Source organism: Haliotis asinina, chromosome 15 (genome assembly GCF_037392515.1).
Source record: "Haliotis asinina isolate JCU_RB_2024 chromosome 15, JCU_Hal_asi_v2, whole genome shotgun sequence".
NCBI classification, from domain to species: Eukaryota; Metazoa; Mollusca; class Gastropoda; order Lepetellida; family Haliotidae; genus Haliotis; species Haliotis asinina.
Window position 1 is genome coordinate 48,424,545 of NC_090294.1, and position 72,089 is coordinate 48,496,633.

The window sequence follows — 72,089 nt, forward strand, 5'->3', positions numbered from 1 at the left end:
ATGCATACTGTTTCAAGCTCCGCGAACCTATTCACAGCGCATGCGTTACGGACGCAGCGCAGCATAGCTGTTGAAACCAGATTTTTCCCCGGCACTGGGAGGAAGTTAGTGAAACGTTTGAACTCCGATTTCGCGAGCTTTTTTTCCATCGTTTTTTTTTTTTAACTTTATAGGTTGAATTGGCATTTCTTATGAATTGTTTCGGTAACTGCATACCGAAAGGTACCAGAATCTGCAAAGTTGTGTTTTACGTGGCATGTGACCTTTAAAATACTGCTTTCATGAAAAAGAAAACAAATAATTGTTGCTTAATGAACATATTATAAATTTACCCACATTGAATGCATACATAGGCCTGACAAATCCAGCATCAATACCAAAAATCTCATTCTCTTTACCCAATCACTCCAGTCACTGCAAAACGTTTCGTGGAATAACAAGCATATACTCGTAGAAAAACAATCATATAAAGGGTAATAGCAGTTATGTTGTCTTACTCAACTAAAAGCCACAATGACAAGAGAAAGAGAGACAAGAGAAAGAAGAGGAACACGAGAGACAAGATAGGAACAAAGCCTCCACAGAAAATACAGCCTGTGAAGATAAAATATGTTTCCACAACACAACCTGTGTTGCAACGAGCCAAAACTAAATGGAAAGGAGCTGAACCAAAATTGACACATAACAAGATGGTTGGTGGGTACAAAAAGACTGCTTCAGACTCATAAACCTGCTCATTTGTAGTTGGAACACCATGGAAATGATCACCTGTCCTGAATGTGGTAAGACATTTACAAGAAGCGATAACCTACAGAGACACCTGAAGCAATTTCATAGGTCAACACAATTCTTTACTCCTCCACCTACTCCTAATGGTAACATAAACACTCACACCAGGAGAAAGTGAGTGAGTGAGTGAGTTAATATTTAACGTCACATCGGCAATGTCTCAGCCATATCGTGACGAGAACATTTAATACTGAAATGAAATACATGTATAGTATAAAAACCTGTCAGCGAAGGACAGTAAAACAACTAGAATATCACAAATGAGATTAAAAATAGCGTGGAAAGTTGAAACTAATATCACTATTCGGACAATACAATATAAAATCAGGCTATAGATTGCCAAAAACTAAAGGTAGATCACCACACTAGGGACCATGGGGGACTTACAGTGCCTTTGCTACCTGCATGGACCCTAGTCGGATTTACATCATCCCCTCAGCTGTTAGCAATTTAGACACATCTAGCCAAAAAATACAGATGTAGTACGACTAAGAACAGTGGACAGTTTAAATTTACTGTGAATGCTTTTGGACTTACGTAACCAGGAGAAAGAATTCAACTTTGTAATTCCGTCAAATGTTCTTGTTGTTGGACCAAGCTCTTGTGAGAAATCAATGTTCACATACCATCTTCTACGAGATGGTTTGATTGAACCTCCCCCAGATCGTATTGTGTGGTGTTATGTGCAATGGCAACCCTTATATCAATACAGATCTCACAACGCTATTTATTAATGTGTCCCAGCATAGTCTTTGTGTCACTGGAGTAAGGACTTTCACAAACAACTTCAACTTCATAGCTCTACGTTCAGGACCTATGAAGATCTGGAGTAGAACAGGGCTTCAGCAACCAATGCTTGCCATAAAAGGCGACAATGCTTGTCGTAAGAGGCGACTAACGGGATCGGGTGGTAAGGCTTGCTGACTTGATTGACACATGTCATCGGTTCCCAATTGTGCAGGTCATGCTGTTCATCACTGGATTGTCTCGTCCAAACTTGATTGTCTACAAACCGCCGCCATATTGCTGGAATATTGCTGAGTGCGACGTAGAACTAAACTCACTAAATTAAGTTGAAGTTATTTGTCATTATAATTTCATCTAAATTTTAACCATATGCTTGCAAAATAAAGAAAAACAAGCAAATGAAAATATCTTCGTCCACGAGCGAGGTTAGTCGAATCAAGACCGGAGTGATACTTATAAACACACTTTCATTCATTTGAAACCTCCAAAACAATAAAAAAAACTATGCATTTGGAGTGGAAGTGAAGATTCTTGTAGTTAGCGGAATTAAGTCAAAATGAGTTGAATTTTGTGCCATGATAGTTATAAATATATCCTCATTCATTTACAACCTCCAAACCACAGGAAAAGATGTATTTTGAGTAAAAGTAATTATTCTCGCATATTTTTTAAAATCCCCCTGAATTCGCAAAATTAAATCAAAATCAGTTGAATTTTGTGTTGTGATACGCATAAGGCCACTTTCATTCGTTTACATCATTCAAAACATTGGAAAAGACATTGGAAGTATCCCCGCCCAGCTTTCCAAATGTTTTTCGCCCATGGGAGAGATTGTTTTTAAATCGCTCTAAATTGGCAGAATTAAGTCAAAATGAGTTGGATGTCGTGTCATGACACTCATAAATATGCTTGCATTCATTTCCAAACATGGAAAAAAATTATTTTGAGAGAAAGTAAATATTCTCGCCCATGGGCCAAAATGTTTTTCACCCATGAGCGAGATTTTTTAAAATCGCTCTAAATTAACGGAATTAAGTCAAAGTGAGCTGATATTTGTATTATGATACTACTTTCGTCCATTTACAACCTCCAAAGCATGAAAAAATGTAATTTGAGTAAAAGTAAATATTCTCATCCATGGGCCAAATATTTTCGCCCATGGGCGAGATGGTTTTAAAAAATTGCTCTAAATTAGCAGAATTAAGTCAAAATAAGCTGATTTTCGTGTCACGACACTACTAAATATACTTTCATTTATTTAAAAACTGCAAAACATGGAAAAAACATGTATTTTCAGTGAAAGTAAATATTCTCGTCCATGGGCCAATATGTTTTCCACCCATGGGCGAGATTTTTTTAAATCGCTGTCAGTTAGCGGAGTCAAATCACACCGAGCTGAAATTTGTGTCATGATACTTATCAACATTTTTTCATTCATTTACAACCTCCAAAACATTTATTCTCGACGAAATTAAACACTCTCGCCCATGGGCGAGTGAGTTTAAATTTTGAATTTTCGAAAATTTATTTTTTCATTTTTTCATCCTTAGCACATATTCATAACAGCTGCATGTTTATTTTTGCCAAATCTCTTGTGAGAGAGTGGCCACAGTGCGGAGAGTTTCTGGACTTTTGTGAGTCCAGAATTAAATTGTGACGTGTTTAATGGTTCTGTTGCCCTACTACTAGCTTCCCCTTTCAAGCTTGACTCACAGTTATGACTATGGAGTGCATCCAGGCGTAAATAGGACTCCCCACTCCTCATACATCCAAACCGTTGATTGTCTTGTAGTGTGCGAACATGTCTGAGAAGTGACTTGCTCTGTGTAAATGATTTATTACACAAATGACATTGATGAATCTTCGTTACTGTGGAAGTTGCAGAGTGTTCGCTGGTTTGCAGCTTTCACTGATCTTAGCCCATTTTTCCAGGTCGGATAAGGATTTCACATTGTTGAGAAACTCTTGCTTGTGATCCATCCTAAATAAAGTGAAAAACCCGAATTTTTAATTCATATAACTGTTCGCAAAAAAGAAAAAATTATAAAATCTATTACAACCACGTTACTATCATGAGAGCAATGTACTGTATTGCAAGTGATATTTATTTTTGTTTGTACATATATGAACAGCTCAAGTAAACTTTAACATGAGCGTTTAACATTTTAACATGAGCGTAGTAGCAGTACCAACGTGAAAACAGGACCCTCGTCTTCTAAAATATTTTTACATAATGGACAAAATCTTAATTCTCTTGGGATATTATTCCTTCTGCCTGTATTCTTTGTAATGTTTAATTCACGTACTCTTAAAAGTGATAAATATCTTCTTAAATCTCTATTATATAAAGCTGACAAATATGATTCCATGTTAAACGCACTTTTTACACATGAATAGAACTCTAAATTAGAATGTTCATTTAACACAGAAAATATACACTGGATGTTACAATCTTTGACTCGTGGAGAAAACTGTTTAACAAATAACTCAATGTGTTAGCAATGTTCTGAAAATTCCACGCGTAGCTAAAACCATAAATATACATCAATTTCTGACTTGCGGTTATTATCGTCCATGCTTTTTAACATGATATAGGTTTGTTTGGGATATCTTGTTTCTTCCATAATCAGTAGTTTACACCAGTATTTAACACATCTTATTATAGACTCACAGCAAATATAATGACGGCCGCATTCAGCTAAACCAGCTGCATTAGTTGTGTTATTACCAACACCAAGAACATATTTACAGTATTTCACATGAAGTCTTTCGAGAATTAACCACTTTTGAAAACCCCATATTTCTGAGCAATACAATAGGATAGGCTTAATTTGTGTATGTAACATCTGAAATACGACAGTGGGAGAAAGGTTTTTTAATTTATGATGAAGCTGTTTGATAGGCGGGAGGTCTTTATGAGCTTTATGATCCAGAGTCTGTACGGCTTTTGACCAAGATAGTCTGCTGGGAAATAAAATACCCAAGTAGCTGTAATAGGTTGTGGTTTTCAACTTTACATGGTTACATCCAATTTTCGGTCTTCTTTAATTTACCTCCATTGCGAAAAACAATTACCACTGTTTTTGTAAAATTATCCTTTAAACCCCATTTTGTGCAAGCTTTTTATAAAATATTAATCTTTCTTTGTAAACATATAACACTGTCAGAGAATAGACATACATCACCAGCATAGAATAGTAAAAAGAGCTCTAAAACATGAACTCCAACAAAAATACCTCTTTCGTCCGACAATGTAAGATCCTCTTCAAGTTGTTTTACAAACATACTGAATAGTAATGGACTGAGTATACATCCTTGGCTTACACCACTCAAGGAGTTAAAATATTCCGAAATACTACATTGTAATAGTTTTACAGCTGAAATAGACTTAGTGTACATATCACGCACTATTGAAAGCATTTTACCCCGAATATTGTTTCGAGAAAGAACATACCATAGTAAATCTCTATTTACACAATCAAATGCTTTGTGGAAATCAACATATAAACAATAACATCGACCCTTAGACTTAGACAAATATTTTGTGGATTTCGACCCTTAGACTTAGACAAATATTTTGTGGATTTCGACCCTTAGACTTAGACAAATATTTTGTGGATTTCGACCCTTAGACTTAGACAAATATTTTGTGGATTTCGACCCTTAGACTTAGACAAATATTTTGTGGATTTCGACCCTTAGACTTAGACAAATATTTTGTGGATTTCGACCCTTAGACTTAGACAAATATTTTGTGGATTTCGACCCTTAGACTTAGACAAATATTTTGTGGATTTCGACCCTTAGACTTAGACAAATATTTTGTGGATTTCGACCCTTAGACTTAGACAAATATTTTGTGGATTTCGACCCTTAGACTTAGACAAATATTTTTTGGATTAAAGCCTGCAGGTTGAAAATATTATCAACAGTTGAATAACCTGATCGGAATCCAGCTTGACATTCTGGATTTAAATTATATACATCAACAAATGATTTCATTCTTTCGTTTAAAATATAAGTGAATATTTTCCCGCATATGTCCATTAAGGAAATACCTCTATAGTCGTTAACGTCATTGTTGTTCCCCTTCTTGTGTAGTGGGAAGATTATACTCTGTGACCATGCAGAGGGAAAGTCTCCAGAGTTAAAGATACTATTAAACAGTACATGTAAATAAGGTAATAAAACATTACTTCCGTGTTTCCACATTTCTGGAGGCAGTACATCAGGACCACATGATTTGCCCAGCTTTAAAACTTTAAAGCTGATAATGCGTTTGTTATTTCGTTTATGGTTATCTCTTTATTTAGAATATTACTAGTGTCTTCATCAATCGATGAGAAAGCATTTTCCAATATATACTGTTTGGCAAAGGTTATAAAGTCTTCGTCTATGTTAACATCTTTAATATTCAGAATATTTTAAAAGTAGTCAACCCATTGCAAACCAGTACTGTTGATAGATGTAGCCTGCGTAACTGGTTTGCTTAGTAATAACTTAACACCCAACCAGAATATTTTATGGTTGCCATCTTTAGATGATTCCAGTAATTGTTTAGTTGTAGCTTCGTTGTACACGATACCAAGTAAAACATCTCTTGGGAAGCCAAATATCTTTGAGTCCAGAAAAACATAAATGCTATCGCTAAAGGAAGTATTAACATATTTAATTCCCTCTTGCCAGGTGCTTCTTATCAGCAAAAGAACTCCACCTCTAGTATTATATTCTCTTACATGTCGATATACTGTGTAATCCGTGAACTGTTCTTCTATTGCATCGTTTGAACAGTTTCTCCATACTTCTGTGAACCCGACAATGTCATACAAAATGCAAAATTCTATGAAATCAGTGTTAAAAAGTTTGTTTACAAGACCATGAACATGCCAGGTTAGTAATGATAAACAATGACCAGATGCAAAACCTCTAGCCCGGCCTACATGCTATCTCCGCTCACGTTGACGCTCGTGACCTGGTGAGTGAAATTCCGTGTCGTGATATTCACCTGAACCTGACTCGGACCTGTGCCCTTGTTGTGCAATCTGGTGTAACGGTTGAGTAGGACCGCGTTTTGGCGACTTCAACAGCACAGTTCTTTTCTAAATCATATGTTAAAACTAGACCATTTTCAAATACCAATTTATCAAATCTTAATCGACATTTTTCTCCTTGGCCACGTGCTCTGTCCATTTCTACCTTTAACTTTTTACATTTATTTCGGACAGTTAGAGAAAAGTCTTCAGACATGCTTATACCACTATTTTTCAAATGCTTACCATTTCGTAAGACCGAGTCCTTAGCGCTATAATCTCTAAAGTTCGCAATTATAGATTTGCCACTATTTATGCGATGACATCTTTCAATATCTATCATAGAGTCGTCCATTTTCAACTTGTCCCTTATTATTTCACGTACATGGTTCTCACAATCGTCCCATGATTCATTTTGACTTGTTTTGGGAACGCCATGGAAGAGTAAGTTATCACGACGACTTTGATTTTCTACATAATCTACTTTACTCATAAGTGTCGAGAGGTCATTTTTCAAAGTTTTGTTCTCTTTTTCCAGACTGCATTTAGAGGTAAGGTTATTCATATGCTCAGTAAGTGAAGTAATGGCCTCTGACATAACAGACAGTTTAGATGATAGGTCTGCCTGGTGGCAGACTCCCTTAATTTCCACAAGAAGTCTCTCAAATTCAGAACTGCTACCAGCATCAGAAGACATGAGTTTTAATTGCTTTGAAGCAGAAGAACTATTACGGGTTCCTGGCTCAGGTCCAGGATTGAACTCCACGCCCGAACGTAACAACACTGTGATGATTGTCAACAATTTGAAGCACGTCGGCAGATTTCCGATTGGCGTGGAATCCGTAGGTGGTCATGGCTTCAGATTCTGCATAATGTAGAGGTTGAGTTACTTCCTGGTCCAGACGGCAAGGTGCAACTGGAGCAGAAAGTGGACTTGGACAGAATAGGGTTTTAATGTCGTGTGGCGAGGATACGGAAAAATGTATACATTCTGCATTTGGGGGATCTTTCCCTGGATAGCTTGTATCTGTACCAAAATAATGCTATAGACACGATTACTGAACCAACCACACACACAAATGTGAGTAAGACCGTGGTTACTGTAAGTCGGTATGCAAGGTCAATGAATGGTGTCCAAGTTGAATCGGGATCGTAAGGTAAAGTCATTCGATGTAATATCTACAATTAATATACACACTGTGTACACTTACATGAAGGTAATATAAAAGCAGGGACAGTGTTTTCAACCTTTAAAAATCATCGAGAGCAGTACAATACACCCCTTAACAATGAAATCGTCAAGCCCTGCTAACTATATTCCTCAATTTCAAACATACCAAAAACAGCAGGAAAAGACAATTCTCAATTTTCATTCAGATAATGGGAAGATTATAACGAAATCTTTTGTATTCATGAGCTTCATACTGCTCTTCAACAATCCCGTAATACTGCTACCGGAACTGATGGTATACATTATCAGCTCCTAAAACACTTAACATAATCCTCTTTAGAGACACTATTGAATATTTTCGATGAAATTTGGACATTCGGTAAATTCCCTCCATCCTGGCGTGATGCCATAGTTATACCTATTCCCAAACCTGGACGTGACCATACCGATCCATCAAATTATAGGCCCATTTCTTTGACTAGCTGTGTTTGCAAAACCATGGAATGCATGGTCAATAACAGATTAACTTGGTACCTGGAATCTAATAATTTAATCACAAATATCCAATGCGGTTTTCGTAAAAATCGCAGTACCGTTACCATTTAGTTCGACTGGAGTCATTTGTCAAGAATGCCTTTATCAGCAAGCAACATGCAGTGTCGATCCTTTTCGATTTAGAAAAGGCTTATGATACCACCTGGAAGCACGGTATCTTAAAAGACTTACATGACTTAGGTTTACGGGGCCGTATACTTCAGTTTTTAACTGACAGGCAGTTTCAAGTCCGAGTGGATTCTACCCTATGTGATCATTACCATCAGGATCAGGGTGTTCCACAAGGCAGTATTTTGTCTGTCACTTTAATATCAAGATCAATAGTTTAGCTAAAGTTTTAAATGATTCAGTTGATGGTTCACTTTTTGTGGATGATTTTAATATTTCTTGTGTGAAAAATATGCATACTATTGAACGGTAGTTGCAACTGTGCTTAAACAAAATAAACAAATGGTGTCTTGGAAACGGCTTTAAATTTTCTAATTCAAAAACCAATTGTATACATTTCTGCCGCAAATATAAACCACATAAGGACCCAGAACTCTTGTTAAATGGCACTCCCATCAAAGTTGTTAAGGAGGCCAAGTCCTTAGGTCTGATTTTCGACTCACATTTAACTTTTCTTCCGCATATTAAATCCCTCAAAACTAAATACCTGAAGACACTCAATTTATTGAAGGCCGTGTCTAATTCAAAGTGGGGAGGTGATCAATCTATCCTTCTACGTCTATATAGATCACTTATCCGTTCGAATCTTGATTATGGCTCAGTTGTATACGGTGGAGCCTGCAAGAGCAACTTAAAAGTATTAGATTCTGTACATCATCAAGACCTAAGACTTTGTCTTGGCTCCTTTCGTAATTCACCTGTTGACAGCCTGTATGTCGAGGCTGATGAACCATCTCTTGAGCAACGCCGTATAAAATTAGTCTTACAGTATATAACAAAACTACATTCCAATGAATCAAACCCTGCATATAACTGTGTTTTCAATCCTCTCTGTGAGGATTTATACAATAAGAAATCTTCCCTTGTTCCGCCTCTTGGTTTAAGAATAAAACCACTTATTGTTGCTGCCGGCATTGAGCTGGATACTATAGCTCCTTCCCACCTTCTTTCTTCTCTTCCTTGGCAGTTGGTTAGGCCCCAAGTGGACCTTACATTGACCACATTTAAAAAATCAGACACTAATGAACTACAATATAAAGAATTGAATCAATTACATACTAAATATAAGGCATATAAATCCATATTTACAGAAGGGTCCAAGGACGGTGGCGCAGTTGCTGGATCCAGAACAATATCTTCTAGATTGCCAGATGACAGCTCTATTGTTACAGCTGAAATTCACGCTATCTTAATGGCTCTAAAGTATATTAAAAGTCACTATAAACATAAAACAGTATATAATCTATTCAGATTCTCTTTCTTGCCTTCAGGCTCTTCAAAATATTTGGTGCAAACATCCACTTTTAGCTGAAATTATTGAACTGCATAATGATCTTGCTACTGACCAATACGACATCGTCTTTTGTTGGTTACCTAGCCACGTAGGCATTTCCAGGAACACAGTGACTGACCTTGCTGCCAAGGCAGATCTCAACAAATCTGTAACACCACTTCTTATTCCATACACTGATTATAAAGCTTCCATTAGATCTTATATCCATGATCTGATGAAGAAGAAGTGGGACACCCAAGTGGGCATTAATAAATTACATGCAATAAAACCTTATATTGGTTATACCTATTTGGGTTGCCAGTCAAGATTTGAAGAGGTCATCATGCGGCGATGTCGTATTATCCATACGAGATATACACATGAATATTTATTGAAAGGTGAGGATCATCAATTTTGCATCCCTTGTGATGAAATAATCACAGTGGCGAATATTTCACCAGAAGGGATAAATATTTCAAATCACCCACTATGAAGGATCTTTTTAGTAACATAAGTTCTCGTTTAATTTTTGCATTTTTAAAAGAATTGGATTTGCTAACGGATTTGTAAATAGATAAATATTTTATAATTGGAGGTTTAAATTGATAACAAAGATTGTTAGTGGCTGTATCCTCAAGGGGGGTTAAAGTAGTGTAAAATTATTGTCCTCCTGACATTCAAAGTAAATTCAAACTCTCTGCTATTCTAATCGTAATATATGTGTCCTTTTACATGCATGGCTAGACATGCCTAAATTGCTAACAACTGAGGGGATAATGTAAATCCAGCTAGGAACCATGCAGGTAGCTAAAGTAATGTAAGTCCCCATGGTCCCTAGTGTGGTGATCTACCTTCAATTGTTGGCAATCTATAGTCCATTTTTATGTTGTATTGTCCTCTATAATTAAACTGTTTAATAACTACTTACTAGTCTTAGATGGACATCTGTGATATATACTAGTGTTTTTTCTGTTCTTCGTCAAGAGGGTTTTATTTTCTTATATTCATTCATTCTACAATGTCATTTTACTTGTTCCCGTCACGATATGGCTGCAATATTGCCGATGTGACGAAACAATTTAACTCACTCACTCACTCATTGATGTCCAATAAAAAATTAATTCTTACATGAGTATAAGTGTATGTATAATGTATACGTCTGTGTCGAGAATTCTCGGCTCGGGTTCCAATGTAGCAGTCTACACACATGAGTATAGGTGCAAGATGACGTGTTCCTTAGCTTAGAGCGACGGTGTGCGTATTTGCAGGATTAAAAATGCGAGACAGAAACATTATGTTCAACCCACTCTGGATGAGCTCCGCAACCTACGAACACACATATTTCACGGCGGTAAGACTGTATAGCACAGTAAACATGTTAGCTCCGACAGTGAGTGACCTAACTCTATGATTAGTACCCATTTTCAGCTGGGTGTATCAAGGCAATTTTCAACAAACTCACTTGCCAATGGTGAGACCACATGTTTTGCATGTGCTTCGTTGTGGAGTCCAAGAAACTCTCAAGAGTCAAATTGTCATCAATGACTCTCCGAGTGGTACTTCAATAACAGTGATTTGTGACTGAGTTTCGTGCATAGGACCACACACCACCGCCATAAAGAATCTCTATCAGGGCATGTGTCTGTTCAACAGTACACAGCAATTAACATTTTCAATTTTGAGTCAAATTTCCTTGTTAAGTTGGGAATATATAGATTTCCGCTTTCTGACATGACTTCATTTTTTATCGCAATGAACTTTCTCTCGAACTAAGCATGAACGTTTGAAGTTTGGGCGTGTGTTGGTTAATACCACATGAATGAAAATATTTTTGCAAAGATAATATGGCTTAATAATCTATCCATGTATAATGTTCCAAATCAAACAATATATGTTGGTGTATCAGTTGTATTCTCAATGTGATCATTCATCCAGACTTCAAGTTCATTGCAGAATGTTTGTGGTACTCTACATTCCCAATAAACATGACATAAACATGACTATTCTCATTCAGCTCATTACAAAAGCAGCAAACAGAATTCTCAACAAGTAGCGTTTTAAACAGTTCATTTTTAGTATAGATAATACCGTGTAAAACTTGTATTGGAAATCAAATACTTAAACATTATTCACACCATTTCTATAGTGATATAAATCTAATTTCAATCAAGAGCACTATCACCGAAAGAATCTTGCCATTTAGGCCACATTTAAGGTAAATCTAGAATGTGTGAGTAAGTTTTGTTCTACGCCGCACTCAGCACTATTCCAGCCATATTGCGGCGGTCTGTAAATACTCGAGTCTGGACTAGACAATCCAGTAATCAAAAACATGCGCAATTCGGAACCGATGACATGTGTCAACCAAGTCAGCGAGTTTGACCACCCGATCCCATTAGTCGCCTCTCATGACAAGCATTGTCGCCTTTTATGGCAAAGGTAAATCTAGATCGAAAATCAAGGCGTCATAACAATTTCTAGTTCCTTTGCATGATTTCAATAAATTCAAGTGACATTCAGTTATGAATATATCAAACACTGGGGAATCCCTAGTGTCTAATAGTATATTTCCAAGAATCAGGAAGTATACTCAAAACAAATATCCCCGGTATGTGCCTTTAATGTCATACGTTTCCTTCAGCTTGTCAAAGGACAAGAAAAGCAGTATTGTCACACAGGTCCTTAGTTGTAAGAATGCCTCTACTTGCCCAGTGTTTATTGTAATGTGCTGGGTTTTTGAAATTATGGTTAAACCATAGTGGTTGGGCTGGGATTTCGTAAATATTGCCAAAACTCACATGACTCTGTTTTACAACATTTGATTCAAGCTTTCAAAACATCCTTCCAATAAAGGTTTTTGAAATCAGATTTTAAAATCACATCGAAAGGAATGTTACAGGCATTTTCATCTGTTGTTGTCCTACAGTGTGATCGTAGGTTAACTACTTTCAAAGCTTCACAAAAGGTTACAATGTCAACGATTCTTACACCACCATTTTTGTACACTTATTTTCAAATTGTTCCTTTTGTTTTTATCAGGTTTCTCATTCCATATGAATTTGAAGAAGATATTTTCCAAAGAAGTAATGAATTTTTGGGAGGATTAGGGAGAGTATTGAACATGTGAACACTAAAGCTTTTATGACAGTTATTTTACCAGTCAGTGTCAAGTGTCTTTTCCTCCATTGTGAAAGCAGTCTATTTGTCTCGTGTAGTCTTTTTCTTGTATTGATTACTCACAGCCTGTTAAGACGTGTGTGGACTTTAATTCCCAAGACTTCAAACACACCATTTTACCATTCTATCTTAATGTCATTACATAGTATTTCCATACTATTTCCCTTTGAGCGAGTCCATATTGCTTTTGTCTTATCAATGTTTATTTTAAGTCCTGACATGTTATAAAATATATTACTACCAACGTGGTACTTCGTAAAGGTGTTTCATAACACCTTCGAGTGATTTGATTGGCTAATACGTGAACTTTGACATTACTGGTACTACTTTCATCACTCATTCCAATCATGATTTTCATTCAAGTTTTCACACCCGAGAGCATGTAAAACGAAAACACTTCTATGGAATTAGATAAAATTTATTTCAGTTAGTGTGGTTACTAGCATTATTTTCAATTCTATGATAACTCAAGTTTCTGTAATAAAAACGAAAATAAAACAATCTACAAAAATAGGTAAACAAATACGTCTAGTAGGCCTCTCATGAGTGTAAACAAATATGGCGTCGCCCCTAAAAGTTATTGATTTCGTCAAAATTGACGGTCAGTTGGTTGGAAGAGTTGTGAATGTTATCAAGAGATTGGATACCTTCTGCGTGTATGTTGTAGGGACTTCACAGTAACACACATCAATAGACGAGTGGCGCTATTGTATCTGTATCACTGCCACTCTCAGCCGCATCCATTCGCGTCCTCCCGCAGAAACATATTGTCACTGCCATGCCTCCCGTGGTTTCTTATGTAAGGGTTAAAAAGCACTTCCCAGAATTTTAACACAATAGGCTTGAAATCGTCTTCGTTCGAGGTTGTAGGCTGTGTTTTCAGACCCAATTTTCGGTGGAGTCTTCAACATACGTAAACATCGAATCTCGACAAGTGGGAATTCCAAGCCGAGATGAGAAGGCGTCACTGGCATCCTCGGCAAAGCGTCGCCGAATTATATACAGTAACTCGTCCTCCGATGAAGAACATTAAGCTCAACTATTTGAGACATACAGTTCCCTGTTATTCACATTCATCTTTCCTGTTGAGTTAGCCGCGCCTAATTAAATGCTCCCTAGAATCTTTTTTGTGAACACTTCTCAACATGACGACTAGCCCGACAGTGATGGCCGACTGACGTTCAGGGAAGCTTTAGGTCACGTAGTCAGGTTCAAAATATTTACACTTCTTAAGTGTTTTGATGAATGATATTACTGCTTTTGAAAACAACTCCTCAACTGAAAAGAATTAAATTTTGATTACGACTTGATTCTGTCTTAATTTGTTTATTTTCTTCTGATTAGGCGCCGTATAGAAAATACATTGCCTCTACGCAGCGTACGTTTTCCTGGAGTGAAGCGGTTGACATTCCAATCAAATACAGTATGATGTATTAATACACGTTATATGGTTCTTTATATGAAAGCAAAACATCGCTTTCTTTTAACGATATTTTCACTTTTTAGAACGTGGGTAATAAATAGGATACAAAACTCGTTCCCCGCTAAGGCTCGTGACAAACCAAAATTATTTCACTCGGGACATAAACTTAATATGAAAGGGGAAGCTCGTTTAATATCCTATAATTAATTTCATCAAAAGCAGCGTTAAGCTTTGTTCATTTCAGTGTCAAAGATCGTCTATACCACCCTTTGGAACAGGGTAAGATAGATGCATACTTGCCCATAAAACCCATCCCTGATCTTTCTTATATTTCTCATATACCAAATACATTTTGTAAAGGGCAATACTGTAACATCTCACCAAGAATAGTTGATTAATTGACCTGGTACAACTGAAATACATAGCCATTTTATAACGAATTCAGCTTTGCGGCAATGTATGAACAAATTGTACAATGTATTAATTTAAGCATTGTATTTACAATGTTGATAGGGTTGGGAACACATTCTCCAACACTACGCATTGTTGTGGCATCTGCCATTACTAGCAATTTCTCTCACAATGGGCTGCGTGTATTGACGCTAGATCATATTGACATAAAGCACATCACTTCACACACAGTAATTTACTGGATTCTTAACATGTTGACACAACTATTATAAACTATTTTAAATCATTATATAATGCAAATGTGTCAAGAGCAGGTAAGAACAGAACTGCAAAAAATTGTTCACGTTCATCTTTATCTGTGTTGTCTGTGTCGGTGTGCTCCAGAGGTTCTGGTCTTCAGTGGGGTAGGTGCAATGCTTGGCTTCGGATATTGGACGTGGACAACGACAGTACTACAGTTCCTTTGCAAGAGCGTATGTGTATGTTATCAGACTTTATGTGTATATGGCTGTGAAATAACTACTTCTTTGTGACCACGAGACATATGAACCTAAAATCATCCTTTATTTCTTCGGGGTTGATCTTTGACATTCGTTTTTCAACTTTGTCATAGAAACCATCAACAATCTTCTCTTTCTCCTCCTGTGAGCGACTGTCTGAGAGGCCATTCAGAAAAGTGTGGTTACCCCAATTCCTATGGGTGGCTACGTACAGTCTGGCAAACTCCTCCCGGTCATCAATTCCTTTCTTGTCTTTCTTATCCTTCCAAGCGGTGTACACTATGTCAGGGATAATAACAGTTTCAGCTGACAAGAGACAGAGACCTGATTTAGAAACTGCTGACAATTTGTCATCAAATGGCTTTCTCAGCTGATCCATATTACGAAAGCAAAGGGATAAATTTGTATTCAAAAATTCGTCGTTTGAGATTTTCCCGGAGTCTCTATATTCCTTCCATATCTCAGTGAGAAAGGTCAACAGTGTGTCTGAAAGATACTTGACTTCGCCAGTGTTCATATCGTTAATCTCACAGCCAGCACAAATAATAAGGAGTCCGCCTTGTTTCATTTCTCTGCTTCTCAAAAGTAAGAAGGTTTCCAGGTCTATCTCAGCTTGTCGATCTAAAGCAATCTTCTCCTCAGCACTACTTTCAGGGTATTTGTAAAGTGAGTTATTATACTTCACTGGAGTCTCCGATAACCAGTGCAAAGAGATCATACACATAATAAAATGCATTGAATTTGAAGGTACACATTGTTTATAGAAGTCTGTTCCAGAAGCAAGAACATAGACGTTATCCATGTCCGGAAGGTACACTTGAGGATCAGGAATTATTCCCGAAACACGTTTGAAAAGTGAATTGAAATCATTCACTTCAGTGTCTTCATAGATGACCTGGAACTGAGCCTCTGGGCCATGCTGATCTTTCAGATTTGCCACCAACTGCCCAATGAAAGGCACGGAAGCAGAACCATCAGCTGCCCCATAGTCGCCTATGCTAAACACTGAATCTTTGGCATTAAAAGGAATGGATTTGACCCTGTTCAAAATCTTGTCTCGTAATAGTTCCATTAAGCCAACTGTTTGTTTTCCAAGTGTTCTTCCGTAATTTCCGCTTCCCGGTTTACCAAATGGTGCGAATCCTCTGGAGTATCGTACAGGTGCAAATACAGATATTTTGTGTAACCTTAGGTGTGTTAGTATCGCTGAAGAGAATAGACGAATGGACATCGTTGAGGTGGACTTCTTACGACAGATTACCTTTGTGACTGCTTGGTCTCTGTCAGTCCTGAAATATGTTAAAATGCTCATTGTTTTGCTGTCACAAGAAGGAACTAAGAAACGTAGCCATGTCCATTTTCACTAAGGAAAAGATATGTCACGTCAAAAGCTACTTAATCACGTGGCGACACACCCCGCACGAATAGAATGTTTCCCTCAGCCCCCAATCGAATCCAAGACCATATATGTCTTTGCTGCTTTCTCAGGTGAACCTTTCAAGTACTCTTTTAATGTATTTGTGTTGGGCAAGAAACACCCATTTCCTCCTGAAATCTGGTATCATCAATTACCTGAGAGTGAGTAAACAGATTTTCATATAGCCCTTATTCAGTAACGTTTTGTCTCGAAATACAACGCAATACACGTGTTTTCGATGCTAAAACCAGCAAATAAGAACACACACACAGAGTAAGAAAGTACTATCAAACTACAGACGACCAGTTAAACGTTTAGCTCTTAAAACTGAAACATAGCAAAACTATTACGCCTGAACGTTTTGCAGTTGAGCCTTAACGGCCTGTTTTCGCGACACGTCACAAACGAAAAGGTAACATCTGAATAACTGCCAGTTAGGCATAAAAATGCCAGCAACATGACGTTAGAAACGGATTAAGGATTCGGGTTTGTGAATATTATTTTTCAAATTCGGGGTTCGAATCCACGTTCGGGTCTCAGCCTTTGAAACCAGAATCTTAAAACCGACTTTTCTTCACATTCGGGAGTTTCCCTTTGCAGATTCATACGTAGGTAGGTAGGTAGGGTTGATTTTCAAATTCGGGATTCGAATCAACGTTCGGGTCTCAGTGTTTGAACTCTGAATCTTAACCCCGAATTTTCTTCACATTCGGGAGTTGTCCTTTGCTCTCGTCACGATATGGTTGAAACATTGCCGATGTGAAACTCACTCACTCACTCACTTACTCACTCACTCAAGTGTACTAAGTGCTGTTGGTGAGCCCAGGGTATGTTAAAGACATAAAGAAGTAAATTGCAGTTTTCCAATTTTGAACCTCAAGTTTGAGTTGTCTTTACATTCGGGTTTGGGCATTTGAATCCCGTTTTTTCCCCCTGGGTGTCTTAAAAACATAAACAAATGAACTGCAGTTATCCATATTTGAATCCTGAATCTGAATTTTTCTTCACATTCGGGATTTTTCCTTTGCAGATTCAGCATTCGGTTGGTAGGTAGGTAGGTAGGTACGTAGGTAGGTACGCGGATAGTTAGGTAGGTACGTACAAAATGTAAAAAGTATTAAAGATGTTTAGTCATAAATACAAACAGAATGCCTTTTACTCCAACATGTATCTTCAGAGAGATTGTAGCAGTTACAGTATGACGTCATTATATATACATTATGATGTCACAGTAGGGACAAAGTTCTAGAGTGACAAGTTCAAAGCTCACAAAGGTTTAACATTGGTTTGAACTTATTTATGAAGTAGTGATCTTTTAAAATTCGTTTTAGGTTGTCTGAATTTTGAACTTGACAAAGAAGGAAATGTTATGAATTTAATATCATTTCCTTGGCACAGACATCTAGTTGCATCTAGTTGCATCTAGTGGCGAGCCACCTCCTCGTGGTGGGTGCTGAGTAACGCGAAGAGCTCGCCGACAACCCCGTTGTGGACCGGGGGGGGGGGTGTGGGCGGTATTTGGTCCACCAACCCGTTTGTCGTGGGTTGCGGCCCTGTGTCGGTGGAGGACAGTAGTCTGGGGGTTGAGAGCACTGGGGGTCTGTGACCGCGTTCCCTTCGCTCAACACACCCCTTCGACCCTTCCTTCACCTAGACGGGAGGTTGAATGGGCCCGGTTCAACCAGTCGGCTGTTCATGCCAAGCCCTGTGTATGGACTGTGTTTATGTCAATGCACAAATCTTATTTGGAATTGTTTGATTTTCGGACTTGGACTTATTATTACAGTGCAATGATTTGGAATTTGAAATATGTTAATATGTATTTGAACTTTGCCTAGAGTCTTATGCCAAGAAGGCGGTGGCTCATGGGTCAATCTAGTGGATTAGTTATTTATAATTCTTCCGCTAGAGTATATTATCTGAGTATCCTTGATGCTGCAAGTCGGAGGCCCACTTGTTTAAGCATTGTCCTTGTGATACTCCGTGGTGGGTGGGGAGCTCAGATGATGAACCATACTACATTACCCATGGCTTACACAACCTCCCTAAAAAGAAACAATGACTATGATGATGATGATGAACCTCGACCGTCCAGCTCAATCGAATACTGGCCACGAGTTCTCGTTATGGAAACTCTTGACAAATCACCTATTAAATTAAACCCTTTTGCAGTATGAAAAGGTATACATGGTATTGCTGGTGAGGTCAGAAAGGTCAGACGATTACGTTCAGGCTCTCTCCTTATAGAGTGTAATCGAAAACAACAATCCACCAACCTGATGTCTACCGAGTTGTTCGTTGGAGTTCCGGTCTCCATTTCCCCTCACAGGACTCTGAATACGAGCAAAGGGATTGTCAGAGACAGAGATCGACTGTTTTCTGATATGTCAGAACTTGATATAGCGGCAGAAATGAAAGAGCAATGAGTGATTTTTGTCAAAAGATTTACAACACGAATAAACCTACTAATACTCATCTTTTCCATTTTTCTTCACCAACAATTCCAAAAATCAATTAGAGCAGGATATTGCAGTCTCAGTGTTGATACCTATATTCCTAATTCACTGAGATGTTTCAAATGTCAAAAGTATGGACACGGTGTCACTACCTGTACTAACTCGGTAACATGCGCTCATTGCAGTGAGAAAACTCATGTTACTGAGGATTGCAATAACAACATTAAAAAATGTGCAAACTGCTGTGGGGCACATTCATCTTTCCATAAACAATGTCCCATCTGGATTAAACAAATGGAAATGAACAAAATTAAATTCACGGAAAATATTAGTTTTGCTGATGACAAGAAACTTGTTCTTTCCCCAACAGACCAGACCACTTCTTATGCCTCATTTACGAGAACCCCCTCTGCCGTCAGTCACAAAGCAACTGTATCCACTACATCAATGGAGCGCCAAACTGATCTGACATGGGTTGATACAGAGCAGCCTGAAATATACACACCCAACCTGTCGACCCAGACCTCTAAATCACTTCCAAAAACACTTGCTCCATTTCAATCACGGTCATCTTCTCAAGAACAATCGTCCTCATCATCACAGCCTATGCCTAAACGTCAATCACAAAATAATGGGAAAGATATTACCAAAAATAAAATCAAGACCAAAAATGACATACAAAAATGTCAAAGTGGCAGAACCTCCAAAGGATCAAATGACACCATCAAACTTTTTAATAATTTTTTATCCTTAGAGGACATGGGTGTGTCCGAAAACATCCAAAGTAGGGCACATAGCTTATCGTCCTCAAGGAAATCAAGGGGTAGATCCCCAATAAATCCCCAAAGAAATAGTTTCTTCATATATCATTCAGTGGAATTGCAGGGGCCTAACGACTAATCTTAATGAGCTTCACCTATTAGTCCAAGACTTCACACCATCAGCAATCTGCTTGCAAGAAACGTATCTAAAGCAGACAAATAATTTTAACTTACGTCAGTATAATGCATATCATTACTTTTCCCCACCTGGTGATAGAGCCACTGGAGGATCTTCAATCCTTGTAAGACATGATGTTATTCACAGTCCTGTAAAACTCAAAACTAATCTTCAACCGGTTGCAGTGCGAATGACTTTGAACATTACGCTTACTTTATGTTCATTGTACATTCCACCTTCATCAACACTTATGCAGGCTGATCTACAAACTCTCTACGATCAGTTACCCAAACCATGTATACTCATGGGTGGTTTAAATGGCTGACAAACTTAAACCTGAACTTTTCACTGATGTTGCTGACGGTATAAGGTGTTTTACTGATGAGGTGAAGAACATAGCCAATGAGTGTATCCCTAAGTCCTCCGCAACTTCCCATATTTGAAACGATGATTGCAAACAGGCTCGGAAGGCACGGAAAAAAGCTGAACATTATTTCCGCCGCCATCCTATGGTCCACAATTTGAACAAATATACAATTCTTAATGCCAAAGCTCGGCGTACTTTTAAGCAAAGTAAACGCCATTCTTGGCGAACGTATGTATCAAAGATCAATGCACGTACGCCGATATCAAAAGTATGGAACATGATTCAGAAAATCAAGGGTAAGGGCACTAAATCCAGCATTCAACACCTGAATTATGTGCCCGAATTTCAGAAATATATAAATCAGCAAGAAAAGAAAGCTATAAATTTCAGTTCAAATAATGGTGAAGATTATAATGAAATATTCTCTATTCATGAGCTTCATACTGCTCTTGAACAAGCTCATGATACTGCTTCAGGAGCTGATCATATACATTATCAACTCGTGAAACACTTACCAGAATCTCGTTTAGAAACCCTTTTAAATATATTTGATGACATCTGGACTTCGGGAAAATGTCCGTCCTCATGGCGAGATGCTATAGTAGTCTCAATCCCTAAACCTGGACGTGATCATACTGATCCTTCAAATTAGCGACCAATTTCTCTCACAAGCTGTGTTCGCAAAACCATGGAACGAATGATAAACAATAGACTAGTTTGGTACTCAGAGACCAATAACCTCATAACAGATATTCAGTGTGGTATTCGTAAAAACAGAAGTACCATTGATCACTGAAAAAGCCTATGACACTACATGGAAATATGGCATTTTGAAAGATTTGCATGACTTTGGACTGCGAGGACGATTACCTCAATTTATTTACAACTTTTTAAATGACAGACAATTTCAAGTCCGAGTGGGTTCTCTCCTGTCTGATCATTATAATCAGGTTCAGGCTGTCCCACAAGGCAGTACTTTATCTGTCACTTTATTTACCATTAAAATCAACAGTTTATCTAAGGTCTGAAATGATCCGATTGATGGATCACTTTTGTGGATGATTTAAATATTTCTTGTCGCGGTAAAAATATGCATACTATTGAAAGACAACTGCAGTTGTGTTTAAACAAAAGTAACAAGTGGTGTCTTGAAAACGGTTTTAAATTTTCTAAATCGAAAACTAATTGTATACATTTTTGTAGAAGATATAAGCTGCATAAGGACCCTGAACTATTTCTCAATGGCACTCCCATCAAAGTGGTAAAGGAAGCTAAGTTCTTAGGTATAATTTTGGACTCCCATTTAACCTTTTTACCGCATATTAAGTCCCTTAAAACTAAATGCCTGAAGGCCCTTGACTTGTTGAAAGTCATTTCTAATTGTAAGTGGGGAGGGGATCAAGCTACCCTCCTGCAAATTTATCGATCATTCATACGTTCAAAACTTGATTACGGGTGCATCGTCTATGGTGGAGCCTGCAAAAGCAACCTAAAACTTTTAGATTCTGTTCACAATCAAGGTCTAAGGCTGTCTTGGCTCATTTCGAACTTCACCCGTCGACAGCCTGTACGTTGAGGCTGATGAACCATCTCTTAAACAACGCCGTATAAAATTATCTTTACAATATATAACCAAATTATATTCCGACGAGTCAAACCCTGCATTTAACTGTGTCTTTAAACCTCTGTATGAGGATTTGGATAACCAGAAGTCTTCTCTTGTTCCGCCCCTTGGACTAAGAGTGAAACCTTTCCTTTCTGCTGCTGGCATAGCACTAGACAACATAGCTCCCTCCCGTCTGATTTCCTCTCCTCCTTGGCAGTTGGTTAGGCCACAAGTAGACCTTACAGTGACTACATTTAAAAAATCAAAAACTAATGAATTACAATATAAACAAGAATATAATCAACTAAAAAATAAATATTGCAATTACAAATCCTTATTTACAGACGGATCCAAGGACGGTGGCGCAGTGGCTTGTGCTACTGTCATTGGATTTAAAACAATATTTTTTAGATTACCCGATAGCTGCGAAGGTAGCACTGAACAAATCTGTGACATCACTTCTTATCCCCTACTGAGATTATAAAGCTGTTATCAGATCTTATATCCGGGAAGAAGATATGCAGAAGAGGTGGGACACTCAAGTAGGTATCAATACATTACATGCAGTAAAACCCTTTGTTGGTTACACCTACGTGGGTTGTCAGTCCAGATTTGAGGAGGTCATCATCCGACGATGCCGTATTGGCCACACCAGGTATACACATCAATACCTATTAAAAGGTGAAGATCCTTCGTTTTGTATCCCCTGTGAGGAAAGAATCACAGTCAAGCATGTCTTGTTTGACTGTGTAGAATATTCCATCACAAGGGATAAATATTTTACATCAAGAACTATGAAGGACCTTTTTAGTAACGTAAGTTCTCATTTAATTATTGCATTTTTAAAAGAGTTAGATTTGTTGTCTGAGCTGTAAATAGATAAATATTTTACGAATGGAAGTTTCTATTAGTAACTGACATTGTTAGTGGCAGTATCCCCAAGGGGGTGTTAAAGTACAGTAAAATTATTGTAAGTCCCATAACTTTCGAAGTAAATTAAAGCTCTCCACTGTTTTACTCGTAGCATACGTGTAGTTTTAAAATATGGCTAGATATGACGAAATTGCTAACAGCTGAACGGATGATGTGAGTGAGTGAGTTATCATTTAACGTCACGTCGGCAATATTGCAGCCATATTGTGACGAGAACATACGTGACATAAAAAGGAATATATAGGCATATTATGAAGAACCTGTCGACGAAGGACAGTAAAACCACTAGACTATCACAGTTGGTATTTAAAACTAGCGTAGAAACTTAAAAGCTACTATTATCACCATTTGGACAGTACAATATAAAAACAGGCCATAGATCGCCAACAACCGAAGGTAGATCACCATACTAGGGACCATGGGGACTTACAGTACCTCAGCTACCTGCATGGTTCCTAGTTGGATTTACACCATCCCCTCAGCTGCTGGCGACTGTATGCAAGATTAGCCACAATTTAAAATTACACATATTCTACGACTAAAAATGTGAAAGATTAAATCTGACTTCAACTGTTTGGGACTTACGTACCCTCTCAGGAGGACAATAATTTTACGGTATTTCAACCCCCTTCGAGGATACAGCCACTAACAATCTTAGTTGCTAATTCAACTTCCAATCATAAAATATTTATCTATTTACAAGTCATGTAACAGGTCTATTTCCTTTAAAAATGCAATGATTAAATGATAACTAACATTACTAAAAAGATCCTTCATAGTTCTTGATTTAAAAAAATTATCCCTTGTGATGGAATATTCAGCACAGTCAAGCAAGACATGCTTGACTGTGATTCTTTCATTACAAGGGATACAAAACGGAGGATCTTCACCTTTAAACAAATATTCATGTGTGTATCGTGTGTGGCCAATACGACATCGTCGCATGATAACCTCCTCAAATCTGGACTGACAACCCAAGTAGGTGTAACCAATGTACGGTTTTATTTCATGTAATTTGTTGATACCTACTTGAGTGTCCCACCTCTTCTGCATCAGATCACGGATGTAAGACCTAATGATAGCTTTATAGTCAGTGTATGGAATAGGAAGTGGCGTCACAGATTTGTTGAGTGCTGCTCTAGCAGCAAGGTCGGCCATTGTATTACCAGAAATGCCAACGTGGCTGGGTAACCAACAAAAAACGATGTCGTATTGGCCAGTAGCAAGATTATTATACAATTCAATAATATCAATTAAAAGTGGATGTTTACAAGAAATATTTTTAATAGCCTGAAGGCAAGAAAGAGAGTCGGAATAGATTATATACTGTTTATGTTTAGGGTGTCTTTGAATATATTTAAGAGCTGTCAATATGGCGTTAGCTTCTGCTGTAAAAATAGAACTATTATCTGGTAATCTAGAAGATATTGTTCTGGATCCAATGACAGTGGCACAAGCCACTGCGCCACCATCCTTGGACCCATCTGTAAATAAGGATTTATAATTGCTGTATCTATGTTTCAATTGATTAAATTCTTGTTTATATTGTAATGCATTTGTTTCTGATTTTTTAAATGTAGTTAATGTTAGGTCGACTTGTGGCCTAACCAATTGCCAAGGAGGAGAAGAAAGAAGACGGGAGGGAGCTATATGATCCAGCTCAATGCCGGCAGCAGAAATAAGTGGTTGTATTCTTAAACCAAGAGGCGGAACAAGTGAAGATTTCTTATTGTATAAATCCTCATAGAGAGGATTGAAGACACAGTCATATGCAGGGTTTGACTCATGGGAACATAGTTTTGTGATATACTGTAAAGCTAATTTTATACGTCGCTGCTCAAGAGATGGCTCATCAGCCTCAACATAAAGGCTGTCAACAGGTGAAGTTCTGAAAGATCCAAGACAAAGTCTTAGACCTTGGTGGTGGACAGAATCTAAAAGTTTTAGGTTGCTTTTGCAGGCTCCGCCATAAACGATGGAGCCATAATCAAGTTTAGACCGTATCAATGATCTATATAAGTGAAGGAGGGTAGTCTGATCCCCTCCCCACTTTGAGTTTGAAACAACCTTTAACAAATCCAGTGCTTTCAGGCATTTAGCTTTAAGAGATTTAATATGTGGCAAGAAGGTTAAGTGAGAATCAAATATTAGACCCAGGAATTTTGCCTCCTTTACGACTTTGATAGGAGTGCCATTTAAATATAGTTCAGGGTCCTTATGCGGTTTATATTTCCTACAAAAGTGTACACAATTAGTTTTCGACTTTGAGAATTTAAAACCATTCTCAAGACACCATTTATTTATCTTATTTAAACACAATTGCAGTTGTCGTTCAATAGTATGCATATTTTTACCACGACACGAAATATTAAAATCATCCACAAAAAGTGATCCATCAATCGAATCATTTAAAACCTTGGATAAACTGTTGATTTTAATACTAAATAAAGTGACGGACAAAATACTGCCTTGTGGGACACCCTGATCCTGATTGTAATGATCAGACAGGGTTGAACCCACTCGGACTTGAAATTGCCTGTCTTTTAAAAACTCTGATATAAAAAGAGGCAAACGGCCTCTCAAACCAAACTCATGTAAATCCTTCAAAATGCCATGCTTCCAGGTTGTATCATAAGCTTTCTCAAGATCAAAGAAAATTGATACAGCATGTTGTTTATTGACCATAGCATTTTTAACGAAGGATTCCAAACGGACCAAATGATCAATAGTACTACGATTTTTCCTGAAACCACATTTAATATTTGTTATTAGGTTATTGGTTTCAAGATACCAAACCAATCTGTTATTCACCATACGCTCCATGGTTTTGCAGACACAGCTAGTAAGCGATATCGGTCTGTAATTTGATGGATCTGTATGATCCTTACCAGGTTTTGGTATTGGAACTACAATAGCATTACGCCATGAAGGAGGAAATTCTCCAGACGTCCATATTTTGTCAAATATATCTAAAAGTGTCAATAGGCATGGTTCCGGTAAGTGTTTCAGTAGCTGGTAATGGATATTATCATCACCCGCTGCTGTGTCGTGAGCTTGCTCAAGAGCTGTATGTAGCTCATTTAAGGAAAACACTTCATTGTAATCTTCACCATTATTTGATTCAAAATTAAGGTTTTTCTTTTCCTGTAACTTCTGGTATCTCTGAAATTCAGGAACATAATTTTCTGATGAAGAATTTTTGGCAAGCGTTTCGCCAAGTTTATTGGCAATTTGAGATGTGTCAGTAATCAACCTATCACCATCTTTGAGATGGTGAACAGTAGATTTCGAACCTTTGCCTTTTATTCTCTGAACCATGTTCCATACCTTGGACACTGGTGTGCGTGAAATAATCCTGGAGACATAGTTCCTCCAGGACTGCCGTTTGTTTTGTTTGAACGTGCGACGTGCCTTCGCATTTAGTACTTTAAACTTATTTAAGTTATGGACAGTTGGATGATTTCGAAAATAATTCTCTGCTCTTTTCCTCGCCTTTCTGGCCTGTTTACAGTCTGTGTTAAACCACGGCTTCCGTACATGTGGATTTGTAGAGGATTGTGGTATGCATACTGCAGCTATCTCATTTAAAACGTCAGAAAAACGCTGAATTTTATCACGTATTTGACTGAAACATGAAGGTTGGAGTTTAGATGAGCACAATGTTTTAAATAAGGACCAATCTGCCTTAGAAAAATTCCATCTTGTGTAAGATGGAGCTTCAGATGGGGAAATTTCTGATAAAATAGTTGGAAAGTGGTCACTTCCACAGAGGTCATTGTGGACTGTCCAATCAAATTCATGAAGTAGATTAGAGTCTGCAAGAGACAAATCTAGAGAAGAGTAGGTGCCTGTTGCAGGATGCAGATATGTATTTGAGTCATCATTGTATATACAGAGTTCATTATTGGATATAAAATCTTCCAGTATTTTACCTTTACTGTTTGTATTTGTACCACCCCAGAGTGGGCTGTGGCCATTCAAATCACCCATTATAAGGCACGGTTTCGGAAGTTGATCATAGAGAGATTGTAGATCAGATAGTTGGAGTGCTGAAGAAGGCGGAATATACAAAGAGCATAATGTAAGTGCAACGTGAAGAGTAAGTCGCACTGCAACGGCTTGGAGATTCGTTGTAAGAGTTACAGGGCTATGAATAACGTCTTGTTTGACAAGTATTGACGATCCCCCAGAGGCTCTGTCACCCGGAGGTGAAAAATAATGATACGCATCATATTGACGTAACTTAAAAAGATCTGTTTCTTTCAGATGCGTTTCCTGCAGACATATTGCTCGTGGTGCAAAATCTTGGACCAATAACTGCAATTCATTAAAATTGGTTCTTACCCCTCTACAATTCCACTGCACTATATTTGGTGAATGATTCATCACTTTGGTGCATTTATTGGTGATCTACCACGCCTTGATCTAGAAGGCGATAAACTCCCTGTCCGGTGATGGATAAGTTCAGACGTATCCATATCTTCGAGGGACCCAAACTTATTAAAAAGCTGAATCTCATCTTTTGAACCCTTAGCGACTCTATCGCTTTGGTTGATTCTGGTAAGTTTTTGGTTTCCTTTCACAGTTTGTGCGACTTGATGTCCAGGTACAGCTTTTGACTGACACGAATCTGATTTGGATTTGGAATGAACATTTCGACCAGAGGACTTTCTATCATCTAGCTGAGTCTTTGGACTTGCGGAGTCCTGTGACAAAGGCATAGGCTGAGGCTGAGATGGCGTCATGGCTGCAGTCTGAGTAGCAGAGTCTCCTCGTGGTAATGATTCTTGACTTGTGATGGGTTCAGGAGAATTAGATTTTATCCATGTCAGCTCTGTCTGACATTCAACTGAGAGTGTAGTCGTGGGTGGTCTTTTACTAACATAAGCGTAAGAGTCATTTGGGTAAACAGAGGGAACAAGCTTCTTAGCTTCAGCATAGCTGATATTTTGAGAATGTTTTATTTTATTGACTTCCATTTCCCTCTTCCATATCGGACAATCTTTTGATGAGGAGGAATGCTTTCCTGAACAGTTGACACATTTTTTAAAGTTATTTGTACAGTCTTCTGTAACATGAGATTGCTCCCCACAATGAGCACAAGTAATACGGTTGGAGCAAGAATTTATCCCATGACCAAATTTCTGGCATTTAAAGCACCTCAGTGGATTTGGTATATACACTTCAACTGGAAGATTGCAATACCCAGCTTTGATTGACTTTGGTGCCGTTGGAGAGACAAATGACAATAAATATGTGTTTGTGAGAACTATTTCAGAATTGTGACGCCTCGTAAAACGTTTCACGTGCGTGACACCTTGATCTTTCAGTTCAACCATGATGTCAAGCTCCGTCATGTTCTCTAAAAGATGATCTCGATCCCTGACAATGCCTTTACTTGAATTCAGTGTACGATGGATTGACACTAAAACAGGGCATCCGGCCAACGTATCAACTGACAGCAGGTTGGTTGCTTGTTGTCGTTTACTACATTCTATGAGTAACGACCCAGATCTCTGTCTCCTGATATTTTTCACGTCTCCTGCAATACCATACACTGCTTTGGAAACAGCAAACGGATTGAGTTTAATTGGTTTTTTATCCACAGATTCTATCACTAGAAATCTCGGCCAATAGTCTACCTGTTTCAATGGTCGATAACTGTCATTTGTGCTTGGGTCATTATCAAGCTGACGTTTTTTTCTCAGGGGGGTTTCAGGTTCCATGTTAATGTATATAAGATTCATCATCCCAGCTCCCCACCCACCACCGAGTATCATAAAGACAATGCTATCTACAAGTGGATCTCCGACCTGCAGCACCAAGGATACTGGGATGATATACTCCAGCAGAAGGATTAAACAAGTAATCAGTCTACCAGATTGGCCCATGAGCCATCGCCTTCTGGCACCAGCATCTAGGCAAATTTTATCAAATTTGAAAATTCATATATCATACAATATATACTTAAAACCAATTATGTCAACATTGTGTCCAAGCCAAATAGTTATTGAGCAACGAAATATAGTGCTCAGGGCTCGGCATGACCAGCCGATTGGTTGAACCGGGCCCATTCAACCACCCGTCTAGGTGAAGTAAGGGTCAAAGGGGTGTGTTGGGCAAAGGGAGCACGATTACAGGCCCCCAGCGCCCTCAACCCCCAGACTCCCGTCCTCCACCGACACAGGGCCGCAACCCACGGCAAACGGGTTGGTGGACCAAATATGCCCCCGGGTCCACAACAGGGGTGTTGGCGAGCTCTTGGCGTTACCCAGCACCCACCACGAGGAGGTGGCTCGCCACGGGTGCCTCGGATGATGTAAATCCAGCTAGGGTCAATACAGGTAGCAAAAGTAATGAAAGTCCCCATGGTCCCTAGTATGGTGATCTACCCACAGTTGTTGGCAATCTATAGCCCGTTTTTATATTGTAGTGTCCGCAGTAATTAAACTGTTTTAGATATCATTACTAGTTTTAAATGGTTGTCTGTGGTACACCAGTGGTTTTGCTGCTTTTTGTCAACAGTTTTTAGATTGTTTCAAGAATTATTGATGTATATCATGTTTTCTTGTATTGTTCTCGTCAGGATATGGCTGCGATATTGCCGATGTGACGATAAATATTAACTCACTCACTCACTAATTCGCTACTACATGATTCATAAATCATTGCGAAAAAAGAAGAAGCGCAGCTTTAGCGTGTGCAATACAGCTTTGCAGCGCCTCCAGTTTATTTACCTTATTAATATATTTTGTTCCTTTTTCAGTTTGGCACAGCTATATCAAGTTGGAGAGGGCCCCTCTAATATTGATTTATGCATGTGTGTTAATGCAGGAAAATACCTAGTTAATGCTATATGCATGGAGCACAGCTCATATCGATACAGGCCATAGATCATTCATAATGATGTTACATATGTAATTGTCCCAAGGTAACAAGACAACAGAAATATTTCGATATATTGATGTATGTATTGTCTTGTCAAATCTCTTGTTGTGCACATTCAGAGTACTTGGACTACATGCAGTCACATTTTGGTTGATGATGCAAAATATATTCATATACACGGATTATGATTAATGACTACTACTTGATGAATACCTTCCCGAGTTGCTGACCACAAATGTGTAGGTCAAGTTACATACATTCCTACTCTTTGTCCGCGAACGATTATAAATCGCGTTGTCCAGAAGAGACGTTCTACATATTCGCGGACTATTACAAAGCAATTCGCTATGTGTGTATATATGAGAAAAAAAGAATTGAACCACGATATACAGCGCTCTGACGATACTGCGTTGCGTGACGATTCAGTATACTGACAAATCCGATGATATTCAATGCGAACTACGGTGAAATCGATGATGTTCAATGAAAAACGATGCAGTACGTTGATATGCAGTGAAATACAGTGAAATGCGTTGATATTCAATGAAATACGATGACATACTATGTCGCTCAATGAAATACGGTGATGAACACTGAATAACAGTTACACGACTCGAAAGATGTCAAGAAAAGTCTGTGTGCAATGATTCTATTATACTTATATATATATATTCTGTGATGAAGAAATATTTGCATGAGTGAGTGAGTGAGTTAACATTTAACGTCACATCGGCAATATTTCAGCCATATCGTGACGGGAACTTAACACTTAAATGGAACACATGTGCAATATAAAAACCTGTCAACAAAGGACAGTAAAAGCACTAGAATATCACAGACATGAATATAAAACCAGCAAGAAAAACTAAAACATTGTGATTAAAGAAGACAATACATTATAAAACACGGGCTATAGATCGCCAACAACAGAAGGTAGATCACCATACTAGGGACCATGGGGACTTACAGTACCTTTGCTGCCTGCATGGACCCTAGCCGGATTTAGACCATCCCTTCAGCTGCTGGCGAATGTACGAAATGCTAGCCAGATTTAAAATGACAAGAATACTACGAATAAAAACCTGGTAAACTTAAATTTACATCGAATGTTTGTGGACTTACGTACCCTCTCAGGAGGAAAATAATTTTACAATACTTCAACCCCGTTTGAGGGCACAGCCACTAACAATACCAATTATTAATCTAAGCTACCAATGATTTAAAATACATCTATTTACAGAACATATTACTCAAAATTCAACCAAAAAATCAATTTCTTTTAAAAAACCAATAACTAAATGAGAAGCAACAGTGGTAAAAAGATCCTTGATGGTTCTGACATTGAAATATCTATCCTTTGTGATAGATCCTCCATTTTGTATCCCTTGTTAATTCAACACAGTCAAGCAGAATATGCTTGACTGTGACTCTCTCATCACAAGGGATACAAAATGGAGGATCCTCACCTTTTAACAGGTAGTTATGGGTAAATCTTGTATGGCCAATACGACATCGTCGTAGTATGACCTCTTCAAATCTGGACTGACAACCCAAGTGGGTATAACCAACATAAGGTTTTATTTCATGTAATTTATTGATACCGACTTGAGTGTCCCACCTCTTCTGGATCAGATCATGGATATAAGATCTGATGATGGCTTTGTAATCAGAGTATGGAAGAAGAAGTGGTGTCACAGATTTGTTGAGTGCTGCGTTTGCAGCAAGATCGGACATCACATTCCCAGAAATACCTACGTGACTGGGTAACCAACAACAGACGATGTCGTATTGGCCAGTAGAAAGAGCATTATACAGTTCAATAATTTCTATTAACAGTGGATGTTTACAAGAAATATTTTTAATAGCCTGAAGGCAAGAAAGAGAGTCGGAATATATTATATACTGTTTACGTTTCGGATGTCTTTGAATATATTTAAGAGCTGTTAATATGGCGTTAGCTTCTGCTGTAAAAATAGAACTATTATCTGGTAATCTAGAAGATATTGTTCTGGATCTAATGACAGTAGCACAAGCAACTGCGCCACCATCCTTGGACCCATCTGTAAATAAGGATTTGTAATTGTTATATGTATGTTTCAATTGATTATATTCTTGTTTATACTGTAACTCATTTGTTTCTGATTTTTTAAATGATGTTAATGTTAGGTCAACCTGTGGTCTAACCAACTGCCAAGGGGGAGAAGAAAGAAGATGGAAGGGAGCTATATTGTCCAGTTCAATACCAGCAGCAGCAATAAACGGCTTTATTCTGAGCCCAAGAGGTGGAACAAGAGAAGACTTTTTGCTATATAAATCCTCATACAGAGGATTGAAGACACAGTTATATGCAGGGTTAGATTCGTTAGAGTATAGTTTTCTGATATATTGTAAAGATAATTTGATACGGCGTTGTGCAAGAGATGGTTCATCGGCCTCAACGTAAAGACTGTCAATAGGTGAAGTTCTGAAGGACCCAAGACAAAGTTTTAGACCTTGGTGATGGACAGAATCAAGAAGTTTAAGATTGCTTTTGCAGGCTCCACCATAGACGATGGAGCCATAATCAAGTTTAGAACGAACGAGTGATCGATATAGATGGAGAAGGGTAGCTTGATCCCCTCCCCATTTTGAATTTGAAACCACTTTCAACAAGTCAAGTGCTTTCAGGCATTTAGTGTTAAGTGATTTAACATGTGGTAAAAAAGTTAAATGTGAATCAAAGATTAGACCAAAGAACTTAGCTTCCTTCACAACTTTAATCGGCGTCCCATCTAGAAACAGTCCAGGGTCTTTATGCCGTTTGTATTTACGACAAAAATGTATGCAGTTAGTTTTGGATTTAGAAAATTTGAAGCCGTTTTCAAGACACCATTTATTTATTTTGTTTAAACACAACTGCAGTTGCCGTTCAATAGTATGCATATTTTTACCTCAGCAAGAAATATTAAAATCATCCACAAATAACGATCCATCAATTGAATCGTTTAAAACTTTTGATAAACTGTTGATCTTGATGCTAAAAAGAGTGACAGATAAAATACTGCCTTGTGGAACACCCTGATCCTGATTGTAATGATCAGACAGGGTAGAACCCACACGGACCTGGAATTGTCTGTTATTTAAAAAGTTGGCAATAAATTGAGGAAAGCGACCAAAGTCATGTAAATCCCTCAAAATACCATGTTTCCAGGTTGTGTCATATGCTTTTTCAAGATCAAAAAAAGATAGACACAGCATGTTGTTTATTAATCAGTGCGTTTTTCACAAATGATTCTAAACGCACTAAGTGATCGACAGTACTTCTGTTTTTACGGAAACCACATTGTATATCTGTGATAAGGTTATTTGTTTCCAAGTACCAAACGAGTCGATTATTTATCATGCGTTCCATGGTCTTGCAAACACAGCTAGTTAATGAAATCGGACGATAACTGGATGGATCCGTATGATCACGTCCAGGTTTAGGTATTGGTACTACTATAGCATCACGCCATGAAGAAGGAAATTTCCAGGAAGTCCAAATATCATCAAACATTGATAAGAGCGTCTCTAAACAGGATTCTGGTAAATGCTTCAAGAGTTGATAATGTATGTTATCAGCTCCTGTAGCAGTGTCATGAGCTTGATCAAGAGCAGTATGGAGTTCATGAATAGAAAACGTTTCATTATAATCTTCCCCATTATCAGAATTGAAATTAATAGTTTTCTTTTCTTGTTGTTTTTGATATTGCTGAAATTTAGGTACATAATTTGAAGAGGAAGAGTGTTTAGCAAGGGTTTCACCCAGTTTATTAGCAATATCTGATTTATCAGTAAGCAATTGATCTCCATGTTTAAGATGATGGACAGTAGATTTAGTACCTTCACCTTTGATTTTCTGGACCATGTTCCATACCTTGGACATGGGTGTCCGAGAATTTATTTTGGATACATAATTTTGCCAAGATTGGCGTTTGTTCTGTTTAAAAGTACGCCGTGCTTTAGCATTTAAAATCTTAAATTTATTGAAATTATGCACCATAGGATGGCGACGGAAATAATGTTCTGCTTTTTTCCTTGCCTTCCTAGCTTGTTTGCATTCATGGTTAAACCATGGTTTCCGGATATGTGGAACTGCAGAGGACTTTGGTATACACTCATCAGCTATGTAATTCAGTTCATCAGAAAAATATTTGATAGCATCAGGAGCATCAATAAAAAGTTCAGGTTTAAGTTTGTCAAGACACAATTTCTCATATAAATGCCAGTTAGCCTTTTTAAAATTCCATCTTGAAGATGGAAGCACATCAGATGGAGTTACAGATTTCAATAAAGTAGGAAAATGGTCACTTCCACAAAGATCATCGTGAACTGACCATTCAAATTCATTTAGTACGTTGCAGTCAGTTATTGACAAATCAAGAGCTGAATATGTTCCTGTACCAGGATGTAAATACGTGTCTGTACCATCATTGAATATACATAATTCATTATTTAAAATAAAATCCTCTAGAATTTTACCTTTTGTGTTTGTGGTTGCACTCCCCCAGAGTGGGTTGTGGCCATTCAAACCACCCACGAGTGCACATGGTTTTGGTAGTTCATCATAGAGAGATTGAAGATCAGCCAAAAAGAGAGTCGATGATGGCGGAATGTACAATGAACACAGAGTAAGTGTAATGTTCAAAGTAAGGCGCACTGCAACTGCTTGGAGATTTGTTTTGAGCATCACAGGGCTGTGGATAACGCCATGTCTTACAAGAATGGAGGATCCAACAGTGGCTTTATCACCTGGGGGAAAATAACAAAGATATGTGTTGAACTGACGTAGGTTTGCCTCAGATACGTTTCTTGTAAACAGATCGCAGATGGTTGAATATCCTGGTCTAGGATATTTAGTTCATGAATGTTATGTTTAAGGCCTCTGCAGTTCCACTGTAGAATGGTTGAAGAAACTATTTTTTCGTAGGATTTACTGGGGACCCACCCCTTGCCTTTCTAGAGGGCGACAAGCTATGTGCCCTGTGGGGGATGCTTTCGGACACATCCATGTCCTCCAACGATCCAAATTTGTTGAACAGCTGGATTTTATTTGTTGAACCTTTCGAAGCTCTGCCACTTTGACATTTGTGTGAAGATACATTTCTTGATTTCACTGGGTGCTTTGCAATGTCTTTCACATTTGGTTCAGAATCAAATTTAGAATGTGACTGGGATTTAGATGCCTTAGATATAGATGCATCTTGAATACGGGATGACTCTGGTAGTACTTCCGCAGTCTGAGTGGATATTTCTGGTGACAGAATCTGAGGGGAATCGGTATTTATCCATGTCCAGTTGGTTTGACAGCTTATAGACATTTTGGTTATTTTGGCTGTATCAGACGGTGATCGAGATACGGAAGCATACGTTTCCTTGAGTTCAGATTTTTGCACTTGCTTTTTGGCTTCAACAAAACTAATGTCTTGTGTAAATGTTATTTTGTTGATTTCCATTTGCTGTTTCCAAATGGGACACTCCTTTGAGAAAGAAAAGTGATTTCCTTCACAATTGGTACATTTTTTTAAAGTGCTGGTGCAGTCATCCGTCGTGTGTGTTTTCTCACTACAGTGAGCACATGTAACCGATGATGTACATGTATTGACACCATGTCCGTATCTTTGGCATTTAAAGCATCTTAAAGGATTAGGAATGTAAGTATCCACATTGATGTTACAGTAGCCAGCCTTTATTGATTTTGGAGCAATCAGACACGAAAAGGAAAACAGGTATGTGTTTGTTTGTACGGTTTCATTATTTCTACGACTTTGGAATAAAATAACCAAGCATGAAAAAGCAAATTAACGGTTTCATAAATTTTGAGCATAGCTGTAGCTCAGGGCTTGGCGTGACCAGCCGATTGATACAACTGGGCCAGTTCTACCACCCGTCTAGGTGAAGTAAGGGTCAAAATGGTTCATCCTCCCACTGCCCTCAACCACCAAACTACCGTCCTCCACCGACACGGGACGCAACCCACGGCAAACAGGTTGCCCAATTTGGTCGCCTCTTACGACCAGCAATGGGGTGCTGTGGACACATTCTGTCCCGGGTCCACACGGGATATTTGCATGAAACAAAATGTTGTTGAATGTTGTTTATTCTCATGCATCTTGGTGGGACACTACTGTTACTTCTGTGTGACGATTATTAACATTTTTAATACATTAGATTTACCATTTCTCGCAGAAGATACCAGGTGAACGTACTTTCTTTGATTTTTAGCAACAAGAACTCTTCGTCGACCAGTTTGGGTCTAGTTTACTCTCATGGTGCTTGTCAGCATCCAACACCAAGTTGCTTCTGTTCATACAGAACTACGACTGCCATAGGGAGTCGTATGCGTTCATACGTCGCGTATTGGCATTGCCAAAAACTAAATGGGTTCATGTAGTTAAATACCAAATGCCAGATTTAGGTGGTATGGGCAATAGACCCAACTACCAAAATCTCTGTGGTGAATATTCATTACATTGTTATTCTCAGAGTGCGATTGATGGATACATAACGCAGGTGGAACAAGAGTTATTCGCGTACTGAACAGTTGTCACAATGACATTAAATAATTGATTCCGCATGTTAATAATTTCCAAAAGGATTCTCGTTCAAAACGTGCAATTTTGCCATTTATTGGATCAATTAGTCGTTCGATGTTCGGCACAGCTACAGTCGAAGATGTAGAATGACTAGCACAATATGTGAAACAATTATCCTTACAATATCCAATACTTCTCGTGCTTTTCAAGTGTCTTTTATGTCTAAAACAAATGACCGTATCTCATCTGCTCTTACAGGCATTGAACAAATCACAACAATATTAAGGCTGTCGCTGGACATATACAAGATGTGGAAAAAAAAGTATCTTCATGTCGATGAAAATTTTGTTGGGTCGCCTCACATATTTAACAACTATCAGACAAGAAATTGATGAAATGTATCTGGGAATTCAGCAGTTAGTTAATCATCGTCTGAGTCCATCTTTATTGCCCGTTGCGGAAGTAAAGAAAGCTTTAAATATGATTCAGAAACGTCTCAATGCAGAATACCCGTTGTTTCATGTTGCTCATAAGGATCCCAGCTATTATTACAGGGAACGCACTCTTCATTGTTCGCGCACCGGACACTCTATTTTAATTTCGCTTGTCGTTCTTATCCAAACTCACTCCACTATTTTGGACGTATATCGAAGAAATTCGTTTGGCTTGTAATGGTCGCAATGAGAAGCACCCAGCTTGTCAAATTTGTTTATTTAAAATTCCGTGTCGCTGTGCATTGAAACTGGATGAATTCGACATAAACATGAGAATTTATAATTGTGAGAAGAAAACAACTTCAAAATTATATCCACCTAATTTCTTATTACTGTCTGAATTTATTAATGAATCAATGTGGACACAATTTGCAGCCTTACAGCCTCTACTTAACGATTCAACTTCTAATATCCCACACTTATTCATTGACGATACAGTCTTTGATAAACTTCGTCAAAAAGATAGAGATTTTCAAGTTGATTTGCACCGTATTTCAGACCGTGTGAAAAACTCACAAGTTATTTCTAATAATTTGACTGAGGATAATTGGCTAGATAGATTCTCTGCCACCATATGCTTTGGATGGAAACTATTCAAACCCATATCACGTAACGGCTAGCATTGCCTCTAGCATTATTCCTCTTGATTGCTGTTCTCTATTTATGGTTGAAAGTTCGACGACTATTTTTTGCTCTAATGTTACTTTCTACGGGCTGTCCAACTAATGGTTTGAGGCACCCCCAAAACCTTCACCACCTCCAAATTATTTAACTCCATCCTTTACATCTTTAATTAAATCAACCATTTCAATGGATGTTTTCTTGATTGTATCTACAGTCCGTCTGGTATTTTTATTGCTTTTTCGTAAAACAAAAAAGTTTAATCGTCCGGTTACATCACTTGTCCGGTTCTCCACTTGTCTAATTCTTTCTCTTGTCACGAAATAGTGCTTGCGCAATTACAACTCTGTCCCCGAGACTTAGCGGTATCTGCTAGACACCCTCTCACTAATCTTCGCATTAAGCGAGAGTTCTTTTTCTCATAACTTACTGTTTGACTCTCCTAATTTGCGCGTCCAGGCACCGACACAATCTATATATATTTCTGGCAAAATTAATATCAGTAGGTTGAAAGCTTTTGAGTTGAAGCAGTTTATTCCCATTACAACGGGTGTCTTCCTCGTCATGCAACACATGGGCGTAGCGTTCCCCCTACCATTGACATACTACATGTTCCTTTGGCTATGAAGCGTAACGCAGGGGATTACATGGTCACTTAACGATAAGATTAATTTTCTGATGAGTGCGGATTAGATGTGGACATTCCAACTTGACATTTGTCGTTGTACTAATAGATAGAAAGGCTCCACATCTCTCCATTCGTCCCCATGCTTTTAGGCTGCCGGGTTCTTAGGTGAGATTTCTTCTTCACACATCTTTTATATCCATTTTGCAATATTTTCACTTTTCATATGCATTTTTTAGCTGAAGCTATTGCATTTTTGAAAATTTTTCTATTTTCATTCAGCCGTTTCAGCGAAATCACATTCATAATAGTGTATTATTGTACTGTTGAGTCCGGTTCTGATATTTCCTATATAGTGTCCCAGAAATACCTACGTGACTGGGTAACCAACAAAAGACGTTCTCGTATTGGCCAGTAGCAAGAGTATTATACAGTTCCATAATTTCAATTAAAAGTGGATGTTTACAAGAAATATTTTTAATAGCCTGAAGGCTAGAAAGAGAGTCGGAATATATTATATACTGTTTACGTTTCGGCTGTCTGTGAATATATTTAAGAGCTTTTAATATGGCGTTAGCTTCTGCTGTAAAAATAGAACTATTATCTGGTAATCTAGAAGATATTGTTCTGGATCCAGTGACAGTAGCACAAGCAACTGCACCATGGTCCTTGGACCCATCTGTAAATAAGGATTTGTAATTGTTATATGTATGTTTCAACTGATTACATTCTTGTTTATACTGTAACTCATTGGTTTCTGATTTATTTTTTAAATGTAATTAGTGTTAGGTCAACCTGTGGCCTAACCAACTGCCAAGGGGGAGAAGAAAGAAGTCGGAAAGGAGCTATATTGTTCAGCTCAATACCAGCAGCAGCAATAAACGGCTTTATTCTGAGCCCAAGAGGTGGAACAAGAGAAGACGTTTTGCTATACAAATCCTCATAAAGAGGATTGAAGACACAGTTATATGCAGGGTTAGATTCGTTAGAGTATAGTTTTCTGATATATTGTAAAGATAATTTGATACGGCGTTGTGCAAGGGATGCTTCATCGGCCTCAACGTAAAGACTGTCAATAGGTGAAGTTCTGAAGGACCCAAGACAAAGTCTTAGACCTTGGTGATGGACAGGATCAAGAAGTTTAAGATTGCTTTTGCAGGCTCCACCATAGACGATGGAGCCATAATCAAGTTTAGAACGAACGAGTGATCGATACAGATGGAGAAGGGTAGCTTGATCCCCTCCCCATTTTGAATTTGAAACCACTTTCAACAAATCAAGAGCTTTCAGGCATTTAGTTTTAAGTGATTTAATATGTGGTAAAAACGTTAAATGTGAATCAAAGATTAGACCCAAGAATTTAGCTTGCTTCACAACTTTAATGGGCGTCCCATCAAGAGACAGTTCAGGGTCTTTATGTGGTTTGTATTTACAACAAAAATGTATGCAGTTAGTTTTCGATTTAGAAAATTTAAAGCCGTTTTCAAGACACCATTTATTAATCTTGTTTAAACACAACTGCAATTGTCGTTCAATGGTATGCATGTTTTCACCACGACAAGAAATATTAAAATCATCCACAAATAACGATCCATCAATTGAATCATTTAAAACTTTAGATAAACTGTTGATCTTGATGCTAAAAAGAGTGACAGACAAAATACTGCCTTGTGGAACACCCTGATCCTGACTGTAATGATCAGACAGGGTAGAACCCACACGGACCTGGAATTGTCTGTTATTTAAAAACTTGGCAATAAATTCAGGCAAACGACCTCGCAAGCCAAAGTCATGTAAATCTCTTAAAATGCCATATTTCCAGGTTGTGTCATATGCTTTTTCAAGATCAAAAAAGATAGACACAGCGTGTTGTGTATTAATTAGTGCGTTTTTAACAAATGATTCCAAACGCACTAAGTGATCAACGGTACTCCTGTTTTTACGGAAACCACACTGAATATCTGTAATGAGGTCACTGGTTTCCAAGTACCAAACAAGTCGATTATTAATCATGCGCTCCATGGTTTTACAAACACAGCTTGTTAGCGATATAGGCCGATAGTTCGAAGGATCCGTATGATCACGTCCAGGTTTAGGGATAGGGATAACTATAGCATCATGCCATGAAGAAGGAAACTTTCCACATGTCCAGATATCATCAAATATATGTAAAAGGGTCTCTAAACATGATTCCGGTAAATGTTTCAGAAGTTGATAATGTATGTTATCAGCTCCTGTAGCAGTATCATGGGCCTGGTCAAGAGCTGTATGGAGCTCATGAATCGAAAATACCTCGTTGTAATCTTCCCCGTTATCTGAAGTAAAATTAATAGCTTTCTTTTCTTGCTGTTTTTTGATACTTTTGGAATTGAGGTACATAATTCGAGGAAAAAGAATGTTGTGCCAGTGTTTCTCCAAGTTTATTGGCTATATCTGCTTTATTAGTTAATAACTGGTTTCCATCTTTGAGATGGTGAACACTAGATCTAGAGCCCTTACCTTTGATTTTCTGGATCATATTCCATACCTTAGATATAGGTGTGCGCGAATTGATATTAGATACATAGTTTTGCCACGATTTACGTTTACTTTGCTTGAAAGTACACCGAGCTTTAGCATTTTGGATTTTAAATTTGTTCAAATTATGAACCATAGGATGATGACGGAAATAATTTTCGGCCTTTTTCCGTGCTTTCCTGGCTTGTTTGCAATCAGAGTTAAACCATGGTTTCCTTATGTGTGAAATTGAAGAGGACTGTGGGATACACTCATCAGCAATGGTGTTTAGTATGTCAGAGAAATCTTTTATAGCATCGGGAACATTAAGAAAACAGTCAGGTCTAAGTTTGTCAGCACACAGGGTTTCATATAAAGCCCAGTTGGCCTTTTCAAAATTTCATCGTAATGATGGCAGAATATCAGATGGGTTGACAGGTTTTAATATTGTTGGGAAGTGGTCACTTCCACACAGATCATCATAGACTGACCACTCAAATTCACTCAATAGGGTGGAATCAGTCATTGATAGATCGAGAGCTGAATATGTTCCCGTGCCAGGATGTAAATATATCTTTGAACCATCATTATAAATGCATAGATCATTATTTGAGATGAAATCCTCCAGTAATTTACCTTTGGTGTTTGTATTAGTACCACCCCAGAGTGGGTTGTGGCCGTTTAAATCACCCATGATCAAACAGGGTTTAGGTAGTTGATCATAAAGAGCTTGCAAATCACTTAACTGGACAGCAGAAGATGGTGGAAGATACACTGAACATAGAGTAAATGCAACATGTAATGTAAGTCGCACCGCCACGGCTTGGAGATTTGTTTTGAGCGTGACTTGACTATAAATAACATTATTCCTCACCAGGATAGATGATCCACCAGTAGCCCTGTCGCCCGGGGGAGAAAAATAATGGTATGCATTAAAATGACGTAGATCAACATTTTCCGTCTGCTTTAGATAGGTTTCTTGAATGCAAAATATTGACGGATTAAGATCTTGGACCAACAGTTGTAAGTCATTAAAATTAGTTCTGAGTCCTCTACAATTCCACTGAATTATAGACGAAGACATTATTTCTTCCGAGGAGGATGTACAGGAGATCTACCCCTCGCCTTCCGTGATGGTGACAAGCTATGTGTCCTACCAGTGCTATGGTCGGACACATCCATGTCCTCGAGGGATCCAAACTTATTGTATAGCTGGATCTCATCATTTGAACCCTTAGCGAATCTATCGCTTTGGTTAAGTCTAGTTAGTTTTGGGTTTCCTTTCACAATTTGTTTAACATGAGGTTCTTGTACAGGTTTTGATGAACATGAATCTGGTCTAGATTTGGGACTGGAGGATCTTCTTTTGTCTGGTTGTGTCTTTGGATATGTTGGACCTTTTGGGGAAGAAGACATATGTTGAGAGGACGTCACTGTAGCTGGTAAAACGTCAGCAGTCTGTGTAGCAGATTCTCCTCGTATTAACAGTTCTTGATTTGAGACAAGTACAGGAGCAGTAGACTTTGTCCATGTCAGTTCTGTCTGACATTCGATGGAGACTGTGGTTGTAGAATGTTTTCTGGTAACAGAAGCATAAGATTCACCTGGGAGGACAGATGGCACAAGTTTCTTAGCTTCAGCATAACTGATATTTTGAGTATGCTTTATTTTATTTACTTCCATTTCCCTTTTCCAAACCGGGCAATCTTTGGACGATGAAGAATGCATGCCTGAGCAGTTGACGCATTTTCTAAAGTTGTTTGTACAATCTTCTGTCACGTGCGATTGTTCCCCACAATGTGCACAAGTTATTGAGTTTGAACATGAATTCATCCCATGACCAAATTTTTGGCATTTAAAACACCTCAACGGATTGGGAATATACATTTCAACCTGAAGGCTACAATATCCAGCTTTTATTGATCTCGGTGGCGATGGTGATACAAATGAAAACAGATACGTGTTAGTTGGAACCACTTCTGAATTCTGACGTCTCGTAAATCGCTTCACGAACGTGACACCTTGATCTTTAAGTTCTAGCATGATGTCAAGTTCGGTCATGTCCGCTAAAAGATGATCCCTATCTCTGACTATACCTTTACTAGAATTGAGGGTCCGATGAACTGACACTGAAACAGGTATTCCAGCCAATGTATCAATTGACATCAGGTTAGATGCTTGTTGTCGTTTGCTACATTCTATGAGTAAAGACCCAGATCTCATTCTCTTGATATTTTTTACGTCCCCTGCTATACCATACACTGCTTTAGAAACCGCAAACGGGTTGAGTTTAAGTGGTTTTTTATCCGGGGATTCTATCACTAAAAATCTTGGCCAGTAGTCTACTTGCTTAGATGGTCTACAACTATCAGGTGTACTTTGATCAGTTTCAAGCTGACGTTTCTTTTTCAAGGGGGTTTCAGGATCCATGTTAATGTATTTAGATTCGTCATTCCAGCTCCCCACCCACCACGGAGTATCACAAGGACAATGCTATAAGCAAGTGGACCTCCTACTTGCAGCACCAAGGATACTGGAAAGATATACTCAAGCAGAATAATAGAAAGTAATTATTCTACCAGATTGGCCCATGAGCCACCGCCTTCTGAGCATATCACTCTAGGCAAAATACAAAATTGAAGATGTTTTCTCTTTTCGTTTTAAACATATACGCACAAACCAATGCATCTGACAAGACGTGTAAATTGTTTTCTTGCAGACGTGCATAAAAAATATACATGCCACAGGGCTCGGCATGACCAGCCCATTGGTCGAACCGGGCCCATTCGACCACCCGTCTAGGCGAAGTCAGGGCCAAAGTGGTGTATTGAGCAACAGGAACACGATTACAGGCCCCTATTGCCCTCAACCACCAGGATCCCCTCCTCTGCCGACACAGGGCCTCAACCCACGGCAAACGGGTTGGTGGACCAAATATCCCCCCGGGTCCACTACGGGGGTGTTGGCGAGCTCTTGGCGTTACCCAGCACCCACCACGAGGAGGTGGCTCGCCACGGGTGCCGGGTGCGGGTTGAAGAGACAGCAGAGCGTTAACATGCCGATTGATCAGTAAAGAGTTTGCCCTACCCTGTCCAGGCCAAGACCAATTGTTATGAAGAAAGAGATCGAGTAAACCGATGTGAGTATAGAAACTTGTGTTGAGTTATTCATTGTATGTCAGAGTGCCAGTACATGAATGCTATGTGTTAGTTAGGAATCCCGGTCGTCAGACCACTTATTCCTAGATGTAGCAACCCGGACGGACCATGCGAGCATGCCACCAGAGTGAGTGAGTGAGTTAACATTTAACGTCACATCGGCAGTATTGCAGCCATATCGTGACGAGAGCATTCTTAAAAAGGAATCTATGTATATCATAAAAACCTGTCAACGAAGGACAGTAAAACAACTAGAATATCACAATAAGAAATAAAACTAGCGTGAAAAGTTAAAACTAATATTCCTATTCAGACAATACAATATAAAAACTGGCTTTATAGATCACCAACAACTGAAGGTAGATCACCATACCAGGGGCCATGGGTACTTACAGTACTTCTGCTACCTGCATGGTCCCTAGCTGGATTTACATCATCCCCTCAGCTGCTGGTGATTGTATGCAAGATTAGCCACAAATTAAAATGACACATATTCTACGGCTAAGACAAAATGGAAGATCAAATTTGACTTCAAATGTTTTGGGACTTACGTATCCTCTCTGGAGGACAATAATTTTACAGTGCTTTAACCCCCCTCGAGGATACAGCCACTAACACTGTAAGTTACTAATTCAAACATCCAATCATAAAATATTTTTCTATTTACAATTCATTTAACAAATCTAATTCTTTTTAAAATGCAATAATTAAATGACAGCTAACAGAATTAAAAAGATCCTTCAAAGTTCGTGAATTAAAATATTTATCCCTTGTGATGGAATATTCAACACAGTCAAGCAGGACATGCTTGACTGTGATTCTTTCATCACAAGGGATACAAAACGGATTATCTTCACCTTTCAATAGATACTCGTGAGTATACCTCGTATGGCCAATGCGACATCGTCGCATAATGACCTCCTCAAATCTGGACTGACAACCCAAGTAAGTATAACCGATATAAGGTTTTGTTTCATGTAATTTATTTATACCTACTTGAGTGTCCCACCTCTTCTAAATCAGATCACGGATATACGTTCTAATGCAAGCTTTGTAATCTGAATATGGAAGAAGAAGTGGTATCACAGATTTGGTGAGTGCTGCCTTGGCAGCAAAATCGGCCATCACATTCCCAGAAATACCTACGTGACTGGGTAACCAACAAAAGACGATGTCGTATTGGCCAGTAGCAAGGGTATTATACATTATAATTTCAATTAAAAGTGGATGTTTACAGGAAATATTTTTAATAGCTTGAAGGCAAGAAAGAGAGTCGGAATATATTATATACTGTTTACGTTTCGGGTGTCTTTGGATATATTTAAGAGCTGTTAATATGGCGTTAGCTTCTGCTGTAAAAATAGAACTATTATCTGGTAATCTAGAAGATATTGTTCTGGATCCAATGACAGTAGCACAAGCAACTGCACCATGGTCCTTGGACCCATCTGTAAATAAGGATTTGTAATTGTTACATGTATGTTTCAATTGATTATATTCTTGTTTATACTGTAACTCATTGGTTTCTGATTTTTTTTAATGCAGTTAATGTTAGGTCAACCTGTGGCCTAACCAACTGTCAAGGGGGAGAGGGAAGAAGTCGGAAAGGAGCTATATTGTTCAGCTCAATACCAGCAGCAGCAATAAACGGCTTTATTCTGAGCCCAAGAGGTGGAACAAGAGAAGACGTTTTGCTATACAAATCCTCATAAAGAGGATTGAAGACACAGTTATATGCAGGGTTAGATTCGTTAGAGTATAGTTTTCTGATATATTGTAAAGATAATTTGATACGGCGTTGTGCAAGAGATGCTTCATCGGCCTCAACGTAAAGACTGTCAATAGGTGAAGTTCTGAAGGACCCAAGACAAAGTCTTAGACCTTGGTGATGGACAGGATCAAGAAGTTTAAGATTGCTTTTGCAGGCTCCACCATAAACGATGGAGCCATAATCGAGTTTAGAACGAACGAGTGATCGATACAGATGGAGAAGGGTAGCTTGATCCCCTCCCCATTTTGAATTTGAAACCACTTTCAACAAGTCAAGAGCTTTCAGGCATTTAGTTTTAAGTGATTTAATATGTGGTAAAAACGTTAAATGTGAATCAAAGATTAGACCCAAGAATTTAGCTTCCTTCACAACTTTAATGGGCGTCCCATCTAGAGACAGTTCAGGGTCTTTATGTGGTTTGTATTTACGACAAAAATGTATGCAGTTAGTTTTCGATTTAGAAAATTTAAAGCCGTTTTCAAGACACCATTTATTAATCTTGTTTAAACACAACTGCAATTGCCGTTCAATGGTATGCATATTTTTACCACGACAAGAAATATTAAAATCATCCACAAATATCGATCCGTCAATTGACTCGTTTAAAACTTTTGATAAACTGTTGATCTTGATGCTAAAAAGAGTGACAGACAAAATACTGCCTTGTGGAACACCCTGATCCTGACTGCAATGATGCGACAGGGTAGAACCCACACGGACCTGGAATTGTCTGTTATTTAAAAACTTGGCAATAAATTCAGGCAAACGATCTCGCAAGCCAAAGTCATGTAAATCTCGTAAAATGCCAGATTTCGTAATGCCGTAAAGTGCCATAGACACAGCGTGTTGTTTGTTAATTAGTGCGTTTTTTACAAATGATTCTAAACGCACTAAGTGATCGACAGTACTTCTGTTTTTCCGGAAACCACATTGTATATCTGGGATAAGGTTATTAGTTTCCAAATACCAAACAAGTCGATTATTTATCATGCGTTCCATGGTCTTGCAAACACAGCTAGTTAACGAAATCGGCCGATAATTGGACGGATCCGTATGATCACGTCCAGGTTTAGGTATTGGTACTACTATGGCGTCACGCCATGAGGGAGGAAAGTTACCCGATGTCCAAATATCATCAAAAGTATTGAGAAGAGTTTCTAGGCAGGATTCTGGTAAGTGCTTCAGGAGTTGATAATGTATGTTATCAGCTCCTGTAGCAGTATCATGAGCTTGATCAAGAGCAGTATGGAGTTCATGAATAGAAAAAGTTTCATTATAATCTTCCCCATTATCTGAGTTGAAATTAATAGTTTTCTTTTCTTATTGTTTTTGATATTGCTGGAATTTAGGTACATAATTAGAAGAGTAAGAGTGTTTAGCAAGGGTTTCGCCCAGTTTATTTGCGATATCTGATTTATCAGTAAGTAACTGATCTCCATGTTTAAGATGATGGACAGTAGACTTAGTACCTTTGCCTTTAATTTTTTGGACCATGTTCCATACCTTGGACATGGGTGTCCGAGAATTTATTTTTGATACATAATTTTGTCAAGATTGGCGTTTGTTCTGTTTAAAGGTACGCCTCGCTTTAGCATTTAGAATTTTAAATTTATTTAAATTATACACCATAGGATGGCGACGGAAATAATGTTCTGCTTTTTTCCTTGCCTTCCTAGCTTGTTTGCACTCATCGTTGAACCATGGTTTTCGTATGTGTGGAACTACAGAGGACTTTGGTATACACTCATCAGCTATGGAATTCAGTTCATCAGAAAAGCATTTAATAGCATCGGGAACGTCAATAAAACGCCCAGGTTGAAGCTTTTCAGCACACAGTGTTTCATATAAAGCCCAGTTAGCCTTTTTAAAATTTCGCCTTGATGATGGAGGAACATCGGATGGAGTTACAGCTTTTAATACAGTAGGAAAATGGTCACTTCCACAGAGGTCATCGTGGACTGACCATTCAAATTCATTTCGTAGTTCAGAATTTGTGAGTGACAAGTCTAGAGCAGAATAGGTCCCTGTCCCAGGGTGTAAATATGTGCTTGAACCATCATTATAAATACATAAATCATTGTCAGAACAAAAATCCTCCAACAATTTGCCTTTAGTGTTCGTAGTTACACTACCCCAGAGTGGGTTGTGCCCATTTAAATCTCCCATTATAATACAGGGCTTCGGGAGTTGGTCATATAGAGCTTGAAGATCAGTTTTGGGAAAAGTCGAAGACGGTGAAATATAAAGAGAGCATAGCGTAAATGCTACATGTAAAGTAATTCTCACTGCAAAAGCCTGTATATTACTATTAAGTGAAACGGGGCTTTGAATAACGTTTTGTCTGACTAGAATGGATGCTCCGCCAGTGGCTCTATCACCCGGAGGTGAAAAACAATGATATGCATTAAAATGACGAAGGTCAAATGTATCTGTTTGTTTTAAATATGTCTCTTGGAGACATAACGCTGAAGGTGTAAAATCTTGGACTAATAGCTGTAATTCATGTAAATTAGTCCTCAATCCTCTGCAGTTCCACTGTAGAATATTATTGGAATAAACTATCTTTTGGGGGCATTTATTGGGGATCTACCCCGCACTCTTTTTGAGTTCGACAAGCTATGTGCCCTAGAATGGACGTTTTCAGAAACGTCCATGTCTTCAAGAGACCCGTATTTATTGAACAATTGAATTTTGTTCTGTGACCCTTTAGGAGTTCTACCACTTTGTTGTTTTGAAGCATCAGGCTTCGGTTTACCGTTTGCTGACTATCAGATGTCGATTGAGACTTTGAGTGTGACTGAGATGATGATTTGTGATCAGAAGACCTTGAGGTACTAGGAAGTGATTCCTCAGTTTGTGATAATATAGCAGGGTACAAATGCTGTGGAGAATCACAATTTACCCAAGTCAAGGTAGTTTGGCAGCCTGTGGTTGATGTTTTAGAGCTAGAAACCGATGATGTTTTTGCTACTGTTGCATAACTTTCTATAAGATCAGATGTGTTTACCAGTTTTTTGGCCTCCGAAAAAGAGATATTTTGAGTGAATTTTATTTTATTGATCTCAATTTGCTCTTTCCAAATAGGACACTGTTTAGAAAAGGACGAATGGTCGCCTGAGCAATTCGTGCATTTTTTATAATCGCTGTCACAATCTTCTGTTGTGTGTGTCTTCTCACCACAGTGAGCACACACAACAGACAATGTGCAAGTATTTACACCGTGTCCATATTTCTGGCATTTAAAACACCTGAGCGGGTTGGGATGTAGGTATCAACTTGTATGTTGCAGTAGCCTGCCTTCACTGATTTTGGAGCATTTGGACATGAGAAAGTAAACAGATACGTATTTGCTTTGACGGTTTCGTTGTTTCTGCGAGTTGAAAAGCGCTTGACATATAGTACACCTTGATCCTTCATTTCAGATCCTATATCAAGTTCCGACATGTCATCAAACAATCGATCTCTATCTCTCACGATACCTTTACTTGTATTCAAGGTTTTGTGTGCAGAAACCGTGACGGGAATACCCACGAACGATTTAATATTCATCAGATTTGTTGCTTGCTGCTTTTTCCCGCACTCGACTAGCAGGGCACCCGAACGTAAGCGTCTTATGTTCTTCACATCCCCAGCAATGCCTTGAATACCTTTGGATACAGCAAAGGGGTTCAACTTCAAAGGTGTCTTATCAGGAGTCTCAATCACAATGAAACGTGGCCAATACTCAATCGATGTAGACGGTCTATGGTCAGTATCAACAGGGTCAATATCAAGTGGACGTTTTGGTTTTTTTTGTTGGAGTTTCATAAGCCATGGTTAGTGTAATACGGTTCATCATCCGAGCTCCCCACCCACCACGGAGTATCACAAGGACAATGCTAAAGCAAGCGGGCCTCCAGCTTACAGCACCAAGGATACCCGGATGATATACTCCAGCAGAAGCATTAGAAATAATTAGTCTACCAGAGCCACTGCCTTCTGGGCATAAGACTCTAGGCAAAAGTTCAGAACTTCAAAAATGCATTTTAAAATTCGAAAAGCTCAAAAGCTTCCCACGGGAAACGGGTTGGTGGACCAAATATCCCCCCGGGTCCACTACGGGGGTGTCGGCGAGCTCTTGTCGTTACCCAGCACCCACCACGAGGAGGTGGCTCTCCACGGGTGCCGGCACACACACACACACACACACACACACACACACACACACACACACACACACACACACACACACACACACACACACACACACACACACACACACACACACACACACACACACACACACACACACACACACACACACACACACACACACACACACACACACACACACACACACACACACACACACACACACACACACACACACACACACACACACACACACACACACACACACACACACACACACACACACACACACACACACACACACACACACACACACACACACACACACACACACACACACACACGCTGAATGTGAACAGAAATTCAAATTCATGATTTGAATCCTGAATCCGTTTCTAACTTCACGTTCCTAAAACTGCTAACCTATCTTGGTTGACACATCCAAATATCAAACTACATTGAAAATAGATGTACACATCGTTTTCAGACGTTTCCAAGAAGCAGGGGAGTGTTAAGTCTAGATTTTGTTGTCCATCCAATAAAGAGTTTGTGTCCATTATGTGAATATATCTATCTGCACATAGTTGTCATGTCATTCAGAAGTGGTTAGAATTCCTCATTTGTCACTCAACAGGTACATATAACAAGGCAGATTAATAGACTCATACTTACAAATACGCTCTCACTGCTGCCAACCTAATTCACCTTCACAAGTCCACTCCACTAGACAAGCTCAAGGTACAGCGAGCTGCCGAACTGTACTTTAAAGTAGCTCGACCTATTTAACGAGTCGTGTTAACCCTCTGAATGCCGGAGAGACTTTGACAAAATTCATAATATATCACGCACACATAGACATTTGCTTTGAAAATAAATTACCTCACAAATCTTGTCATCCTTTACACATTACGCATTCACGACATTATTTGACATTATTTTGAAATGCAAATATATTTTTGAAACGCCGAACGCCAACGTAAGACAGTGGCTAAATAAACACTTTTCAAGAGAGTTGCATATCATTCAACGTAATAATTTCACATTTAGATGAGTCAAATCAGGGAGCCTATATACAGATTACCCCTGGTCAAATTCACCAGCATAAGTAACAAATGGCCTCTCTCCACAATATCAAGCGAAACATAAAAACTGCCAAGACAAATACCACACTGTGCTTGTTTTAAATAAGAAAAAAGACGGTTTCAGATTTTTTAGTGTCATTTATTTTTGTTTCGTGGGGGGTATGTATGTATGTATGTATGTATGTATGTATGTATGTATGTATGTATGTATGTATGTATGTATGTATGTATGTATGTATGTATGTATGTATGTATGTATGTATGTATGTATGTATGTATGTATGCAGGTATGTATGTATGAGTAAGTCAAGATTTACGCCGCACTCAGCAATATTCCAGCTATACAGCGCCGGTCTGTAAATAATCGAATCTGGACCAAACAATCCAGTGATCAACAACATGAGCACTGACCTGCACAATTGGGAACCGATGACCAAGTCAGCGAGCCTGATCATCCGATGTGGTTAGTCGCCTCTTACGACAAGCATAGTCGTCTTTTATGGCAAGCATGAGTTGTTGAAGGCCTATTCTACCCCGGGGCCTTCCCGATGTAATGTAATGTAATGTAATGTTGTGTAGGTATATATGAATTCATTGCTACGAGACTTTGTTATATACTGTAAAGCTAATTTTATACGGCGCTGCTCAAGAGATGGTTCATCAGCCTCGACATACAGGCTGTCAACAGGTGAAGTACGAAAGGACCCAAGACAAAGTCTTAGACCTTGATGATGGACAGAATCTAATAAGTTGCTCTTGCACGCTCCACCATATACAACTGAGCCGTAATCAAGCTTCGAACGAATAAGTGATCTATATAGATGTAGAAGGGTAGATTGATCACCTCCCCACTTTGAATTAGACACGACCTTCAATAAATCGAGTGCCTTCAGGTATTTAGTTTTGAGGGATTAAATATGCGGCAGAAAAGTTAAATGTGAGTCGAAAATCAAACCTAAGAACTTGGCCTCCTTAACAACGTTGATGGGAGTGCCATTTCAGAAGAGTTCTGGGTCCTTATGTGGTTTATATTTGCGGCAGAAATGTATATAATTGGGTTTTGATTTAGAAAATTTAAAGCTGTTTTCAAGACACCATGTATTTATTTTGTTTAAACACAACTGTAATTGCCGTTCAATAGTATGCATATTTTTCCCGCGACAAGAAATATTAAAATCATCCACACAAAGTGAACCATCATCTGAATCATTTAAAACTTTAACTAAACTGGCACCCGTGGCGAGCCACCTCCTCGTGGTGGGTGCTGGGTAACGCCAAGAGCTGGCCGACACCCCCCTTGTGGACCCGGGGGGATATTTGGTCCACCTACCCGTTTGCCGTGGGTTGCGCCCCTGTGTCGGTGGAGGAAGGGATCCTGGTGGTTGAGGGCAATAGGGGCCTGCAAGTGTGTTCCTGTTGCCTAATACACCACTTCGGCCCTGACTTCACCTAGACGGGAGGTTGAGTGGGCTCGGTTCAACCAATCGGCTGGTCATGCCAAGCCCTGTGCATGGATTTTCTATATATGTCATTGCACAAATTTGATTTGAACTTGTTTTACTGTCGGTCTTGGCTTAATTGCTCATCTAAAATGTTTACTGATTTTGAAATCTGATGTTGTGAACTTTGCCTAGAGTCTTATGCCCAGAAGGCGGTGGCTCATGAGCCAGTCAGTAGTATATACAATGGGGGTTTTAAAACACTTTCAAGAAAAGTCTCTACAAAGCCTTATTTACTAAATAAGGCTTTGGTTGGGTCCTTAGCTCTTGCTACTATTACCCCTACTACAAAAAAGTTGGCGGTAATTACTGTGCCTATGTCACGTTTATATCGATGAAACAGTTTAACGTGAACCGCCTATGATCTCTTTGGTGTTCATAATAAAGGCTTGTTGGGCTTTTTGTATCCCCTGTTCTATGTACTTTTTTTTCTCGTCCTCACTGATAGCAGACTTACGAGATTTGGACCGAATATCTTGTTTCATTCCGTTATATTTTGTGAGTTCAGAGAGGATTGAACGAAACTCCTCTTCTGAGATCTTACTATCAGAGAGTGCCGTGGAAATACGCCCACTTACTGTGTTGAGCTTTGCTTCGGCCAGAATCCTGATCTCGTCGTGTTTCAATGCCTTACGATGAAGTCTGCGTGATACTAACTTAAGCGCCAACCCTGCCAACCCTGCCACCCCAGCTGTTATTTCAATACCTAGCACTATAGGTGCAGCCACGATGGTAGCCAACAACCCAACACCTGCCGCCCCTAGTCCCATGCTGTTTACCATAAGGGTAGTGTCAGCCCCATCCACGATATTGAAAGCTCTATGGTACTTTTTACATAGTGCTTTCCGCGTGTCACGGTCTTGTTCTAGTTGGCGTTTCACATCACATAACTGCCTCAAGCGGAACCCATCTACGGTTTCCAGCGTCTTCGCTACTTCCTCTACGACTGGGTACAGACCCATCCTATAATATATATTTTGAAAGATATTTTAATTGGGTTTCAGTTAATACTCTATAAATTAATTTTAAGTCTACAAGTTGTATACTAGTATTCAGGGTAATAGGTGAGAGTCTAATAGACTTTCCTGTTGTAATAAAAACCCCACTGAGATTTATTAAGCGGTTTATAGGACCCCCGTGGGTATCCCGTTGTATAACAATACGACAATATTTGTTTGTGTGTTCGTCAAACCAGTGTATTGACACCCCGGGTAAAATTTGGTGTACTCTTGAGGTGTTTTCATTGCCTAAAAATAAAAAGAAGACTTCTATGATGAGTGTGAAAGGGGAGAATATATCAAGACTTATGTTAGAAGTATAATTGATAAATGCTAATTTATTTTTTTCTCCAGTCTTTAACCTATTTTTTTCGGTCTCAGTAGTTGCTATGAATATCCTCTCCGGAATGAAATCCCCGGTCCAGATACCGTTGTTCCTAATCTTAGTGACAAACCCCGTATCTGTATCTATTGTGATATAAGGTGAGGCGAGTGTTAAGTTGATCAGCCATTTGGGCTCTTTAAAATCTGATAACGACACCCGTCTGTACACGTTGTCTTTGAAGTGCAGGATATATAAGGTGTCTTCCTCACCAGGCTGATCGAATCCCTCCGTATCTCCTAGGTCGTTAAGCGTAGTGTTGGGATGATTGGTCATTATTATACTATTACGATATAATTTCCAACTGGTTTTCTGATAATAATTCAGGGGTGAACTTGATACCCATGAAGTGTATGTTGTCAGGTAGGAAGATCTTGGTTAGTGATATCTTGTTTTCCACGATCACGTTGACCCCCTGCAGACTGGTGTTGGAGCCGACACTCACTCGCACGTAAACGTTGCAAACTTGATACTGGTGTCGTTTCGCCCACCCGAGTTTGATCCCATTCACGATCTCGACATCATTCACCGATGGTTCCCCTAGGTAGACTTTGATGATTAGTGTTGAGTTTGCCGGTAGACTCTCTAGTATCTTGACCACGCCTTCGAATTCAGACACCAACTGCAATGCCACGTTTTGTATGGCCGGTTTACTCGATAGCATGTGGGCTGCCATAGTGTTGAGTGGGCTGACGACTACGCTACGTCTCTGAGTTGGGACGTAAGCCACGAGCAGGGTTCCATTGTTCACGACTTTGTTTAGGTGGTTGTCTTTGTTATCTGTGAATACGTAGGGGGAGCCGAGTCTAATATTGAGAAACCAGTCGTTATCAGGTAACAACACCCACTTGTCATCTTCGGTGAAGACGAGCATATATGGCTTGTTTCGGGCGACGGTAGTGCTCTCAACATCGTCTAAGTCGAACAGTTTCCCCCCGAACGATGGGTATATTATCCAGTTATCACCGGTGTTGACAAGGGCGTACTTAGTGTTGACTGTTGCTCTTGTGGTATCTACTATATTACTTAGGGTTCCACCGGAGAGGACTTCAACGCGTTTGTAAATGTTGTTTTTCAGTTGCAAGGCGTACGATTTACCATCTACTCCGGGAGCGTCGAAACCGCGCGTGTCTCCAAGGTCGGAGATCCCGATATTGACGCATTTTTTCACTCCGGGCCCTTGTGCGCTGGTCATTTTACATGAAGCGTTAAGCTGAGGTATCCTATATTTACAGGATTATGATTTATATCTAACACCGATATTATCAGCTCAGGTATGTTGCCCTGGGTTAATCTCTTATACTGCCGTGGTGAAAACGACTCGGTTCTACCGTCGTTGTATTTCTCAGTTTTCACCGGCACTGCTCTCAGTATAGTGGAAGGGTGACCTCCTTGAATGTTGTACGTTGTGCTCACCTGACCGAGATGAATGTACAGCTCTCGGTACGGTACTAGATCGGGTAACTTCGTGCCTGTGACGGTTGTTGTTGGTTTTATTTCGTCAGGAGACATACCGAGTATCCTCGCTAATGGTCGGCCGAGCCTCAAGGAGGTTCTTCCGTTGTTGATTAACACCACTGTACCGTTTGAGTCGTTCATCTTGAGTTCGGCTCCCAGGGGTTTGAAGACCTCGTCGTTTAGAGAGCACACGCTGTAGTAGCCGTCAGTTATTTGGCTGCGAGTTCCACTGACGAACAGCTTATTGTTGCTGGTGTTGATGTTAGTCCATTGCGGTAGGTAGGTGATATCGCAGAGTGCGACTTCGAGTTGACCTGACGTGTTATCGATCGCGTGCGTCAGCTGAACGGCCTCACCGCTCGTTATTCCTGGAAGTGTTATGTACATATTATAATATATAATTTATATATTATAATATGGACTTAGCACACTTGAAAATCGTGGTGGTAGGTAGTACGGGGTTTAAAGCAACCTTTATTAATATCTTTGAAAACTATATCGTGTCCGTTAATAACGCGCAGGCGGTGGTAAACTGGAATCAAAACCCAATGCAGTTTTGGCAGAACCAACTCAACTTTGCTGTGTGGTGTGCGACGACAGGGTCGGGTGTGACACTAGACTACGGTATAGACGAACTGAGTAAGGCGGTTATTTTGTTTCATATTTATTATCAAACGAGACGAATATTGAAGGAAATAAGTGCTCCTCTTCCCCAAGATAAAGCGTGGAGTATGACGAATAACCCCTATGATAAACGCGCTTATGAACGTGTTTGTGGGGAGTTTGAGATTCCAACGAATAAAGACTTTCGCCTTCCTGGTGTGAACCATGGTCTCGGTATAGTTCTCGTGTACTTCTACAGGTCCGGAACATATCAGGCCGGTTCTAAAGATGGTTCATACAACCCAAACCGTCATACATTTACAGGCCCCACAACGAATGAAAAGATCCATGTCAGCTGTATAAAGCAAACCAATCCTGATGCAGCCACAGCCTGGACTAAAATGATCTCAAAAACATCGAAAGAATTCACTCGTGCTGGTACAATACGCTTGAACGACTCGATTCGAACGTACGTGTGGGCGCTGTTGGGTGCGCAGTCGATGACGCGTTCCAACATCCTCGGTAAGGGAACTGCTTACGACGCTCAGAAACAGTTCGTTGCCAACGTTGAGGATGCTATCAATTCTCCAGTTGATCTCCCGCGGGCCATCGACCGTTACCAAAACGTGTTAGAATACGCCAGATCGAAAGTCAATTACGTGTTTGGTGTGGGGCTGTACATGGCTCCGAGTGATATGCAACTGAGAGTAAAAAAAGTGGTGGGTTATAACAACAAAATAGTCATAGCCACGGCGGATCAAAAGTTGGGTATCAACCCCGATATTAACACCCCCTATATCCCACACATCCCACCACGTGAAACGGGTATAGTGGCGCCACCCCCGGAGTCTAAAGTACATGTGGAGGTACCCCCCACACACCCCCATATTCAGGCCTCCAATCATATTGATAATAAAACGGCCCTTGTGGTTGGTGGGGTAGCTTTGGGACTTATTTGGTTAAAAATTTCTTAGCCGCTACGTACACCAGACCCGCCACGGCGACGATGGCTGCCCACAGGTTTTGACTGAGCCACGTGGCAGTTTTAGCCAGAGCGCCCAACAACCACGAGACGATGCTACCCAGGATGCCGGGAAGGGCTTCGGCGGCTTTACCAGCTAGTTTAGCTAGGCGTTCCCCGAGTTTTTTTATCCAGTCTTTAACACCACCGCCACTTGGGGTTCCGCCGCCGGCAGGCCCCAAAGTACCCCCTGTCAGTGACACCACCAGGGTTGATATGATGAAACCCAATGCAGTCAGAATGCTGGCGATGGTGATCCCTTGCTCCCGGAACAATATCCGAATCCTGTCTGCTAACGTGGTGTCTCGGTGGAGGACTTGATTGATGGTTTCCCGCACACGGTTGGTCTGGGATCGAAGCTTTTCTTTGTAGCCGGACGCTGTCTCCAACCAGGTCTGCCTTTCATCTTCCAAATTACGTATTCGTTCCTCGATGGTGGCTTTCATAGACTCGTCCTCAGTTTCACCGAGTTTTTTCTTTTCATAGGCGATGTGGTCGTCTATCTCACTCATTTTGGCCGTGCTTTTCCAGAGCTGACCACGAATGGTTTGCATCAACAGGTCCAACCCCTTCAGTTCCCGAAAGGTAATTTCGAGACCCGGGAAGGACTTGTTCTCGTAGTCGGCCAACACCTTTTTAATATCATAAGTCATGTTTTGATCCGATGGGGCGTCCCTGATGCCTTCCAGACTTTGAACTAACTTCGGAGGAAGCTTAGGTCGCGCGCCACCGTACTCTTTGAAGCCTAGTTCATCTTGGACAAACTTTCTTCCATGTTTACCGTCCAATGTTGATAAGGCAAGCGGTTTTCTCGTGTGTTTATGCATGAGATCGATCTCCGGGTGAGCCTTCAAACGCAGTGGGCCATTCTTCTCAACAAAAAACTTGGAATATTCCCTTCCCGACGCCTTGAGTTTGGATTTATTTTCAACTGCGTTGTAATAATCGTCGACGGCGTCATTAATGATTTTGCCACTTAGCAAGAATGAGGTCTCCTGGTCATCATTGAATGCCTGGGCACTATCGTCCCACATATCATCCATACGGATGTCTTCATCCATTAGTATTAAAAATATATTTCCTTTATATAACAATGTACGGCAGAAAATTAGATCCTTTCAGAAGATTGAGAGAACCACTAGGCGCCAGAGCCGTGCGCCAGTCGGTGACCATCACCAACAATCCCAGCAAGATAGACCAGAATCAAACTCTGCTGGTTAGATTTCCAAACCTTGGTGAGAATGACCTCATTGTACCTGGCACTGTTCGACTGGCGTTCAATATCACGTTGACCTCCGACAACGACAAACGCGAGCTAGTGCGGAACGTGGGTCGAGCTATCATCAAGAAAACGACCGTCAAGATCAGTGGTAACGAGGTGCTGAGTATCGACGACAGCGACGTGTTTCACTGCTACGGGGATGTCTGGAAAAGCGAGGGAGAACGAGTCAATGATGTGTACCAGGGCATCAGCAAATCAACCCGGTCGCGCATAGGGTATGCCTTCACGCAAGATCAGCTAGACAAGCTATCGGACGGTGAAAAGGCCATCGCTCGAGCATACGGGAATCGATTCTGCGTGCCGCTCGACTTCGAGTTGCTCACAGGACACGCGCCGTTTTACCAGGCCACGCTGGGTGATAGGCTCGAATACGAGCTCACGTTTAACGACTATAGCAAAGTAGTGCGTACGCCGAACGGTGATGAGGCCAGTTATACCATAGACAACATCTCTCTGGAGTTCGACATGGTCACTAGCCCGGAGCTGGCCAGGCAGGTTCGAAGCCAGTACTCTGGGAAGATGGCTATCCTGTACGATCGCGTACTTAGGCATAGATCAGTCGTGCGAGATAAGAGCGACACTGTGTGGAATATCAACCTGAACATGCCGGCGCGATCGATGAAAGGTATCCTGGTTGTCCCCGTGGAGGATTACGAGCCATTCCGGAGGGACAGCGAGAAGTTTTTCAACCCCGAGATTGAAAAGGTGGAAGTGACCATCGAGGGCGTGCCCAACCAGCTGTTCAGTCATGGTATGAGACCACACCAGCAGTGGGATGAGATAAAAAAGCTACCAGGGACAGTGGGGGGAGCCCCACATTATATAACAAAGGACCTGGACCTCGGCTCCGTGCAGATCGGTGAATACCTGACCACCAAGTACGCCCTATGGTTGGACATGCGATCCACGGATGATGATAAACTGCACGGTAGCGGGCGCCGTATAGATAACGGCAGCGAAGGGATAACCATCCAGATTACTAAGAAGGCTCAACCCTCTGGTAAGTTGAAATTATATCTGTACGTTATTATGGACGCGCAACTTAATATAGACAATGGGAGATTCGTGCAAGCCATCTACTGATGGGGGGTACCCCCCACTCCCCACTGACCCACACTGCGCCATAGTGTGCGGGCAGACTGGCTGTGGGAAGACCGTTTTCGTCTTGGATATGTTGGAGGGTTACTACAAGGATGTGTTCGATAACATCGTTATCATGTGCCCTACTCTGAGCATGAATAAAACGTACGCGCGAGCTTGGGTGATGACGGACCCGGACGTACACAAAATCGACCCTGGAACACGCCTGCAGGACTGGTTGAAAGCTCTTCACGAGAAATTTAAAGGGGAACCGACGCTGTTTATACTGGACGACTGTAGCGCTAATCGCGAGATAACAAAAAAGAGAGACATGCTATCGTACCTGGCCTTCTCCGGCCGGCATGCAAATCACAGCGTCTGGGTGCTAACGCAGAAGTTCAACTCGGTGTTGAAAGACCTCAGGGAGCAGACGCGATGGGTGGCCTTATTTCACTGCAAGGACAGGGATTCGTTCGAGGAGTGTTTGAGAGAGAACGATGTGATGAGCAAATTAGAACGGGAACGGGTGAAGAAACAGCTCGCTGAAACTAAACACGCTAAGCTCGTGCTCAAGACCGACCAACCAGTAGCATATAGGGTGTGCTAAAGCTAAGCAAAGCTAAGCAAAGCTTAGCAAAGCTAAGCAAAGCTAAGCTAAAGCTAAGCAAATGCTAAGTATAGCTATGATATTTGAAGTGTTTGTCGTGTGCAACTTAACCTTCATTTCTCTGTGTTTTGTCTGCATCGGGTATTATATAGTTAAAACTAAATCTTACTTCTTATATTATAAGATGGAGTGTGAGGAATTGCTTGAACAATTGTTGGTGGAGGGTACCCCCACTGATGATAAGCGAGAGAAACTGGTGGCGTTGGCTGTTGGCGGCAAAGCCAAACATTACTTTGGAGACTACACTCCGGATAAAATTCACAAAATGTCAGCCGAAGAAATCGATAAGCTGTACGCTAGATACGAGTCCCGGCTCGGAGCAGAAATGACAAAGACAATAGGATCGGCTATGACCCAGATATACACCGGTATTGTATCATACTTCCTTCCCATTCCACCAGAGCGCCGACTTTACCTGTGGAAGGACCTCGAGAAAGACCCTTTTATCGAACACGCCGTGAGTTCTATCAGCTGCGGGCTGTACCACAAATATGGTATGTTGTTGGCTCCAGTGACGGCGGCGATTATCACGGCAAAGCATTGTCAATTTGAGAGAAAAAATAATAATAATAGTATAGATGGATGCTGCTCCCGAGGTGACGGTGGGGGTACCCCCCACAGTGAGGGAAACCCCTCCCGAGGTGACGGTGGAGACCAGGGAACCAGTGGGGGAAGTGACCCATTCACAGGAACCCCCAACAGTAACCAGGCAGAAGAATCCTAAGAGAGTAGCTGCCGGTAAAAGTGAGTGAGTGAGTGAGTGAGTTAACATTTAACGTCACATCGGCAGTATTGCAGCCATATCGTGACGAGAGCATTCTTAAAAAAGGAATCTATGTATATGATAAAAACCTGTCGACGAAGGACAGTAAAACAACTAGAATATCACAATAAGAAATAAAACTAGCGTGAAAAGTTAAAACTAATATTCCTATTCTGACAATACAATATAAAAACAGGCTATATAGATCATCAACAACTGAAGGTAGATCACCATACTAGGGGCCATGGGGACTTACAGTACTTCTGCTACCTGCATGGTCCCTAGCTGGATTTACATCATCCCCTCAGTTGATGGTGATTGTAAGCAAGATTAGCCACAAATTAAAATGACACATATTCTACGGCTAAGACAAAATGGAAGATCAAATTTGACTTCAAATGTTTTGGGACTTACGTATCCTCTCAGGAGGACAATAATTTTACAGTGCTTTAACCCCCCTCGAGGATACAGCCACTAACACTGTAAGTTACTAATTCAAACTTCCAAGCATAAAATATTCATCTATTTACAATTCATTTAACAAATCTAATTCTTTTAAAAATGCAATAATTAAATGAGAGCTAACAGAATTAAAAAGATCCTTCAAAGTTCGTGAATTAAAATATTTATCCCTTGTGATGGAGTATTCAACACAGTCAAGCAGGACATGCTTGACTGTGATTCTTTCATCACAAGGGATACAAAACGGAGGATCGTATGGCCAATGCGACATCGTCGCATAATGACCTAATCAAATCTGGACTGACAACCCAAGTAAGTATAACCGATATAAGGTTTTATTTCATGTAATTTATTTATAGCTACTTGGGTGTCCCACTTCTTCTGCATCAGATCACGGATATAAGATCTTATTGCAGCTTTATAATCTGAGTATGGAATAAGAAGTGGTGTTACAGATTTGCTGAGTGCTGCTTTAGCAGCAAGATCGGCCATTGTGTTACCAGAAATGCCAACGTGACTAGGTAACCAACAAAGAACAATGTCGCACTGGCCAGTAGCAAGATTATTGTACAATTCAATAATTTCTATCAAAAGTGGATGTTTACAAGAAATATTTTTAATAGCCTGAAGGCAAGAGAGAGAGTCTGAATAGATTATATACTGTTTATGTTTAGGGTGTCTTTGAATATATTGAAGAGCAGTTAATATGGCGTTTGCTTCTGCAGTAAAAATAGAGCTGTTATCGGGAAGTCTAGAAGATATTGTTCTCGATCCAATGACAGTGGCACAAGCTACTGCACCACCGTCCTTGGATCCATCTGTAAATAAGGGTTTGTAATTGCTATATTTATGTTTTAATTGATTATATTCTTGTTTATATTGTAATTCATTAGTTTCTGATTTTTTAAATGAAGTTAATGTTAGGTCAACTTGTGGCCTAACCAACTGCCAAGGAGGAGAAGAAAGGAGACGGGAGGGAGCTATGTTTTCCAACTCAATTCTGGCCGAAGAAAGAAAGGGTTTAATTCTGTGTCCTAGAGGTGGAACAAGAGAAGACCTCTTGTCATACAAATTTTCATAAAGCGGATTGAACACACAGTCATAGGCTGGGTTAGATTTATTAGAATATAGTTTAGTAATGTATTGTAAAGACAATTTTATACGGCGTTGTGAAAGAGATGATTCATCAGCCTCAACATAGAGACTGGCAACAGGTGAGGTTCTAAAAGATCCAAGACAAAGTCTTAGACCTTGGTGATGGACAGAATCTAATAGTTTGAGGTTGCTTTTACAGGCTCCACCATACACAATGGAGCCATAATCAAGTTTAGATCGTACCAATGATCTGTATAAGTGAAGGAGGGTAACTTGATCCCCTCCCCACTTTGAATTTGAAACAACCTTTAACAAATCTAGTGCCTTCAGACATTTAGCTTTAAGGGATTTAATGTGTGGCAAGAAGGTTAAATGAGAATCGAAAATTAAACCCAGGAACTTGGCCTCCTTTACAACCTTGATGGGAGTGCCATTTAAAGATAGTTCAGGGTCCTTATGCGGCTTATATTTTCTACAAAAATGTATGCAATTAGTTTTGGATTTAGAAAATTTGAAGCCATTTTCAAGACACCATTTATTTATTTTGTTCAAACATAACTGCAGTTGTCTTTCAATAGTGTGCATATTTTTTCCACGACAAGAAATATTAAAATCATCCACAAATAATGATCCATCAATTGAATCATTTAAAACCTTGGATAAACTGTTGATCTTAATACTAAACAAAGTGACAGACAAAATACTACCTTGAGGGACACCCTGATCCTGATTATAATGATCAGACAGGGTAGAACCTACTCGGACTTGAAATTGCCTGTCTTTTAAAAACTCTGATATAAAAAGAGGCAAACGACCTCTCAATCCAAATTCATGTAAATCCCTCAAAATACCATGCTTCCAGGTCGTATCATAAGCTTTCTCAAGATCAAAGAAAATTGATACAGCATGTTGTTTATTTACGATTGCATTTTTCACGAAGGATTCTAAGCGTACCAAATGATCAATGGTACTGCGATTTTTCCTGAAACCACACTGAATATTTGTAATGAGATTATTGGTTTCAAGATACCAAACTAATCTATTATTCACCATACGTTCCATGGTTTTACAGACACAGCTAGTGAGAGATATCGGTCTGTAATTCGACGGATCTGTATGATCCCTGCCAGGTTTTGGTATTGGGACTACAATGGCATTACGCCACGAAGGAGGAAATGCTCCAGACGTCCATATTTTGTCAAATATATCTAAAAGTGTGACCAGACATGGTTCAGGCAAATGTTTCAGTAGCTGATAATGAATATTGTCATCACCTGCTGCAGTGTCATGAGCTTGGTCAAGAGCTGTATATAACTCATGTAATGAGAAAACTTCATTATAATCTTCACCATTATTTGATTCGAAATTAAGTTTTTTCTTTTCCTGTTGTTTCTGATATCTCTGAAACTCAGGGACATAATTTGCCGATGAAGAATTTTTGGCAAGTGTTTCGCCAATTTTATTTGCAATATGAGACTTGTCAGTAATTAAATTATCACCATCTTGGAGATGGTGAACTGAAGATTTAGAACCTTTACCTTTAATTCTTTGAACCATGTTCCATACCTTGGACATTGGCGTGCGCGAATTAATCCTGGAAACGTAGTTCCTCCAAGATTGCCGTTTGTTGTGTTTGAAGGTACGACGGGCTTTCGCATTGAGGATTTTAAACTTATTCAAGTTGTGGACAGTTGGATGATAGCGGAAATAATTTTCCGCCTTTTTCCTCGCTTTTCTGGCTTGCCTACAATCGGAATTGAACCATGGTTTCCGTACATGTGGAGCAGTAGAAGACCTAGGTATACACTCATCAGCTATTTCATTTAAAGTGTCAGAAAAAAGCCGAATAGGATCAGTTACTTCACTGAAACACTGCGGCCGTAGTTTAGATGTGCATAACGTTTTAAATAACGACCAGTCTGCCTTGGACAAATTCCATCTTGTATAAGATGGAGAATCAGATGGATTAGTTGCTGTTAAGATAGTTGGAAAGTGGTCACTTCCACAGAGGTCATTGTGGACTGACCACTCAAATTCATTTAGTAGAGAAGGGTCTGCAAGAGACAGATCCAGAGAAGAGTAGGTGCCAGTTGCAGGGTGCAGATAAGTGCTTGAATCATCATTGTATATACACAAGTCATTATTGGCTATGAAATCTTCCAGTATTTTACCTTTTGAGTTTGTGTTTGTACCACCCCAAATCGGGTTATGTCCATTGAGATCACCCATTAAAATACAAGGTTTAGGAAGTTGGTCATAGAGAGCTTGAAGATCAGACTGCTGGAGTGCTGAAGAAGGTGAAATATATAAAGAGCATAGTGTAAAGGTAACGTGAAGAGTTAGTCTCACTGCAACAGCTTGGAGACTAGTTGTGAGTGTTACAGGGCTATGGATAACATCCTGTTTTACAAGAATTGAAGACCCTCCAGTGGCCCTATCACCTGGAGGTGAAAAACAATTATATGAAGTGAACTGACGTAGATCAAAAGCGTCTGTCTCCTTCAGATAGGTTTCCTGGAGACAGAAAGCGGATGGTGCAAAATCCTGGACAAGTAGCTGTAACTCGTTGAAATTGGTCCTTAGGCCTCTACAGTTCCACTGTACAATATTTTTGCAATGGATTATCGTTTGGGCGGGTTGATTGGGGATCTACCCCGTACTTTTTTTGAGGGCGACAAGCAGTGTGCCCTTGATTGGACGTATTCGGACACGTCCATGTCCTCAAGTGATCCGTATTTATTATAAAGCTTAATTCTGCTTTCAGACCCTTTTGGGGCTCTGCCACTTTGCTTTTTTGAAGAATCAGGCATAGGTTTAGTTTTTCCTTTAGGAATTTGTTGGACATTTGACAAAGATTGAGACCTTGCAGGTGGCCGTGATGATGAATCCGAAGCTGGCCCTGATTGACTTTGCGACATGCGAGGAAGTAGCTCAGCGGTCTGAGTAGAAATAGCGGGTGAAAAAACCTCTGGGGAATCAGTGTGCACCCAAGTCAAGTTTGTTTGAGCAGCTGAAGAAGACGTAGAAGCCTTAGAGGATGGTTCAGATGATGGTTTTGTTTTAGAAGCATATGTTTCTTGTGGATCGCATCTTTGAACAAGTTGTTTCGCTTCGGCAAAGCTGATATTTTGAGTAAATTTTAGTTTGTTTATTTCCATCTGGTACTTCCAAATCGGACACTCTTTTGAGAAAGACGAATGGTCTCCTGAACAATTGGTGCATTTCTTGTAATTACTGTCACAATCTTCTGTTGTGTGGGTCTTCTCACCGCAGTGAGCACACACAACAGACAATGTGCAGGAATTTACACCGTGACCATACTTTTGACACTTGAAACATCTGAGTGGATTAGGAATAAACGTTTCCACTTTGATGTGACAGTAGCCGGCCTTTATTGATTTTGGAGCCGTTGGAGTGGAAAATGAAAATAAATAGGTGTTGGTTTGTTGGATCTGGTTGTTTCTTCGGGTTGTGAAACGTTTCACAAATAACACACCTTGGTCCTTCATCTCTGCAGCGATGTCAATTTCCAGCATATCCGCAAATAGTCTATCACGGTCTCTCACAATACCCTTACTAGTGTTAAGAGTACGGTGAGGAGAGACTGACACTGGAATGCCTACAAATGATTTTGTTGAAAGGAGATTGGTTGCCTGTTGCCTCCTATTACACTCAACAAGCAAAGAACCTGTTCGTAAACGTCTAACGTTTCTAACATCACCTGCAATGCCCTGTATGCTTTTTGATACCGCAAAAGGGTTCAGCTTTAACGGAGTGTTGTCAGTGGTCTCAATTACAATAAACCGTGGCTCAGTAGTATCAAGAGGACGTTTTGTTTTTTTTAGGGGAGTTTCGTAAGCCATGGTAAGTTTATATTGTTTCATCATCCGACCTCCCCACCCGCCACGGAGTATCACAAGGACAATGCTAAAAGCAGGCGGGTTTCCTGCCTGCAGCACCAAGGATACCCGGATGGTATACTCAAGCAGAATAACACAAAAGTATTTATTCCACTTGATTGGCCCATGAGCCACTGCCTTCTGGACATAGGACTCTAGGCAAGTTACGAAATTTGAATTGTACAATCGAAATACAAATGAATCATCATGAAGCCAAGACACAAAATTACATATTTTCTCAAATTTGTGAACAACATTTACATGTACAGGGCTTAGCATGACCAGCCGATTGGTTGAACCGGGCCCATTCAACCACCCGTCTAGGTGAAGTCAGGGCCAAAGTGGTGTGTTGAGCAATAGGAGCAATAGTCCTGCTCCCATGCTCTCAACCACCAGGATCCCTTCCTCCACCGACACAGGGCCGCAACCCACGGCAAACGGGTTGGTGGACCAAATATCCCCCCGGGTCCACTACGGGGGTGTCGGCAAGCTCTTGGCGTTACCCAGCACCCACCACGAGGAGGTGGCTCGCCACGGGTGCCGCTGCCGGTAAAAAACGGTGGTGTAACCAACATAAAATTATTACAGTGACCAACCCAACCCGACTGTTGTTGGCTGTAGGTGCTGCCTTGGCTATCTCGTGGTTATATACACGTGAGGGAAACCCTCACCGTGAGGTGGTACCCCCCAACAGTGAGGTGGTAACCCCCACTGTCGACCCGCATATCATGTTATAATTTTAAATATTTTTATATATACATAATGTCTGAGGGGAAAACGTTCGTCAACGACGCATGCCACGCCACAGTGGTCGCCAGTCTAGCAGTAGGGTACGCTCGGTTGACTAAAATGGTGCTTAAACAACCAACTATCAAGCTAGATTTCAACCTGCAGGATATGGGTATGCTCATAATGAACCTTGGTATGGCGATGGCCACAAAAGACATCCTAGTAAAACAAGGGATAATACCTGATAATATAATGAAATAAATATAGGGATGGCCACGATAGCTATGATGGTCGGTGGGGCGTTAGTGAATGCCCTGGCATTTTCCGGGAGTAATTTCCTCTTCTCGAAACTACGAGATGATCACGCGGCTGAAATACAGGAAGAAAGGAAGCGGCACGATCTCGCTACTGAGAACTTACAAAAGGCACAGGCCGAGTACGCTAAAAAACGCCTCCAGAGGATCGATTTTATTAACGAACAACTCCAGCGTGAAAACCATGCCGTTCAAACATTCAACGATGTCGATGAAGCAATGAAAGAATACTACCTACTAACTGGTAAACGATTGGAACCGCTCAATAAACCCACACTCGCTCAGTACTACACACCATCCAAGGGACAAATGAATCGTGAACTGGGCTTCATAGTGTTGGGTATAGCAGCTACTGCGTTGGTTGCGAAGCAATTAAATTAAATACCTATATAAGTAAACATGAGACCCGCTCCATAACGATGCGAATACATACTTATGGGGAAGACCGAGGCCTGTGGTAGGAAATGCAGGAATCAGGGGTTCTGTTGTTTTCATATGGGAAGTCCTAACTACACGTGTTCTGTGTGTGGTATCGGGGTTAAAGGGCACTACTGTCTATGTAAAGCTCACGGAGCGAACGTAGTCAGACATCAACTCATCTACGAGAATAAAAAGGGCTACATAAAAGAACGTAGGCGACTGCTCAAGATAGACACCAAATAAATGTTTTACTCTGCCACATATTTTTATCAAGGGTTACCTCCCTTTACTGTGACCCAATTAGACATTGGTTATGTTAGGTGTAAACACTATGACTACTGTACGCGAGCTTAAGCGGGTCGCAAAACAGAGAGGTGTGATCGGGTATTCTCGAATGCGGAAGTCAGCATTGTTGAGATTACTAGGTTTAGAAGCCCCTCCTACGGTAAAACAATTAAAAGCTCAAGCAAAACAGCTTGGATACACGGGTTATTCAAACCTGGGGAGAGCCGGGTTAGTCGAATTGTTATCACATACCCCAGTGGTGGTGCCTACAGTAAAACAACTGAAAGCCGAGGCACACGATTTGGGTTTAGGCGGGTATTCCCGTATGAGAAAACCACAACTTTTAGAATTATTACGACAGAATAGAGCTATTGACCTACAGTTCGTGTGCACTGAGCGCGCTGTAGGCAACTATTTGAGAGGTTGGCGCATGCACGTTGATAGAAACATAGACATTACAGATATCAAGCCTCTGATAGCTGATAAGGTCAACCAGGAACTAAATAACCTAGGAAGTATCAAGTTTCAGATCACAGTGAAAATGTCGCTCGATAAGCAGGTTGGGAGTACCACTGAATATGTTCAGCCTTACTTCCGAGGTAAACAAGAGGTCGTCACACATACAGAGACCATTGACGCATCAATCGATACCAGTTTTCAGCAGATATGAGAATACCTAGAACGCTACACACACTTGGGGTCCGGGTGGGCTGTAGATAAAATCGATAATGTCTATCTAGACATAGCTAACTATGTGCCGTTCAGAGGCGGGTCATACCTAGCCTTGCCCCCCTACTATAGGAACAAACATGCCATAGTAAACATTAAGAATAGAGGAAACGATTGCCTGAGGTTAGCTATCAGGTCAGCCTTATTTCCAGCTGACACTAATCCGAACAGGTCTTCTAATTATCCTCAGGAAGATGGACTCAACTGGGATGGTATAGATGAACCCACCCCCATATCCCAGATCACTAAAGTAGAAAAACAGAATAATCTGGCTATAAATGTCTTTGGGCACGAAGGTAACACAACAATAGTACACAGGGTCAGCCCGGTGAAGGATCGCCAAGTTATCAATATATTCATGATCCAGCGAGGTGACAAGTATCACTACACATGGATAAAACACTTTAGCAGGCTGTTGTATGACCAATCGGCACACAGAGAAAAGACCCACTTCTGTGAACGATGCCTACATGGCTTCACACGAGCTGATTTATTAGAATCCCACCGGGATGATTGTCAAGGTGTGGGGCAGACGGCCATACGAGTCGACATGCCTAAGGAAGGTGATAATATCCTAAAATTCAGTAACCACAAGAACCAAATGTCTGTGCCTTATATCATATACGCCGACTTCGAAGCCTTAGTTGTGGGGGATTCCCCCAAACAAGAGCATAAAGCCTGTGGGTTTGGATACATTGTCGTCCGTTGTGATGGGAAACGAAAGCTCCGGTAGTGTATAGGGGCCCTGACGCGGCTGAAAGGTTTCTAAAGTGTTTGCAGGAGGAAGAAAAAATTATTAGGAATACATTGTATAGAATCGCTCCCATGCGTATGACCCGAGTCGACAGGCTAGCTCACGCTAGTAGCACTAACTGTCACGTGTGCGACTCACCACTTAACGGTGATTCGGTGAGAGATCACTGCCACATAACTGGTAAGTATAGAGGCGCCGCTCACAGCGCGTGCAACCTCAAGCTTAAAATCAACCCTAAGACAATAAACATCCCTGTTGTCTTTCACAACTTGAGAGGGTACGACTCACACTTGATCATGCAGGCCATCCCGAAAATCGATGGTAATATAACGTGCATCCCCAACAACATGGAGAGATACATCTCCTTCAGCTTAAACGGACTTAGGTTCATTGACTCGTTTCAGTTCCTCCTGTCGTCACTCGACAGTCTGGTCAAGGCCAACAATACCTTCCCTATCACCGATCGATACACAGACGCCGAGACTAGACCCCTGCTTATGAGGAAGGGTGTGCACCCCTATGAGTACATGGATAGTTGGGTCAAGTTCACCGAGACCAGACTACCCCCTATTGACTGCTTTTATAGCAAGCTGAATGAGGCGTCCGTCTCACGAGATGATTACTCGCACGCGACTAACGTATGGAATAAACTGGGTTGTAAGAACCTGGGTGATTATCACGACCTGTACTTGAGGACAGATGTACTGCTGTTAGCCGACGTGTTTGAGACGTTTAGGCGGACGTGTTTCAAGCAGTATAAACTCGACCCCGCATGGTATTACACCAGCCCAGGTCTGTTGTGGGACGCCTTGCTTAAAAAGACCGGAGTTAATTTGGAATTGCTCACAGATTACGACATGCACCTATTCATTGAGAAAGGCTTGCGAGGTGGGATTTCCATGGCATCCAAACGATATGCGAAAGCAAATAATCAATACATGAAAGGTTACGATCCTAACAAGCCAACCAATCACATTCTCTACCTCGACGCAAACAACCTGTACGGCTGGGCCATGAGCCAGTATCTACCTACAGGGGGATTCGAATGGGTACCCCACGTTGATGTTATGGGGGTTGTACCAGATTCGAACAAAGGTTATATCCTCGAGGTTGACTTAGAGTATACCAAGGAATTACACACATCGCACAACAGCTACCCCCTGGCCCCCGAACGTATGAGGGTTAACCCAGACTGGATGTCTGAGTACCAACATAACTTGTTAGGTGGGCGTGTGACAGACGTTGAAAAACTCGTGCCTAACTTAATGAATAAGACCAAGTACATCGTTCACTATCGCAACCTACAGCTGTACCTGTCGTTGGGTATGAGGCTGACCAAAATACACAGGGTGCTCATGTTCGACCAGAGCCCATGGATGGAGCCCTACATCAGAATGAACACAGACCTACGAAAAAAAGCCACCAGTGATTTTGAGAAAAATCTCTACAAGCTCATGAACAACTCGGTGTTTGGTAAGACTATGGAGAACCTGAGGAAACGCGTGACCGTGAAGCTGGTTCGGTCGAGTGAGGAAGACAAGCTCAGGAGATTGATAGCCATTCCGGCATTCAACCGTAGTAAGATATTCACAGACAACCTGGTTGCCCTACACATGAAGAAAAGCCACATAAAATTCAACCGGCCTGTTTACGTGGGGATGAGCATCCTCGATTTATCCAAACACCTGATGTACGACTTTTACTACAACGAGCTCAAGAAACAGTACGGTGACAGGTGTGAAGTGCTGTACACTGACACGGATTCCCTGCTGTTAGAAATTCGAACCGAGGACGTGTACGAGGACATGAAAAAACACCTCGATTTATACGACACCAGCGACTACCCTAAGACCCATGCCATACACAGTACGGTAAATAAAAAGGTCCTAGGTAAGATGAAGGACGAGTGTGCTGGCACGCCCATAGCCGAGTACATAGGTTTGAGACCTAAGATGTACTCCATACTGAAAGCCGACAATAGTGAGATCCGGAAGGCTAAGGGGGTTAAGAAGTATGTGGTGAAACAACACATCAAACACGCCAGATTCAAGGAAGCCCTGTTCAAGACCCGTACCTTTAGGCATAAAATGAACACACTTAGAAGTGATGGACATAAGATATACGGACTGACTATAAACAAGACGTCCCTGTCGCCTATGGACACTAAACGTTGGATAGCTATTGATGGGATAAACACATACGCGTATGGACATGAAAAAATTTGAGGCTATTTACTACAGCCCGCGTGGGTACTGGAAAGGAGCTAGCGCAGTAGATAAGCTAGCTAAAATAGCGCGAGTACCCCTGGAGGAAGCCAAAGCGTGGCTTGAAAAACAAGCCCTGAGGCAGATCTATTTACCGGCACCACGCTACGTGCCTAGAAGGAGGTTCGGTATTAACATACCTAATAGCATTCACCAGGCAGACCTACTGTTCCTACCCCACGACAAGAGGTACAAGTATGCCTTAACCGTAGTGGACGTAGCCAGTGGTTACAAGGAAGCCGAACCCTTGACCACGAAAGATTCGGCCCAGGTAGCCAGAGGATTCGAACGCATATACAAACGCAGTCCGCTGACGTGGCCAACAGAGCTGCAAGTTGACCCCGGACGGGAGTTCATGGGTGCCGTGTCACAACTGCTAGCCAAACACGATACAAAGGTCAGGCGTGGTACGGCCGGAGCCCATCGCAGCCAAGCCATAGTTGAGAGATTTAATAGGACTTTGGCTGAGCGCTTGTTCGGCCATCAGTATGCTAGGGAGATGGTCACCCCTGGAAAACGATCGACTGAATGGGTCACGAGGTTACCCAAGGTGGTGTCGGCAATCAACCATGAAGTCACCCGTCTCACCGGTAAGAAACCGGC

At 40.3% G+C, this 72,089-nt stretch overlaps 1 protein-coding gene across 1 annotated transcript; it reads right to left on the bottom strand.

Annotated features, from left to right (window-relative positions):
• Positions 1 to 13,358: 13,358 nt before the first annotated feature.
• Positions 13,359 to 50,454, bottom strand: LOC137265552 (uncharacterized). The gene is made up of 2 exons (XM_067800969.1): positions 50,373 to 50,454; positions 13,359 to 16,533 (listed from the first exon to the last, which is right to left on the bottom strand). Exon 2 carries the CDS (start codon positions 16,473 to 16,475, stop codon positions 15,264 to 15,266), a length of 1,212 nt encoding a protein of 403 aa, XP_067657070.1. The 5' UTR covers positions 16,476 to 16,533; positions 50,373 to 50,454; the 3' UTR covers positions 13,359 to 15,263.
• Positions 50,455 to 72,089: the final 21,635 nt, after the last annotated feature.

Excerpts from the sequence above, each read along its gene's own strand:
- LOC137265552 (XM_067800969.1), bottom strand. The coding sequence starts at position 16,475 with ATGTCCATTCGTCTATTCTCTTCAGCGATACTAACACACCTAAGGTTA.